This window comes from Asparagus officinalis, chromosome 10 (genome assembly GCF_001876935.1).
Source record: "Asparagus officinalis chromosome 10, Aspof.V1, whole genome shotgun sequence".
Lineage (NCBI taxonomy): Eukaryota > Viridiplantae > Streptophyta > Magnoliopsida > Asparagales > Asparagaceae > Asparagus > Asparagus officinalis.
Window position 1 is genome coordinate 8,913,407 of NC_033803.1, and position 72,089 is coordinate 8,985,495.

Consider the following 72,089-nt stretch of genomic DNA (forward strand, 5'->3'; position numbering starts at 1 on the left):
AAGCCTTTAAGACTATTAAGGCTAGATATACAGTAACAATTTCGACTTTTTTGAGCAGTGATACAACATTTGTTGTTTTCATGGACACGTCATTAGCAGGACTAGGAGGTGTTTTGATGCAAATCCGGAGGGTATAGCTCATGTTTCACGACAGTTGAGGCGTATCATACCAGATACGCAGTATATCCAGGTATAATGAAAATGTACAAAGATGTGAAGAGGCACTTCTGGAGGAGTTTCCAGAATTTGTTAGATAGCCAGTGTGATATTCTAGTGTTTTCTATGCGCAGATGGATGGACAAACGGAGATAGTAAACCACGTGTCAGAAAACAAGTAGCAAACATGTATTTTAGACTTGCAGGATAGTTGAGAGGATCATATCCCATTGATTGAGTGTGATTATAATATCATTTATCATAGACTATTGGCATGACACTGTATGAGGCATGATACGGGAGGCATTATAGATTGTTTATTCATTTGGCAGAATTACAAGAAAGTTTATTGCTTAGACAGGAGCTGTAGGCGTATAAAACTGCTTATAGGTCCCTTAACACAGCTCGACACGGTGATTCAACAAACCAACGAACCATCGGGCGACATATCCAAACACGATCGTTGGACCACAACACCGAAGCCAAGTGACACGCGACAAAGCGGATTAACGAGGCGACGAGGTTAACGAACCGCACGCGAACAACGGAATACATCCACTCGCGTGCGGAATCAAGCTAACGGTTCGGTGAGCCAACGAGTCATCCAACCGTAGAACGGATTCGAACTCGAACACCGAAGCGGATTTATTATCAAATCAGGATACAGACTACCAAATCAGAGTTCGGATCAACAATGAAGCTTGGATAAACCGCGAAACCTAACAACGGATGACACGGCGAACACCCGGGCGACTCGGCCAAAGCCGAACCACCCAGGTGGCTCGGCCAAAGCCGAGCCACCTCCGGGTATATCCATAATATAAAAGGCAAGCAAGATACAAATAAAGCTCAAAATTAGATTAGCACAATAAGCTAACTTGGATCTTTAACTCAAGGCGATTAGACCTTAAATCAAAGAGCACCAAGCTCTGATACCAATTGTTAGACCCCTAGAGGGGGGTGATTAGGGTCTTATGCTAATCTAATCCGATTAAATGCCAATTAAAACTAATTAACTAGTTTATTCTTGCAAGATAGATATACAAAGAGTTATGTGCAAGAGTATGCAATATACACAAGGTGATATATCCTGTATGATAGAAATATATGTAAGGATATATAAACAATAAGATATATCCTAACAAAGAGATATAGACAATGTATGTGCAAGGATATAAAACTAACACAAGGTAAGATATGAACATAAAAGTAAGTGCGCCAATGCAATCACAAACAAACAATATGATTACGGAGTTCGGTCCCCACGACCTACGTCTCCGCTCCTCACCTCGAGGAGATCTCCACTATCACAACCGGGTTTTCTACGTTCACCCGAACAACGTTTACACCTCACAATACAATCACTATGCAATCACACCTCACACACTAAGTGTTGGTTCTAGCCCGTGTCCTCCTCCTCAAGTGCTCGGTTACAACCTCTCCCTAGGCACGTCAACCGACGCCACTCCTCTTGGATTCGACCCCGTCTCTCACCACACACTTCTCTCGGTGTACAAGTGTATTACAAGTGAATCCTCACAATTAGGCACAATATGACAAATGATTGTTCTCTCTAACAAGGTGAGAACTCAATTAAGCTCACTCTCAATGCTACAAACCCACAACCCTAAATTATACTATGAATGTAAATACAATAAGCTCAATAGGTTGTGTGTGAACAAAGAGATAAAACAATATAAACTCAATATGAAATCTAGCTTATGAAATTAAGAACAAACTTATAAAATGCTAGAATTGAGTTTAAGAAAACTTCTCTAAAGATGACAAGAGAGTGGGAGAAGAGTGAATGCTCAAACACCAAAGGATGATCTCCACTTGCTCTTGTGAAATTTGCTCCACAAACCAAACTCTTGTAAATGCTTAAAAGCTTTTTAAACAAACACTAAACCCTTAAACAAAACTCTCTTAAACTTGTTTTAAAACTCTCTTGGTTGATTGGAGAGCTGAAGGCAATGGGGGTATTTATACCCTCTCAAAATTCAGCCAAAAACGTGAGCAAAAGACAAAAAACAACGGTAAAAAAACTAGCCGTTGGAAGCAGAAAAAGACCTCGTCGGTCGACCGAAAAATTCATCGGTAGACCGAAAATTTTCATCGGTTGACCGGACCGGTCGACCGACAGTCTCTCTGTCGCCCAGTGAACATTTGACCTCAGGTTCGGTCGACCGGTTCGGTCGACCGAAAACTGATATATGAAAATCTGTATTGCTGATTTTAAAATGCTGTTTAAAAATATCAAATAAATTCCAAAAAATGTAAAACTTTGGGGAATGATTGTAGACATGATAATAAACATGCTACAGTGACTGATTATCAGAAAGGACCTCCCAAATGAAAAATATCATCATTTTACAAAATAGTTCAAAAACATGAAAACCTGAAAATTGATATTTTGATATTTTGACTTAAACAACATTTTGAAACCTTATGAAATGATTGTATAGACTTGATAAAAGATATAACATCTTGTTATGAAGTCTATAACCTAGAAATACAATATTTTCATAAAATTGCATATTCTATGCAATATATTCAAAAACACTAAATATGATTTCATTAAATATAAGCTTGTTAAAGGTGAAATCATATATAGGCATATAAACATGAAACAAAATAGTATTTTCTAATTTTATTCATTTGTTTCATATATAAACTCGAAAATTATTAAACCAAAAACATATATGTATATATATAACTATATATATACAAAAACCAAAACGTGTATGTGTGTATATGATTGAGCTTAAAGTACTAACACACATAATATAAAACCTAAAACTAATTTACCCAAGCTTGATTGGTCTTCAATAAGCTTGACTTGGTAATCTCGCGGATGAAGCTTGAACTTGGATCTTGAACTTTGAATAGCAAGGCTTCACCGACATTCCGCCAACCTCCTTTGGATATGATCGTTGAAGCTCTATTCCATCCATCCTCCAACAACGTTGTTTGTCTACAAAACATAGGAATGCACAAACACTAGACAAACAACATTAGTAATAAATTGTTTGTTAAACATCATCAAAACAAGAAGGCCAACAATCTCCCCCTTTTTGATGATGACAAACAATTTACAAAAAGGAATATATGCATGAAGGAAATGAACATATACAAGATAATACACATGCATATAAATGTATACTCACAATATTTCTCCCCCTTTGACAACATCAAAAAGGGGACAAAAGAATTAAGAGAGCGAAAGCTCCCCCTATCAATAAGCATAGATGAGTATAAAGCAAATATAGGGAATAGCTCCCCCTATCAAAAAGCCATATGAAATATAAGCAATAAAAGATCATGGCAAACATGTGAGCAAGCATAAATAATATGCCAAAAATCACTCACATTCAAGAGATAATGAGAACATATATAAATATATCAAGATGAACATATTGTCTCATATCATAAAAGCCAATGTATAAAATAGATTTATGAAATCAAAAGAAGAGAAACATGAGAATCATGTAAAAAGTTTTCAAATAAAAACAAATCAACCAAAAGAAATCTTAAATCAAAGTTTATATTCAAGAACCAATGTTTGATCAATTAAAGAAAAATTTTCTTTACATAACTTGATCAAACCACTCATAGAATACATTATAAAGCACGAATAGATGATCCATTAGCACAAACACATAAATATCATCATATAAGTGAAATATAATGAATTCAAAGCAATAATTCAAAACAAATCTTTGATAAAAGAATTTTAAGAGAGGCAACAATGTATCAAGCTCTTAAGCTTGTTCTAACCCATATAATCATTCTAGCATCCGGTAAACATGATTTGGGAATAAACACCCAATAAACCCAGAGGGTTATATAAATACAAACCTCTCATCAAAATCAAAACTAGGAATTATGAAAACATAAGAATTTGACCAAAGAAAATTTGTTTTCATAAAAAGTTTCAAAGCATAATTTTCAAAACCAAGACAAAGAAAGATAAAAACAATAAAATTCTTAGTTTGAAAATCAAATTTGTTTTGGTACCCAAGAACTCTTGGTACCAAAAGATTTAGGGACATGACCCCTATCATTCAAGCTCAAAGCCCTAGGGTTATGAACCCTCTTAGGCATATGTGGTGCACGGGTCCGGTCATAGCAATAATTATGCAAATAACCCATTCGATTGCAATAAGTGCAATGAAGAGGATGCATTTGGTTATGTTGACCATGTGGATGTGCACGAGGAACATTTGCAAATAAAGATGGTCTTTTAAGATTATTTTGCAAATGAGAAACATTTTGAAATAATGTTGGTCTACTTGAAATATTTTGCGATTTAGAAACTTTTCGCAAATCAAAACAAAACTTGGCTAAGTGACCAACTCTACCACAAAAATCACAATGATACACATTAGCATGCTTATGATGAACAATGGGTGCATGTGTGTGTACATGTGATGAAGAAGAAGCCTTATGAGATGCACAAGAAGAATTAATATTCTTATGTTTTTGTGCATCATAGCAAAACTTAGCTAAATGGCCTTTTCGACCACAAATGGAGCATTTATAAGTTTTACTATACAAGTGTGCAAAGTGTACGGGTTTAGAAGTTGTAGTACTAGACTTTGCACCCAAGTCCATAAGTTTCTTATTATCTACAATGCATGTTTTAAGGGTTGAATCTAAAGATGATATTCGGTTTTTCACAAGATTCAATTCATCATTATGCATACAAGCATTGGAAATAGAAGTAGATGAAACATGATCATTTCTAAAAGAATTAAACTTATTTCTAATAGTTTCTACTTCTATCATGGCATTATTATTAGCATGAGTTAAGCTAGCAATAGATGAAGACATGTTATTATTTTCCAAACTTAATAACTCATTGTTTTCTTTTAAAATAGCATTCTCTTTAACAACAATATCAAGTTTGGAAGCTAGCGACTCATGATCGGATTTTAAACTAATATGCTTGCTTTTAAGATCAATAAAATTGTTTTGCAATTTTGTATAGGCATGAGATAATCTATCATATGCACAAGCGAGTTCATTGATGGATATATCACTATCGGATTCCGAATCGCTTACCACACTAGGGCTATCGCCTAGTGGCCGTGTGCATGATGATGCTCCACACTCACTTGAAGAACAATCCTCCAAACTACGTCGGATTTCCTCCAAGTTGCCTTGATGTGCTTCTATGAATTTCCATAAATTGTAAGCACTATCAAAATGAACAAATTTGTTAGAAAATGATGAGCAAAAATTACTCAAATGACCCTTCCGATTGCAATGAGTACAATGGAAAGGAAGCATTTGCTTATGTTGACCAAACGGTTGTGCATGGGAAACATTAGAAACATTTGCAAACATGGATGGTCTTTTAAAATTGTTTTGCAAATGTGAAACTTTCTTTAAATCAAAACAAAATTTGGCCAAATGACCAAATCTACCACAATGATCACATCTATACACATGAGCATGCTTGTGATGAACTTTATGAGTGTGTGCATGTACATGTGTGTGTGATGAAGAAGCCTTATGAGATGCACAAGAAGCATTGATATTACTATTTTTAGATTTTTGTGCATCATAGCAAAATTTAGATAAATGGCCTTTACGACCACAAATAGAGCACTTATAAATTTTGCTATACATGTGTGCATGATGTGTGATATGTTTAGGTGTAGTAGCATGAGACTTAGCACACATGTTCATAAGCTTATCATGATTAACAATACATGTTTTAAGGGTTGAATCTAAAGATGATATGTGATCCTTAACATGATTCAACTCATCATTATGCATACAAGTATTGTTATTAGAAGTGGAACATATATTGTTATTTATAAAAGAAGCAATATCATTTTGTATGTTCTCTACTTCTAACATGGCATTATTTTTAACATGAGATAAGCTAGTGATGGATGAGGTTAATTTTTTATTTTTCAAATTTAACATATCATTGTTTTCTTTAAGCACAATATTTTCTTTTACAATGATATCAAATTTGGACACTAGCAACTCATGATCGGATTTTAATTCTACATGCTTGCTTTTAAGATCAATAAAATTATTTTGCAATTTTGTATAGGCATGAGATAATCTTTCATATGCACAAGCAAGTTCATCAATAGATAATTCATTATCGGAATCGGAATCGCTTACTACACAAGAGTTATCCTCTTGTGGCCGTGTGCATGATGCTCCACATGAACTTGAAGAAGAATCCTCCAAAGCTTGTCGGATTGCCTCCAAGTCCCCTTGATGTGCTTCAATAAATTTCCAAAGTTTGTAAGCACTATCAAAATGAACAAATTTGTTAGAAAAGGATGAGTCAAAAGCATTAAGCAAAAATTCTAACAAAAGCTTGTTCATTGAAAACATTTTCTTATCATGATCGCTCCACTTGGATTTCTCCAATGTGGGCACAATATAAGCACAATCAATAATTTTCCATAAGTCGATATTTCTAGATTCAATAAATAGTTTAAATCTAGAAGCCCATTGAGCATAGGGAAAATTAATGAATTTAGGAGCAACATTTGATTCATAGCCTAAACGAAATAACATTAGTTGTAAATTGTTTGTTAAACATCATCAAAACAAGAAGGCCAACAATCTCCCCCTTTTTGATGATGACAAACAATTTACAAAAAGGATATATGCATGAAAGGAAATGAACGTACAATGTATAATATATACAATGTATAATATATCATGCATATAAACAAGAAAGAATATACTCACAATATTTCTCCCCCTTTGACAACATCAAAAAGGGGACAAAAGAATTAAGAGAGCGAAAGCTCCCCCTACAAATAAGCATGGGTGAGTATGAAGCAAGTATAGGGATTGCTCCCCCTATCAAAATGCCATATGGAATATATGAAATGAATATCATGGCAAACATATGTGAGCAAGCATAAATGAAAAATATGCTAAACACCACTCACATACAAAAAGACAATATGAGAACATATATAAATATATCAAGGTGAAAAATAGTGTCTCATATCAAAGAACATAAAAACCATTTGTATAGGTAGATTTATGAAATCAAAAGAAGAGAAACATGAGAATCATGCAAAAAGTTTTCAAATGAAAACAAATCAACCAAAAGAATTCATAAATCAAAATTTATATCCAAAACTGATGTTTGATCAATGAAATGAATTTTCTTTGTGGGATTTGATCAAAACAAAATCTTTGATAAAAGAATTTTAAGAGAGGCAACAATATATCAAGCTCTTAAGCTTGTTCTAACCCATATAATCATACTAGCATCCGGTAAACATGATTTGGGAATAAACACCCAATAAATCCTCAAAACAAAATCTTTGATAAAAGATTTTCAAGAGAGGCAACAATATATCAAGCTCTAAAGCTTGTTCTAACCCATATAATCATACTAGCATCCGGTAAACATGATTTGGGAATAAACACCCAATAAATCCGGAGGGTTATATAAATGCAAACCTCTCATTAAAGCAAAAAACCAATGATCATGAAAACAAAAGAATTTAGCCAATAAAAGAAATTGTTTTCATAAAGGTTTAATTCTTGGTTTAAGATTTAAATTTGTTTTGGTACCCAAGCATTCTTGGTGCCGGATTGTTTAGGGACATGACCCCTATCATTCAAGCTCAAAGCCCTAGGGTTATGAACCCTCTTGGGCACATATGGTGCACGAATACGGTCAAAACAAAAATTATGTAAATGACCTTTCCGATTGCAATTAGTGCAATGAAGAAGGTTAAATGATTTGTGTTGACCAAGTGGGCGTACACGGAAATCATTTGCAAATAAAGATTTTTCTTTTAAATTATTTCGCAAATGAAAAACATTATTAAATAAAGGTGGTTTATTTGAGAAATTTGGCAAGTTTGAACATTTTTTCAAATCATAGCAAAACTTTGCCAAATGGCCAAATTTACCACAAACATCACATTTAAAAACATGTGGTCTACTAGAAACATTTGGCAAACTAGAATTCTTTTTCAAATCAAAGCAAAACTTTGCCAAATGGCCAAATCTACCACAAATATCACACTTAAACACATGTGGTCTATGAAAAACATTTGGCAAACTAGAATTCTTTTTCATGTCAAAGCAAAACTTTGCCAAATGGCCAAACCGACCACATAGATCACATTTATACACACGTGCATGCTTATGATGAACATTATGTGCATGTACATGAGTATGTGATGAAGAAGCTTGATGAGATGCACAAGGAACATTTGATTTTATAGGTTTATGTGCATCATAGTAAAATTTAGACAAATAACCTTTACGACCACAAATAGTGCATTTATAAACTTTGCTATATATGTGTACATAATCAGTGGATGATTTAGACTCAAAATTGACACACATATTCATAAGCTTCTTATGATTATCAATGCATGAAGTTAATGTTGAATCTAAAGATGATATGCTATTTTTGATAAGATTCAACTCAACATTAGGCACGACATCATTGATAATAGAAGTAGAGCATGTATGGTTATCAAAATCATTTCTAATAGCTACTACTTCTAGCATGACATTATCTCTTTCATGAGTTAACTTAGCAAAGTTTGAAAGCAAAGAATCATGATCCAATTTTAATTTTTCATTATTTTCTTTAAGGATCACATTATCTTTAGCAATAGTATCAAATTTTGATGCTAGCAATTCATGATCGGATTTTAAGTTAACATGCTTGCTTTTAAGATCAATAAAATTATTTTGTAATTTTGTATAGGCATGCAATAATTTCTCATATGCACAAGCGAGTTCATTGATGGATATATCACTATCGGATTCCGAATCGCTTACCACACTAGGGCTATCGCCTAGTGGCCGTGTGCATGATGATGCTCCACACTCACTTGAAGAATAATCCTCCAAACTACGTTGGATTTCCTCCAAGTTGCCTTGATGTGCTTCTATGAATTTCCATAAATTGTAAGCACTATCAAAATGAACAAATTTGTTAGAAAAGGATGAGTCAAAGGCATTAAGCAAATATTCTAACAAAAGCTTGTTCATATTAAACATTCTTTTATCATTGTTACTCCACTTGGATTTTTCCGAAGTGGGTATAATATAAGCATCTTCAATAACTTCCCATAAATTGAATTGTTTAGATCTAACAAATATGTTAAATCTAGAACACCATTGGTCATATGGGAGATTATCTATTTTAGGAGCAACAATAGGATCATAGCCTAAACAAGATGCACAATGTATGTCCATAATAAGAAAATGTATGCAAGCAAGATACAAATAAAGCTCAAAATTAGATTAGCACAATAAGCTAACTTGGATCTTTAACTCAAGGCGATTAGACCTTAAATCAAAGAGCACCAAGCTCTGATACCAATATGTTAGACCCTAGAGGGGGGGGGGGGGATTAGGGTCTTATGCTAATCTAATCCGATTAAATGCTAATTAAAACAAATTAACAAGTTTATTCTTGCAAGATAGATATACAAAATACAACAAGATATGTAAGCTAGGATAAGTAATATGAACAAGGGATATATCCTAGCAATGAGGTATATTATGAGTTATATGCAAGGATATGAAACTAAGGGTGATATAAACATAAACAAGATAGTGGGCAATATAATCAACAAGCAATATACAAAGGCGATATAAGATATGAACATAAAAGTAAGTGCGCCAATGCAATCACAAACAAACAATATGATTACGGAGTTCGGTCCCCACGACCTACGTCTCCGCTCCTCACCTCGAGGAGATCTCCACTATCACAACCGGGTTTTCTACGTTCACCCGAACAACGTTTACACCTCATAATACAATCACTATACAATCACACCTCACACACTAAGTGTTGGTCCTAGCCCGTGTCCTCCTCCTCAAGTGCTCGGTTACAACCTCTCCCTAGGCACGTCAACCGACGCCACTCCTCTTGGATTCGACCCCGTCTCTCACCACACACTTCTCTCGGTGTACAAGTGTATTACAAGTGAATCCTCACAATTAAGCACAATATAAATCAATTGATTGTTCTCTAAATAAGGAAAGAACTCAATTAAGATCACTTTCAATGTCACAAACCCACAACCCTAAATTATACTATGAATGTAAATACAATAAGCTCAATAGGTTGTGTGTGAACAAAGAGATAAAACAATATAAACTCAATATGAAATCTAGCTTATGAAATTAAGAACAAACTTATAAAATGCTAGAATTGAGTTTAAGAAAACTTCTCTAAAGATGACAAGAGAGTGGGAGAAGAGTGAATGCTCAAACACCAAAGGATGATCTCCACTTGCTCTTGTGAAATTGAATTCACAAACTCAAAACACTCAAATGCTTAAAAGCTTATAAACACCCTTTAAACAAACTTAGACCCTTGATTAAAACTTTCTTAAACTTGTTTTAAAACTCTCTTAGTTAGTTGGAGAGATGAAGGCTAAAAGCAATGGGGTATTTATACCCTCTCAAAATTTAGCCAAAAACCCAAACAAAAGGACAAAAATAGCCCAAAGCAACGGTAATAAAAAGAGCCGTTGGAAGCTAAAAAGACAAAAATAGCCCAAAGCAACGGTAATAAAAAGAGCCGTTGGAAGCTGAAAAAGACACTGTCGGTCGACCGGAAATTTCATCGGTCGACCGGAAAATTTCATCGGTCGACCGACAGACTCTCTGTCGCCCAGTAAGCATATGAACTCAGGTTCGGTCGACCAGTTCGGTCGACCGAAAACTGACATACTCAAAAACCTGATTTTAAAAGTGAATTTTTTGACTTTTGGAAAATTGTTAAAAATAACAAATGAAGTCCAAAAATTATGAAACTTTGGGAAAAGTATATAAACATGTAAGTGAACATGTTACAAAAAGAATTTTCCAAATTGCATTTCCCATTTGTGAAAAATCATCATTTTGTAAAATAGTTCAAAACACAAAAATGTAAACATGTGAAATTTGATATTTTGGCTAAACCATGTTTTGAAACTTTACACAATGATTATATAGACTTAATAAAATATGGATATGATTATTGTTAAGTTCAAAAACTAAGAATACAATATTTTCATAAGTATGCATTTTCTATGCAATATTTTCAAAACACTAAATATGATTTCATTTAATATAAGCTTGTTAAAGGTGAAATCATATATATACATATAAATATGAAACAAAATAGTATTTTCCAATTCTATTCATTTGTTTCATATATAAACTCGAAAACTATTAAACCAAAAAAAAACATATATGTATATATGTATAGCTGTATATATACAAAACCAAAACCAAAGCGTGTATGTGTGTATATGATTGAGCTTAAAGTACTAACACACATAATATAAAACCTAAAACTAATTTACCCAAGCTCGATCTTGATTTTCAATAAGCTTGACTTGGTACACTTTGCGGCATGAAGCTTGAACTTGGATCTTGAACTAGAATTGCATAAGCTTCACCGACATTTCGCCAACTTCCTTTGGATATGATCGTTGAAGCTCTATTCCATCCATCCTCCATCAACGTTGTTTGTCTACAAAACATAGGAATGCACAAACACTAGACAAATAACATTAGAATAAAATTGTTTGTTAAACATTATCAAAACAAGAAGGCCAACAGCCCGCAGCGCACCGAGAGGTTGCTCCCATGCCGCCTCGAGCCACCCGGAGGTTGCTCGGCCATGGCCGAGCCACCCCATGGTGGCTCGCGGGGGGCCGAGCCACCTGGTGGCCGAGCCACCTCCCCGAGCCAGCTAGATCCGGGCCCAGATCTGAGCCCAGATCCGCTTTCAGAGGGCTATAAATAGAGGGGGCATGGCTCATTTTTCAAGGGTTGGAATTTTGGAGCCGAAACTCTGCCGGATTAAGAACTGAATCTTAGAGTTTTGAAGCTTTGAAGACTTGGACATTTTCAGATCTGGTTCTTGGCGAGCATCCACATCAGAAAAGGCAAGAGTTCGAGAGAGGAAAATCAGATCTGAGATCCACACGGTTACTCTCCGGATCAAAACTTGGTTTTTAATCCCGAGAAGGCTATTATTTCCTTGGTGAAATAGTACCCTCAGCTGTTATTTCCTTCGTGAGATAACACCCGCTATACCGTGTAGATCCGACCGGATCTAGATCGCGCGGTGGTCCACGGATTAACCCCGGCGTAGGCGAAGAACCCACAAAAGCGAGAGACCGCAAAATAGGATCTCGTGATTCGTTTGACAAATAAGGAAACTTGTAACTTTTTCTTTTTCTTTGATCTCGTTGTAACCGGATCTTATAAAAAGACCGGATCTTTGTAACCGATAAACTGTTAACAAAGGAATCAATGGAATCATTAATGAAGAAAACAAATTTTCCCGTGAACAATCTGGCAACCATAGTGGGAGCCACCGATCTCGCTGCCGAGATCGTTGCGTCGCAGTCGCGGATCTCAATCCCGGTCGAGGAGGAGGTCGAGTATGAATTCGACCAGCAAAAGTTTGAGGAGTATCTGTCATCCTCGTCCGGATCCACCTCCCCTCGTAAGTCCAAGAGGTTCTCCTCCAGGAGAAAAGTTCGTTAGTATGAAGAAGTGCAAAATGCCAACGAAGCTCTCACCCCAATTGACGCCAAAGTTGCGTCGAGTGAAGTTCCGCCGACCTCCAACCAGGTCAACCCTGTTCTCGCCGATGCCTCCACCGTTGAGGGCGTTGTGACTCTCTCGAAGAGAGCCCGCCAGAGGCGACGTCAACGCCTGGCACGACAACTCGCAAAGGCGATGGAGTCCACTAACGGAATCCGCTATCACGCGGATCTGAAGAACAGGAGAGGCAAACAGCCTCAACAAGGAGGTGGCGAAGAAGCCGCCACCAACCCGCCAAGTCTGGAGGCCAAAGTCTGAAACAGCGATTCAGGCTAAGGAGCAACCTTTGCAGCCTTCAGCAAAAGCTCAACCTCTGGCGAACCACTCCAAATCGCCGATAATTCCCATGGCTACTCTGGGAAATCACGCAGAATCATCCCGAAGAAAGAAGTCAGTTCTGGAGCGCCTCGGTCCATTTCCCGATGAAAGAAGCAAAGCTCCAGTTCAAGAACGTTTGGGCCCGATGAAGAAGCCCCGAACGACTCAACATGCTGGGGGTCGCCGACACCTCCAACATGACAAAGAGATCAGGGCAACTAGGCGCACCAATTTGCGTATTGAAGTCCAGGAGCGCGCTGAGAACTCACGTCCGCAAAGGCATGTTTCGAGGCGCGTTACTTTTGAAAGCCCAAAGAAGGCAGTTCACCCTCAGAAGGTAACATTATCGTCTGATGACGATAGTGTTATACCTGAGAAGTCGTGCCAACACACGATAGGTCACTCCGACCTTCAAACAGACGAATTGTACTATCGTGTTGGGGGTACGAGTAAAACCAGGAAGAGGAGTCCTCGAGAACAAGAAACTCAATGCCCATGTTCCAAACTCATTCGGGCAGTATTGTCTGAGTGTAACTACATCAAGACAGTTCCTGAAAGAGTTTCGGTTTTCGAAAGACTCAGTACCGAAATGCCAAAACCAAGGCCTAGGCGTTTCCGACGAAGAAGAACGGTGGTTAAAGACGAAGAATTTCCAAGGGTCACCACTAACATGACCAGCAAGGGGACATCGGCACGGGATAATCTTGAGTCGATTCTGAAAGCACCCCGGCGTATAACCCGTCTACAGTCCGGAACCATCAAACGAGCAACTTATAGTAGGGTTCGGACAAGACTACCTTCAGAAGATGAAGAATCTGATGCCGGCTCCGCGGTTGCATCAGATAATATGGTATCCAGCGAGGAAAACCCCGCGAGGCACTTATGATAAGTGCGGAACAAGTGGCCAAGATGCTTGAAGAGGCCATGGCTAAACAATAGGAGAGCTTCAGGTTCGAAATGCAGATGGCCATGCAGAACATGAGAGAAATACATGACCAACAAATCCAAGCATTGACGAACCAACAAGGCGAGCCAAGTCAACGTAACCAGGTTAATCTGGAAGATGAGGACACAAATGCGAATGAGACTCATAATGCCAATAATCCTCCCGTCAACGCAGGGTGTGGTAACGAGAATACTAGTGAAAACACAGGTGAAAGCTTGAAGATCAAAAATCTCGAGAGCAAAATCAATACATTGATTTCTGCTCAAGAGATGAAGAAAACAGGCATTCCTTGTCCATACCCAAGAGAATGGGAATCGATCCCATATCCGGGGATGGGTTCACCTACTCAGCATTTGATTTACTTCAAATCGCACCTGGGGGTTATCTCGGGTAATGAGCCTCTGATGGTACGGTCCTTCGTTGGCACTCTTCGTGGAGCCGCCTTCGATTGGTATCGTCGCCTCAAGCCAGGAAGCGTGAATAGCTGGGACGACATAGAGACTAAATTCCTCGCTAATTTCTTCAACGACGACACAGAGATATCCATCGGGTCGTTGCTTCACGAGAAACAGAAAGACGGGGAATTGGTTGACACCTTCGTCAAAAGGTTCCGGAACAAGGCGATGAACTGCCAGGACCCAATCACTGAGGAGTTTATTCTCCAGACTTGCCACAACAACCTCGCACTGGACGTGTTGGAAGCAATGGGGACAGCACCGTCCAAAACATGGAAGGATTTGAAGGTCCGAGGAGAGCAAGCCGAGCGATTCCTCAGAAGGAAGAAGGCGGAAAGAGGCCAACAGGCGACGAATGCTCCACAACAGAATTTCGTCCCACGAGGGAAAGGTAAGGCACATGCTAATGCAGTTGATGCTAATCAAACTTTCCAATTACAACCTCAGCAACAGCCGCAGCAACAAGCACCACAACAGTCGCAGTCGCAATGGCAACAACGGCCTCAGAAGCAGAAATCTTCGGAGCCAAGATTTCCTAAAGTGTATTCCTTCAAAGATGACGAAGTCCCCGGCATCTTTAAGTACCTGTTGGAGAATAACAAAATCCAGCTGCCGGCGATCGTGGATCAAGAAGGGGCTAGCAAAGTGACGGATCCAAAGTATTGCGCATACCATAGAGAGGTCCATCACCCTACAAAGTCATGGTATCATCTCAAGGATAAGATCCAGGCGTTAATTGATGTAGGCGTCATAACCCCGAAGCCATCCAAGAATGTTGGAGCAAATGCGGTTTCAATCAGCTTTGGATCGGTGCCCACAGCATGGTTCAAACCAGAGTGCATCACCAAAGTAGGGATGAAGACAGTGAACGATGACCCCACATGGACAGCGCCAAAAAGGACTTGTGCCACACACAGCCCCAAACGGCGAAATCCTCTTGGTTCATCCCGATCTAATTATAGACGATCAGTGGACGACTTCCTCGACCAGAAAGGGTAAAGGCAATTCCTGCAATGCTACCTCCGCGATCTTTGAAGAAGATGGTAATGAAGTTCCTACCTTTCCGCTCTCCGAAGAAGAACAAGAAGTCTTTGCCACTAGAAGCGGAAATGAGTATCACTTCAACTACCCATCACCTAGTGATCAGTTAGCTGAGCAGGGGGTAGCTAAACGGGGACCAGCCAAAACTCTCACGGAGCTGGGTGTGATCACGACGCCTAGACCGGTTGAAGAAGCTCGACGACAGCCGGTTGATAAACAGAAAGAAAAGAGGCCCCAGGAGGTTCAGAATCCGAAGCAGTCTCGTTTCAATCGCCCGATTGGAAGAGATAAACCGGAAAGCTCAAACACTCCGCACGTCTTCGATATCATGGCTCAACTAGCTAACATTCCAGCACGGATAACATTGTATGAGTTGCTACGGTTGTCTAAGGAAACCAGGGAAGCCCTACAAGAAGCCTTGGGCAATTCAGAAGTGTTCCTTACTCGGATCAAGCCGGCACTTGAAGAGCCAGAACTGTCAATTCAGCACTGCAATATAGCGGCTAAAAACCTTCCCTGCATTACCTTCACCAAAGAGGATATGCAGAAGAAGAATTCGAACCACGATCGACCCCTATATTTCGTTGGGTACATTGGCTCCAGCAAAGTCAACCGAATCCAAGTGGATCCGGGTTCTGCTGTGAGTATTATGCCGCTTCTCTTGATGCATTTCCTCGGTATTCCAGTTAGTAAGTTGGCGTTCACAGGCACTGTTATCTATGGATTCAACACTAGAGGGTGAAGACCCTTGGGTAAGATCCGGGTAAAATGTCAAATGGGAGATTTGAAGACAGAAGTCACATGTTATGTGATCGATGCCGAGACTTCATATAACTTACTATTGGGTCGGCCTTGGATCCATAGTAACGTTATAATCCCCTCCACTCTCCATCAGTTTTTAAAGTATGTCGACACTGATAATAAGGTTAGGACGGTGGTCGCGGATAAGCAACCATTCAAAGGGTATGAGAATTATTTCACTGATTCTCTCCTTTATGGTAACGAATCCGATACTGAATCATCGACCCATGGCACGGACAACGGAGAAGAAGCTGATACCGAAGCCGGATTTGATTACAATGGAGGTTATGTTTTAAACGACATTGTACCCTTTGTAATCAACCTTGACGATGAACAATCGTCAGATGGCAGTTGTAACTAGCAACTTGCTAATAATAAAATAAATAACGATTTAGAGTACTCCCACTATGATGACAAACCTGGTCGGCATTTATCTAAGTATAGCCCGGAAGCGCGCAAGCTCATGGAAAAACAGGGATATAATTTCACACTCGGAGAAGGTCTATACTTCGATCGAGGTCCTCGTATTCCACCCAAAGCGGCATATGTACCCAAAGGGAAACCAGATGATTATTATAAATACAGACGAGGGTTAGGGTATGAATCTTCTTTAGAAGACGAATGTTACTGGTTAATCAATAACCAATCATCTGAGCAATACAAAGATGAAAATTCATCAGATGCCTCGGAATGGGATTCCGATACAAGTCTGGGGGAAGCTTTCAAAGCCCTAATGGCGAACATGGCTACAGCTGATCCGTCCACAATGGAGAACGATGATCAAATGCCAACATGGGAAGATCCGTGGGTTCATCACCTGAACATGCAGTATGGTGATAGGTTCGAACAGAGAGAACCCCCCACTGAAGATAAAATAGTCCAAGTTAACATGGGTGACGAGGCCAACCCAAAGCCCATATTCATCAGCGATAGTCTTCCCCCAAATGAGAAGGAAGAATTAATTACTCTCATCAGGAGAGGAACAACATCCAGACTGGCTAGCCAATATTGTTCCCGTCATGAAAAAGAACGGTAAAATCAGGATCTGTATCGACTTCAGGGACCTGAACACGATATGTCCAAAAGACGACTTTCCTCTCCCAATCACAGATGTCATTATCGACAATACATGTGGATTTGAGAGAATGTCTTTTATGGATGGTTTTTAAGGATATAACCAAATCAAGATGCACCCAGATGACGAGAAGCATACAGCGTTCAGAACGCCCCTCGGTGTCTTTTGCTACACCGTAATGCCATTCGGTCTAAAGAATGTAGGCGCCACGTACCAACGAGCAATGACTAAGATTTTCCAAGAACATCTCAGGAAAACAGTCGAATGCTACGTTGATGGTTTGGTTGTAAAAAGCCGCAACAAAGAAGATCACATCAAGGACTTGAAGACAATGTTCGATCTCATGCGGAGTCATCAATTGAAGATGAACCCTACTAAATCCTTCCTTGGGATGTCCAGTGGAAAATTCCTTGGATTCGTCGTCACCACTAAAGGTATACATATCGATCCTGATAAGGTGAAGGCGATACATGAACTGCAACCCCCTAGAAATCTAAGAGAGCTCAGAGGATTGCAAGGGCGTTTAACTTACATCCGGCAGTTCATCTCGAATCTTTCTGGGAAATGCCAACCATTATCTAAACTAAACAAGAAGGGGGTGTCATTTATTTGGGACGACGCCTGCCAAAAAGCATTCGAAGATATCAAAACATATCTGACGAATCCTCCTATTCTCGTTGCACCAAAATCAGGTAGACCGTTCTTGATTTATCTTAAGGTGATGAACCACTCGATAAGTGCCTTACTAGCACAAGACGATGATAATGGTCATGAACAGGCAGTCTATTACCTAAGTCGGACCTTGATAGGCGCCGAGTCTCAGTATCCGATGATTGAGAAAGAATGCCTCGCATTGGTATTCGCAATGCAAAAGATGCGTCATTACTTGGTTGGACAGACGATTTACATCATTTCTAACGTTAATCCAGTACGGATATTTATGACGCAACCGGCCTCAATGAATTGGCAGTTAGCGAAGTGGGCCATTCTCTTGTCCCAATACGATTTGCACTTCAAACAGCAGAAGTCAATCAAAGGACAAGCGATTTGTGATCTTTTGGCGGCAAACCCGACAACGGATATGGTAGAAGTATATGATGACTTGCCGGATGAAACCCATGAAGTTAACACTACATTGCACCAACAAGTATGGCAATTATACTTCGATGGTGCTTCGAGGACAGTTAATAGGCCAATAACCCCCGGATGTTCTACAGTCTCCTCCGGAGTTGGAGTTGTCTTAATTTCCCCGGGGAAGCATGTGATGCCTCGGGCTTATTCACTGACTAGTCCGTATTCCAATAATGTAGCCGAGTACAACGCGCTTCTCATTGTACTCAGTTTCGCCAAGGAGCTGGGGGTCAAATATCTCGAAGCTTTTGGGGATTCTCAATTGATAGTCAACCAAGTCCGTGGAGAGTATGAAGTCAGGAACCAAGACCTGATCCCGTACCACCAGAAGGTCATCAGAATGGCAGATTCTTTTGAATAATTCTTTATTGAATTCATCCCTCGTCTCCAGAACGCTTATGTGGATGCACTGGCAGCACTAGCGGTATCACTTACGCAGCCTCCCGAAACCGAGCTATTAGTCACAGTAAGGACGCATCAACTCTGCATACCCATATACGATATGGATATGGAGGAGGTGAATTCAACTCAAATTGGGTCTGAGTCCCGAGATTGGTGTTTTCCTATCATTGACTACGTCCAATATGGTATTTTGCCAGAGGATGTAAAAGAAAGGGAATCAATCCGCCGAAGAGCACCAAGATTCTTCTATAATACCGAGACCCATACATTATACCGTTGAGGGTACGATGGTTTGTTACTCCGATGCCTTTCGAACAAAGAAGCAGAAGAAGTTCTTAAGGAAGCACACGAAGGAGAATTTGGTGCGCATCAGCCCGGTCCCAAACTGTATGATCGCATCAGAAGAATGAGATATTTTTGGCCAACAATGGTTCGTGACGCAATCGAATACGCCCGAGTGTGTCATCCTTGTCAAGTACATGCAAATTATATGCACCAACCACCAGAGCATTTACACACGTCAACCACGTCTTGGCCGTTCGAGATATGGGGTATGGACATTGTCGGTCCTATTTTTCTCCCTTCAGTCAAAGGTGATCGATTCATTCTCGCAATCACGGATTACTTTTCAAAGTGGGTTGAAGCAATTCCGCTTAGAGAAGTGAAGACGAACAACGTCATAAGTTTTATTAAACATCATGTTATATACCGACATGGCGTGCCAAGACGGATCATTCATGATAACAGTCCACAGTTCATAAGCAACGCCTTCGTCAGGTTTTGTGACAAGTTCAAAATTCAAGATGTTTCGTCAACAGCTTATTATCCCACCGCAAATGGATTAGCTGAGGCGTTTAACAAAACGATCATTAAGATACTGTCAAAGCTCGTGAAGACCAATAAACGAGACTGGGATGATAAACTCGGTGAAGCACTATGGGCTTATCGCACCACCATACGCACACCTACAGGAGATACCCCATATTCGTTGGTATACGGATGTGAAGCTGTGCTACCATTGGAGATCCAAATCCCATCCCTTCGCCATATTCGTTGGTATACGGATGTGAAGCTGTGCTACCATTGGAGATCCAAATCCCATCCCTTCGGATCTTCCTCGCAACAGAGATGACGACAGAAGAACAACATCAAAAACGTCTCGAAGAACTCGAGAGGTTGGATGAAAAGCGCTTGGAAGCTCAACAACACATTGAGTTTTATCAAGCCAGAATATCTAGGGCTTTTAACAAAAGAGTCCGGCAAAGAAGCTTCAAGGAAGGAGATCTGGTCCTCGCTGCTCGCCGACCGATAATCCTCAACTCCAAGAAGAAAGGTAAATTTGAACCCAAATGGGAAGGACCGTTTGTGATAGACACAGTCTACTCAAACGGCCGGCAATTGATGCCAATAAATGGGAAGTTCCTGAAAAAGTACTATCCCTAGTACATTCAGGATAACCCATTTACCGGGAAGTTCCTTGAAGAACATTACACTTAATATTCTAGAGGATAACCCAAAATCATTTTCACTACTAAAATCCCTCACTGATCAATTTCAATTGACAGTGAGTCCACCAAAAGTATCTTTCCGGCCCTCTTGATTCTTTCCATGAACAAGAGGACCACTTTTCAGTTTAGAGTCCCCTTTCGATAAACGAAAGAACTCCCTTCTTTTTCTCTTTGGTTAAGCCTTCTCATGGTTATAACCGAAATTGAAATTTCACTTCGATAAACGAAGAACTCATCTTCAGTTTAGATAACCAATCCTATAAAAGGTATGTTTATCTAGATTTTCCGGATTCTCGGAGTGGAGATCCCACTTCTAGTTTCTTTTGCGCTGGAAATAAAATATAAAATTCTTCCTTTCCAGAATCAGGGAATAGAATATAAAATTCTTCCTTCCTTATTTTCGGGTTTGCCTTCACCCTAAAAGAAGACCGGGAAATAGAATATAAAATTCTTCATTTCCCGCACCAACCTTTTCCAAGAATTTATCAATCTAGGATTCATCCTAGGAAGTTTATCCCGAATCCTAAGCAGGGATAAGTCTGCGCCTAACACGCGCTGCCGGTTTAGTCTTTTTCCATAGAAAAAGACACTAGAGTTTGATTCTGGGGTATTCTGTCCTGAAACCTAAGCAGGAATAAGTCTGCGCCTAACCCGCGCTGCCGGTTAGTTCTAAACCGTTAAAAAGAACACCCGCCCACATATTCAACATTGTGGCAGGTTGTTATGAATAACACCAAAATCCATGCCTTACACGCACGGGGAATGTCATCCTGAATCCTAAGAAAGGATATGCCGACGCCTAACACGCGTCGCCGGTTTAGTCTTTTTCCGTCGAAAAAGACACCAGAGTTCGATTCTAGGGAATTTTATTCCGAAGCCTAAGTAGGGATAAGTCAGCGTCTAATACACGTTGCTAGGTAGCCTATTCCCGTAACAATGGTGAAGCCTATGTATTCGACATCATAGCACAAAGTCTCAGAGAATTCACTCTCTTAGCACAACGTTACATGCAGAACGGATTTAGACAATCCGCATGCTGGCCCGACTCAAACGGTAGTCAGTAAAGGCTAATCAAATCCGTTGAAAGCTGGGGGTTAGCCAAAAATCCTAAAGTCAACGCCTAACACGCGTTGCCGGGTAGCCTGTTCCCGTAACAATGGCGAAGTCTATGTATTCGAAGTCATAGCATCAAGTCTAAGGGAGTTCATTCCTTTAGCACAACATCACATGCGGAACGGACTTAAAACAATCCGCATGTAAGCCCGATTCAAACGGTAATCAGTAAAAGCATGTCAAATCCGTTGAGGGCTGAGGATTTGCCAAAAATCCTAAGCCAACGTCTGATACACGTTGCTGTTTAGTCTTTTCACAGGAAGATGAAGTCTACGTATTCAATATCGTAGCACTAAAAGGGTTAACTCTTTTAGCATAACGTCACATGCGGAACGGACTTAAACAATCCGCATGGTAGCCCGACTCAAACGGTAGTCGGTAAAGGTGCATCAAACCCGTTGATGGCTGAGGGTTTGCCAAAAATCCTATATAAGCGAAAGTCACCGACGCACCAGCCCCATTAGTTGGTTTCATGACTTAGACATCCAACAAATTCGGGATAAGATCCACACGTGCAGATGAATCAGCTTTAATAGTTGGTCCTGCAGCCCAATATTTAGGACCGCCATGCTCCAATACCTCAAGAGCTTAAACTGTGTATATTCCAACAAATGTCAAGCGATCCAAAACCCTAGGTCAACGCCGATCAACACGTAACCCTAGGTCAACACCAATCAACGCGGTGCGATTAAAAAGTCAACGTACGACGTTACAAGCCCTAGGGTCAACGCCGGTCAACGCGTAACCTTAGGTCAACGCCAGTCAACGCGTTGCGAGTAAAAAGTCAACACAAGTCAATATATCATGACGGAGATAGTAGTTTCAAAGTCAATTCGATGACACGAGCCAAACTCAACTCATAAGTTTTTGATTTGAGACTTCGACGACGGCCAGACGATAAACGCGGCGCCGGAAGGATTTCAGCTACTCGTCAAAGCATCGAATAGACTGAAAATCGAAGGAGTCAAGAATTGAAGCTAACTGCAGGTCCTTTACACTGACCAGTCCTGAACTAGTCCTGAACCAGTCTTGAACCAGGTTGAACCAGTTCTGAACCAGTTTGAACCAGCCTTGAACCAGTCCTGAACCAGCCTTGAACCAGGTTGAACCAGTGTTGAACCAGGTTGAACCAGATTTGAACCAGAATTCAAAATGAAGCTGAACCGAGCATCGAAACAACTTCAAATCGACCGAGGGTTCAATCCTTTGTTTATACTTTCCTCTCCCACACATTCGGAAGGGTCGGAAGATTTTTTGAGCCTAATTACTACCTTTTTTGAGTCATTAATAGGCCGGTTCGGCTCATTCAGACATGAAAAATACTCCAATAAGGTATACGAGTATAAACTATTTCCTATTTTTGGTTGAGAAGTTTCTGGAGAATATTTTTCTAAAAATATTCTTGAGGATAACTCAACAACACTTCGCCGGACAACGCGTCGCAAATGAGAACTCAACGCTAACAATCGATGGTCAGTTCTATGTTGAACCAACAAACACGAGCTAAAGATTAGAAAATCAGGAATCGACTTCAAGTTCAAAATTCTGACAATAGTCAGACAATAAATGCAGCACCGGAAACCTTACAGACATTCGATGAAGCACCGAATAGCCTGAAGGATTGAAGGAATCAAGAACAGAAGCCATTCCAAGGTCCCGTTACACCGACTGAAGGTTGGGACAATCATATCCAAAGTATTCCAGACTCTTCTATAAAAGAACAAGACTGAAATACTTTGGAGGGGGTATCTGTAGGCGTATAAAACTGCTTATGGGTTCCTTAACAAAGCTCGGCACGACGATTCGACAAACCAACGAACCATCGGGTGACGTATCTAAACACGAGCGTTAATCCGCAACACCGAAGCCAAGTGACACGCAACGAAGCGGATTAACGAGGCGACGAGGCTAACGAACCGCACGCAAACAACGGAATACATCCACTCGCGTGCGGAATTAAGCTAATGGTTCGGTGAGTCAACGAGTCATCCAACTGTATAACGGATTCGAACTCAAACTCCAAGGCGGATTTACTGCCAAATCAGGATTCAGACTGCCAAATCAGAGTTCAGATCAATGACGAAGCGGATTTACTGCCATATCGGGATCCGGATTGCCAAATCAGAGTTCAGATCAACAATAAAACTCGAAAAAACCGCGAAACCGGACAACGGACACAACGGCAAACACCCGACCAAAACCAAGCCACCCAAGGGTGGCTCGGTGGCCGAGCCACCTCGATCAACAGCGAAGCTCGGATAAACCGATAAACCGCGAAACCGGACAACGGACGACATGGCGAACACCCGAAAAGAAGCCCGGCCAAAAACCAAGCCACCCCATGGTGGCTCGGCCATGGCCGAGCCACCCAGGGGTGGCTCGGTGGCCGAGCCACACTCAGATCTGGGCCTAGATTTGGGCCCAGATCCACTTTCAGAGGCTATAAATAGAGGAGTAAGAGCTCATTTTCAAGGGGTTTGAACTTTTGGAGCCGAAACTCTGCCGGATTAAGAACTGAATCTTAGAGTTTTGAAGCTTTGAAGACTTAGACATTTTCAGATCTGGTTCTTGGGGAACATCCATGTCAGAAAATGCAGGAGTTTAAGAGAGGAAAATCAGATCTGAGATCCACACGGTCACCCTCCGGATCAAAACTTGGTTTTTGATCCCGAGAAGGCTATTATTTCCTTGGTGAAATAGTACCCTCGGCTGTTATTTCCTTCGTGAGATAACACCCGCTATACCGTATAGATACGACCGGATCTAGATCGCGCGGTGGTCCAAGGATTAACCCCGGCGTAGGCGAAGAACCCACAAAAGCGAGAGACCGCAAAATAGGATCTCGTGATTCATTTGACAAATAAGGAAAGTTGTAACTTTTTCTTTTTCTTTGATCTCGTTGTAACCGAATCTTATAAAAAGACCGGATCTTTGTAACCGATAAACTGTTAACAAAGGAATCAATGGAATCATCAATGAAGAAAACAATTTTTCCTACGAACAGGTAGTCGGTAAAGGCTAATCAAATCCGTTGAAGGCTGGGGGTTAGCCAAAAATCCTAAAGTCAACGCCTAACACGCGTTGTCGGGTAGCCTGTTCCCGTAACAATGGCGAAGTCTACATATTCGAAGTCGTAGCATCAAGTCTAAGGGAGTTCATTCCTTTAGCACAACGTCACATGCGGAACGGACTTAAAACAATCCGCATGTAAGCCCGATTCAAACGGTAATCGGTAAAAGCATGTCAAATCCGTTGAGGGCTGAGGGTTAGCCAAAAATCCTAAAGTCAACGCCTAACACGCGTCGCCGGGTAGTCTATTCCCGTAAGAAAGACGAAGTCTACGTATTCAATATCGTAGCACTAAAAGGGTTAACTCTTTTAGCTTAAACATCACATAGGAGCGGACTTAAACAATCCGCATAACAATGGCGAAGTCTACGTATTTGAAGTCGTAGTATCAAGTCTAAGGGAGTTCATTCCTTTAGCACAACGTCACATGCGGAACGGACTTAAAACAATCCGCATGTAAGCCTGATTCAAACGGTAATCGGTAAAAGCATGTCAAATCCGTTGAGGGCTGAGGATTGCCAAAAATCCTAAGTCAACGTCTGATACACGTTGTTGTTTAGTCTTTTCACAAGAGAAAGACGAAGTCTACGTATTCAATATCGTAGCACTAAAAGGGTTAACTCTTTTAGCATAACGTCACATGTGGAACGGACTTAAACAATCTGCATGCTAGCACGACTCAAACGGTAGTCGGTAAAGGCGCATCAAACCCGTTGATGGCTGAGGGTTTGCCAAAAATCCTATATATACGAAAGTCACTGACGCACCAGCCCCATTAGTTGGTTTCGTGACTTAGACATCCAACAAATTCAGGATAAGATCCACACGTGCAGATGAATCAGCTTTAATAGTTGGTCCTGCAGTTCCATATTTAGGACCGCCATGCTCAAATACCTCAAGAGCTTAAACTGTGTATACTCTAACAAATGTCAAGCGATCCGAAACCCTAGGTCAACGTTGGTCAACACGTAACCCTAGGTCAACGCCAGTCAACGCGTTGCGATCAAAAAGTCAACGTACAATGTTCGAAACCCAAGGGTCAACGCCGGTCAACACGTAACCCTAGGTCAACACCAGTCAACGCGTTGCGATCAAAAAGTCAACGTACGACGTTCAAAACCCTAAGGTCAACGCCTATCAACGCGTAACCCTAGGTTAACGCCAGTCAACTTGTTGCGATAAAAAAGTTAACACGAATCAATATATCATGATGGAGATAGTCAATTCGATGACACGAGCCAAACTCAACTCATCAGTCTTAGATTTGAGACTTTGACGACGGCCAGACGATAAACGCGGTGGCGGAAGGATTTCATCTATTCGTCAAAGCATCGAATAGACTGAAAATCAAAGGAGTCAGGAATTGAAGCTAATTGCAGGTCCTTTACACTGACCAGGCCAAACCAGGTTGAACCAGACCAGACCAGTCTAAATCAGTTCAAAGGAAGCTGAACGAGGCCAAACCAACCAAGCCAAACCAGGCTGAACCAGACCAGACCAGGATAAATCAGCCTTGAACCAGGCTAAACCAGTCTTGAACCAGTCCCGCACTAGCTTTGAACCAGGTTGAACCAGGTTGAACCAGGTTGAACCAGTTTGAATCATATTTGAACCAGAATTCAAATTGAAGCTGAACTAACCATCGAAACGACTTCAAATCAACCGAAGGTCATAATCAGGCCGGTTCAGCTCATTATTAGGCCGGTTCGGCTCATTCGGACATGAAAAGTACTCCAATAAGGTATACGAGTATAAACTATTCCCTATTTTTGGTTGAGAAGTTTCTAGAGAATATTTTTCTAAAAATATTCTTAAGGATAACTCAACAACACTACGCCGGACAACGCGTCGCAAATAAGCACTCAACGCCGACAATCGATGGTCAGTTCTATGTTGAACCAACAAACACGAGCTAAAGATCAGAAAATCAGGAATCAACTTCAAGTTCAAAATTCCGACAACGGTCAGACAATAAATGTAGCGCCGGAACCCTTACAGACATTCGACAAAGCACCAAATAGCCTGAAAGATTGAAGGAATCAAGAACAGAAGCCATTCCAAGGTCCCGTTACACTAACTGAAGGTTGGGACAATCATATCCAAAGTATTCCAGACTCTTCTATAAAAGAACGAGGATGTAATACTTTGGAGGGGGTATCTGTAGGCGTATAAAACAGCTTATAGGTCCCTTAACACAGCTCGACACGACGATTCAACAAACCAACGAACCATCAGGTGACGTATCTAAACACGAACGTTAATCCGCAACACCGAAGCCAAGTGACACGCAACGAAGCGGATTAACGAGGCGACGAGGCTAACGAACCGCACGCAAACAACGGAATACATCCACTCGCGTGCGGAATTAAGCTAATGGTTCGGTGAGTCAACGAGTCATCCAACTGTATAACGGATTCGAACTCGAACTCCAAGGCGGATTTACTGCCAAATCAGGATTCGGACTGCCAAATTAGAGTTCAGATCAACGACGAAGCGGATTTACTGCCATATCGGGATCCGGACTGCCAAATCAGAGTTCAGATCAACAATAAAACTCGGATAAACCGCGAAACCGGACAACGGACACAACGGCAAACACCCGACCAAAACTAAGCCACCCAAGGGTGGCTCGGTGGCCGAGCCACCCCAAGGTGGGTGGCTCGGTGGCCGAGCCACACTCAGATCTGGGCCCAGATCTGGGCCCAGATCCTCTTTCAGAGGCTATAAATAGAGGAGTAAGAGCTCATTTTCAAGGGGTTTGAACTTTTAGAGCCGAAACTCTGCCGGATTAAGAACTGAATCTTAGAGTTTTGAAGCTTTGAAGACTTGGACATTTTCAGATCTGGTTCTTGGCGAACATCCACGTCAGAAAATACAGGAGTATAAGAGAGGAAAATCAGATTTGAGATCCACACGGTCACCCTCCGGATCAAAACTTGGTTTTTGATGCCGAGAAGGCTATTATTTCCTTGGTGAAATAGTACCCTCGGCTGTTATTTCCTTCGTGAGATAACACCCGCTATACCGTGTAGATACGACCGGATCTAGATCACGGGGTGGTCCACGGATTAACCCCGTCGTAGGCGAAGAACCCACAAAAGCGAGAGACCGCAAAATAGGATCTCGTGATTCGTTTGACAAATAAGGAAAGTTGTAACTTTTTCTTTTTCTTTGATCTCGTTGTAACCGAATCTTATAAAAAGACCGGATCTTTGTAACCGATAAACTGTTAACAAAGGAATCAATGGAATCATCAATGAAGAAAACAATTTTTCCTACGAACAGGTAGTTGGTAAAAGGCTAATCAAATCCGTTGAAGGCTGGGGGTTAGCCAAAAATCCTAAAGTTAACGCCTAACACGCGTCTATTCCCGTGAGAAAGACGAAGTCTACGTATTCGAAGTCGTAGCATCAAGTCTAAGGGAGTTCATTCCTTTAGCACAACGTCACATGCGGAACAGACTTAAAACAATCCGCATGTAAGCCCGATTCAAACGGTAATCGGTAAAAGCATGTCAAATCCGTTGAGGGCTGAGGATTTGCCAAAAATCCTAAGTCAACGTCTGATACACATTGTTGTTTAGTCTTTTCACAGGAGAAAGACAAAGTATACGTATTCAATATCGTAACACTAAAAGGGTTAAATCTTTTAGCATAACGTCACATGCGGAACGGACTTAAAACAATCCGCATGCTAGCCCGACTCAAACGGTAGTCGGTAAAGGCTAATCAAATCCGTTGAAGGCTGCGGGTTAGCCAAAAATCTTAAAGTCAACGCCTAATACGCGTTGCCGGGTAGCCTGTTTCCGTAACAATGGCGAAGTCTACGTATTCGAAGTCGTAGCATCAAGTCTAATGGAGCTCATTCCTTTAGCACCACGTCACATGCGGAACGGACTTAAAACAATCTGCATGTAAGCTTGATTCAAACGGTAATCGGTAAAAGCATGTCAAATCCGATGAGGGCTGAGGATTTGCCAAAAATCCTAAGTCAACGTCTGATACACGTTGCTGTTTAGTCTTTTCACAAGAGAAAGACGAAGTCTACGTATTCAATATCGTAGCACTAAAAGGGTTAACTCTTTTAGCATAACGTCACATGTGGAACGGACTTAGACAATCCGCATGTGCCAAAAATCTTATATATGCGAAAGTCACTGACGCACCAGCCCCATTAGTTGGTTTCGTGACTTAGACATCCAACAAATTCAGGATAAGATCCACACGTGCAGATGAATCAGCTTTAATAGTTGGTCCTGCAAATCCATATTTAGGACCGCCATGCTCAAATACCTCAAGAGCTTAAACTGTGTATACTCCAACAAATGTCAAGCGATCCGAAACCCTAGGTCAACGTTGGTCAACACGTAACCCTAGGTCAACGCAAATCAACGCGTTGTGATCAAAAAGTCAACGTACGACGTTCGAAACCCTAGGGTCAACGCCGGTTAACGCGTAACCCTAGGTCAATGCCAGTTAACGCGTTGCGATCAAAAAGTCAACGTACGACGTTCAAAACCCTAAGGTCAATGCCTATCAACGCGTAACCCTAGGTTAACTCCAGTCAACGCGTTACGATCAAAAAGTCAACACGAATCAATATATCATGACGGAGATAGTCAATTCGATGACACGAGCCAAACTCAACTCATCAGTTTTAGATTTGAGACTTCGACGACGGCCAGACGATAAACGCGGTGGTGGAAGGATTTCATCTATTCATCAAAGCATCGAATAGACTGAAAATCGAAGGAGTCAGGAATTGAAGCTAATTGCAGGTCCTTTACACTGTCCAGGCCAAACCAGGTTGAACCAGACCAGTCTAAATCAGTTCAAAGGAAGCTGAACGAGGCCAAACCAACCAGGCCAAACCAGGCTGAACCAGACCAGACCAGGATAAATCAGCCTTGAACCAGGCTGAACCAGTCTTAAACCAGTCCCGCACCAGCTTTGAACCAGGTTGAACCAATCTTGAACCAGGTTGAACCAGTTTGAATCAAATTTGAACCAGAATTAAAATTGAAGCTGAACCGACCATCGAAACAACTTCAAATCAACCGAAGGTCATAATCAGGCCGGTTCAGCTCATTATTAGGCCGGTTCGGCTCATTCGGACATGAAAAGTACTCTAATAAGGTATACGAGTATAAACTATTCCCTATTTTTGGTTGAGAAGTTTCTGGAGAATATTTTTCTAAAAATATTCTTAAGGATAACTCAACAACACTACGCCGGACAACGCGTCGCAAATAAGCACTCAACGCCGACAATCGATGGTCATTTCTATGTTGAACCAACAAACACGAGCTAAAGATCAGAAAATCGAGAATCGACTTCAAGTTTAAAATTCCGACAACGGTCAGACAATAAATGCAGTGCCGGAACCCTTACAGACATTCGACAAAGCACCAAATAGCCTGAAGGATTGAAGGAATCAAGAACAGAAGCCATTCCAAGGTCCCGTTACACCGACTGAAGGTTGGGATAATCATATCCAAAGTATTCCAGACTCTTCTATAAAAGAACGAGACTGAAATACTTTGGAGGGGGTATCTGTAGGCATATAAAATTGCTTATAGGTCAACCAACGAACCATCGGGCGACATATCCAAACACGATCGTTGGACCACAACACTAAAGCCAAGTGACACGCGATGAAACGGATTAACGAGGCGACGAGGTTAACGAACCGCACGAGAACAACAGAATACATCCACTCGCGTGCGGAATCAAGCTAACAGTTCGGTGAGCCAACGAGTCATCCAACCATAGAACGGATTCGAACTCGAACACCGAAGCGGATTTATTACCAAATCAGGATACGGACTACCAAATCAGAGTTCAGATCAACAACGAAGCTTGGATAAACCACGAAACCAAACAACGGACGACACGGCGAACACCCGAGCGACTCGGCCAAAGCCGAACCACCCAGGTGGCTCACCGAGCCACCTTGAGGTGGCTCGGCGGCCGAAACTCTGCCGGATTGAGAACTGAATCTTAGAGTTTTGAAGCTTTGAAGACTTGGACATTTTCAGATCTGGTTCTTGGCGAGCATCCACGTCAGAAAAGGCAGGAGTTCGAGAGAGGAAAATCAGATCTGAGATCCACACGGTCACCCTCCGGATCAATACTTGGTTTTTGATCCCGAGAAGGCTATTATTTCCTTGGTGAAATAGTACCCTCGGCTGTTATTTCCTTCGTGAGATAACACCCGCTATACTGTGTATATCCGACCGGATCTAGATCACGCGGTGGTCCACGGATTAACCCCGACGTAGGCGAAGAACCCACAAAAGCGAGAGACCGCAAAACAGGATCTCGTGATTCGTTCGACAAATAAGGAAAGTTGTAACTCTTTCTTTTTCTTTGATCTCGTTGTAACCGGATCTTATAAAAAGACCGGATCTTTGTAACCGATAAACTGTTAACAAAGTAATCAATGGAATCATCAATGAAGAAAATAATTTTTCCCGCGAACAGGAGCTTGTGAGTCAGACTGTAGAAACGGTAACAGAGACTCGGGAACACATTCTTATAGCGCATAGTCGTCGGAAGAGTTACGCAGACCAGAGACGACGACCGTTAGAGTTCTAGATTGGGGATTATGTCTTATTAAAAGTATCGCTGATGAGTTCAGCGACTCGGTAGATGGGAAAAGTTTACCCCGAGATATATTGGTCCGTTCATGAGAGTTGAACATTGTTGGAACCGTTTTGTATGGGCTAGTTCTTCTAGCATCAATGTTGAGTATACATGATGTTTTCCATGTTTTGATAATTTAGAAGTAATTACGCGACAAGGAGCAGTAGAGGGTGATTAATGCACCAAAATTTGAGTTTCAGATAGGTTTAACTACTATGGAGATCACGGGTTGTATTCTTACTAGAGAGGATGAGAGGCTTAGAAAGGAAGTAATACATTAAGTTAAAGTTCAATACAGATAGAAAAGAGCTGAGGAGGCTTCTTGGGAGCACGAAGAGGATATACGTCGTGACTACCCGCACCTATTCGAGTGCATAAAATGATTTGGTTATAGCTTATTGATGTTTATGATTTTTGATTGTTCTATATGGTCATATTTATATTTAATGCTAGAATGGGGGTATTAACACTTAGCTCCTAATCATTCAGAATATATGGTATATATATGGGGGATTCCTTATTTGTATTTTTCGCCCGACGTACTAGTTCCGTTTAGTTAGGGGTTAAGTGAGAGTATTCGCATTTTAGATTGTTCGCCCGACGTACTAGTTCCGTTTAGTTAGGGGTTAAGTGAGAGTATTCGCATTTTAGATTGTTAAGCATAAATATTGCTAGTGATTTAGGGGTTAAGTGAGAGTATTCGCATTTTAGATTGTTAAGCATAAATATTGCTAGTGATTCATATCTAGGGATTAATGGTATGAGATGTGTGTGGGATGGTTTCCTTATCTGGATTATCCCCTCTTAGTGTTTTTCCCATATTATTAATTCCTAAGATACGATTGCGGAATTTCGGTGACGAAATTCTTTTAAGGGGGGAAGAATGTAAAATCGCGTAAATTTGAATATTTTATGGTAAATACTGATAAATATGTTATATAGTGAAAAATAACATATATTGATGTTTGAGTATGATAAGAATTGATTTAAGATCAATTCAATATATATTTGTGAAAATATGAGTGTAAATGCACAAAACATGCACAAAGGCCAAAAGAATAAAAATCTGGGAATAATGACCAGTTATGAATTTCTAAGTTTTACACACCGATGTAGTCAGAAAAGTATAAAATATCAATGTTATAGGTCTCTTCAACATCTTCTAACAAATCTTATATCACCTTATTACGAGGTCAGATGAGAAAGTTATAGCCAAAATACCGAAGATTGTTTTCTTAGTCAGACTAGGTTTCCAGGTTCGGGTCAAACAGGTTTGTTTCGGGTTTGCCTCTATAAATACCTATGTTTTTAATGAAAATTCCTTTTTTTATCATATCTTTGAAACCTAGCAGCCACCCTCTCCGCTTAAAAAACCCTAGACCATTTTCTTATGAGTTTGGAGAGCTTTGTGAAGCAAAACACCGATATGAGGGCGAGATCATCGACATGTGGTGAGAGAGAACAGGTTATTTATGCTCGAGGATAGCATGCTGGTTGTTTCAGAGGCTTGCACATGATATTAAGACAAGATAACTAGTTTAGAAGTTTAAATTGTGTTTACATGATTAGATCTTAATCTAATGTAAAAAAAGAATGGATTTTTATTGTTAGATCTTAAACAAATGTTAGATATACACATTTTTTTTACTGTTTATAATAGAAACATGATCACGATCATTAGGGTTTTTCAAAATTTCATTTTTTTAACTTGTTAATCATGTTCTAATCATGTTTAAACCCTAATTTGACATTTAATTGAGTTTACATGTGGATTAAAGATGTGAAAACCCTAGGTTTGTGATACCTAAGTGTTAAAAATATGATTTAATGAATGTATATCTTTTCTAAGTTGTTTGGCAATCATGCTTATGTTTAATATGTTAAAAGTTTATGCTTTAGATTGTAAAATTTGGTTAATTAGGTTGAAAAACCTAATTAGATTAACACAAGAGTTTGATTTATATTCGAGATAATTTTAGTAAGTGATTATCAAAGTTTAAGTGTCGTTATATGTTTTATATATGTTTCAGTATGTTTTAAACATGATTGAAGGTTTAAATATGATTTCTAGTATAAATAATCATGCTTGTTATGTTCTGCAGAAAAACTACTGCACATATATACTGTTTAACTAGAAATTTAAAATAATAAATGAAATCCAAATTAAACCAAACTAATGCCAATTGAAATATATGTGTATCTAGATTTCAAAACAGAAAACCTTTCCTAAAGATAATTTTCCTAGAGTAAGATATACTCAATTTACTGATGATACATTCTGCAGAAAAACTGTTGCATATATATAACATTTAACTAGAAATTAGAGATATCATATGAACTCCAAACCGAACCAAACTAGTGCTAAATGATAGCTATATAAATCTATTTTCCAAAACAAAAAACTATTTTTAAAAAGAGTTTTTAGAGAAAGATATGCTTAATTGACTAATGATATATTCTGTAGAAAACTGCAAATATGCTGATTTAAAATAATTGAAACATAACGTGAAAGATTCTTGAGTTTCACTCTTGTTTGTTATTGTTGAGAGAGTTTCTCGATCTTGTACTGTTATATTACAATGATTAAGAGTTGTTTAATACCTGAGATCATGGTGAACACCAGTTATAGACACGCACACAGAGATATGTGCACATACACTTAGTTTATGTTGCGTTAACACGTACTGTTGAGATTTCTGATACACGTTGAGTTGATGAAAGTGTAATAACATATAATAAAGTAGTGTTCATTAGTTATGGATGCTTGGTGTGGATGTTTTCCCGTGATGAGACCGCAGTTGTACCACCCTAGGAGTATTGAATGTTTCCCGCAATGAGACCACGGTTGTACCAATACTCAAAGATGATCGGGGTTTTTTTGGATTTGGCTGATATGTCTATACTTTACTATACGATCATCTAGATGCATCCTCCGGAAATAGGGAGATAAAACCTATTTGTCGCAGGACGATTGAGTAAGAGTATTACAAAAGTATCATCATTTCATGTATCCTGAATAGGGAGATAAAAACCTATTTTCACAGGACGATTGAGTAAGAGTATTACAAAAGTATCGTCATTTCATGTATCTGGAATAGGGAGACAAAACCTATTGCCGCAGAGCGATTGAGTAAGAATTTTATAAGAGTATCGCTATTGCACAAAGAGATGTACACATATATGTGTTATCAGTTATAGTTACTCTCATGTTAGATAACCCATGAGTAGGGTACATTCTTTGATTTGTGACATACAGGATATGGCCTATGGTGTGTTCACGGTGAAAGTTGCCTTCATTGAATTCATTGTTTTCTCAAGTAATTGTTTTTCGGTTACAAAAGATCCGGTCTTTTTATAAGATCCGGTTACAATGAGATCAAAAAAGAAATAAAAATTACAACTTTCCTTTCGAACGAATCACGAGCTCCTGTTTTGCGGTCACTCACTTTTGTGGGTTCTTCGCCTGCGCCGGGGTTAATCCGTGGACCACCGCGCGATCTAGATCCGGTCGGATCTTACACGATATAACGGGTGTTATCTCATGAAGGAAATAACAGCCTGGGGGTACTACTTCACCAAGGAAATAGTAGCCTTCTCGGGATCAAAGGCCAAGCTTTGATCCGGAGTATAGTCGTGTAGATCTCAGATCCGATCCCTCTCGAACTTCTGCCTCTTTTGACGTGGATGATCGCCGAGCACCGGATCTGAAAGAGAAAGTCTTCAAAGCTTCAAAACTCCAAGGTTTAGATCTTAATTCAGCAGAGCTTCGCCATCAAAAATTCCAACCCTTGACAAATGAACCAACCTCTCCTATTTATAGGCACTCAGATCTGTGCCTTGGCACAGATCTGGGTCGGCCACAGGTAGCCGGCCACCTATGGGTGGCTCAGCCGAGTCGCCCGGGTGTGGTGCCGTTGTGTCCGTTGTCCGGTTCCGCGCTTCGTTGTTGATCTGGACTTTGATTTGGGAGTCTGGATCCTGATTTGGCAGTAAATCTGCCTTGGTGTTTGAATCCGTTCTATGGTTGGATGACTCGTTGACTCCCCGAACCGTTGGCTTGATTCCGCACGCGAATGGATGCATTCCGTTGTTTGCGTGCGATTCGTTAACCTCGTCGCTTTGTTTATCCGCTTCGTTGCGTGTCACTTGGCTTCGGTGTTGTGGACTGACGTTCGTGTTTAGATACGTCACCCGATGGTTCGTTGGTTTGTCGAATCACCGTACCGAGCTGTGTTTAGGGACCTATAGGTAGTTTTATACGCCTACAGATACCTCCTCCAAAGTATTTCAGCCTCGTTCTTTTATAGAAGAGTCTGGAATACTTTGGATATGATTGTCCCAACCTTCAGTCGGTGTAACGGGACCTTGGAATGGCTTCTGTTCTTGATTCCTTCAATCCTTCAGGCTATTCGGTGCTTTGTCGAATGTCTGTAAGGGCTCCGGTGCTGCATTTATTGTCTGACCGTTGTCGGAATTTTAAACTTGAAGTCGATTCCTGATTTTCTAATCTTTAGCTCGTGTTTGTTGGTTCAACATAGAACTGATTGTTGGCATTGAGTCTTTATTTGTGACGCGTTGTCCGGCGTAATGTTGTTGAGTTATCCTTATTGGAGTATTGATTCTTTCGTTGAAACGCATTGATCGGCGTTGACCTAGGGTTACGCGTTGACTGGCGTTGACCCTAGGGTTTCGAACGTTGTACGTTGACTTTTTGATCGCAACACGTTGATCGGCATTGACCTAAGGTTACGCGTCGATCAGCATTGACCCTAGGGTTTCGAACGTCGTACGTTGATTTTTTGATCGCAACGCGTTGACTGGCGTTGGACTAGGGGTACGCGTTGTCCGGCGTTAACCCTAGGGTTTCGAACGTCGTAGGATGCTCAAGTTACGAGACCAACTAATGAAACTGATGCGTCAGTGACTCTAGCATTTATAGGATTTTTGGCAAACCCCCAGCCATCAACGGGTTTGATGAGCCTTTACCGACTACCGTTTGAGTCGGGCTAGCATGCGGATTATTAAATCTGTTCCGCATGTGACATTGTGCTAAGAGAGATAACGCTCTTAGTGCTACGATACTGAATACGTAGACTTCGTCTTTCTCATGGGAATAGATTACCCGGCGACGCGTGTTAGGCGCTGACTTTAGGATTCTTGGCTAACCCCCAGCCTTCAACGGATTTGATTAGCCTTTACCGACTACCGTTTGAGTCGGGCTAGCATGCGGATTGTCTAAATCCGTTCCGCATGTGACCTTGTGCTAACGGAATGAACTCCCTTAGACTCGCTGCTACGACTTCGAATACGTAGACTTCGCCATTGTTACGGGCATAGGCTACTCGACAACGTGTATTAGACGCTGACTCATCCCTACTTAGGTTTCGGGATAAAATACCCCAGAATCGAACTCTGATGTCTTTTTCTATGGAGAAAGACTAAACCGGCGACGCGTGTTAGGCGTCGGCATATCCTTTCTTAGGATTCAGGATGAAATTCCCCATGCGTGTAAGGCATGGATTTTGGTGTTATTAATAACAACCTACCACAATGTTGAATATGCGGACGGGTATTCTTTTTAACGGTTAAGAACTAACCGGCAGCGCGGGTTAAGCGCAGACTTATCCTTGCTTAGGTTTCGGGATAGAATACCCCAGAATCGAACTCTGGTGTCTTTTTCTACGGGGAAAGACTAAACCGGCGACGCGTGTTAGGCGTCGGCATATCCTTTCTTAGGATTCAGGATGAAATTCCCCATGCGTGTAAGGCATGGATTCTGGTGTTATTAATAATAACCTGCCATAATGTCGAATATGTGAACGGGTGTTCTTTTTAACGGTTAAGAACTAACCGGCAGCGCGGGTTAAGCGCAGACTTATCCTTGCTTAGGTTTCAGGATAGAATACCTCAGAATCGAACTCTGGTGTCACTTTCTATGGAAAAAGACTAAACCGGCAGCGCGTGTTAGGCGCAGACTTATCCCTGCTTAGGATTCGGGATAAACTTCCTAGGATGAATCCTAGATTGATAAATTTTGGGAAAGATCGGTGCGAGAAAGGAAGAATGGACTTCTTGTTCATGGACGGAATCAAGAGGGCCGGATAAACATTTTTGTGGATTCACCGCCAGTTGGACTTGATCAGTGAGGGATTTTGGTGGTAAAAATGATTTTGGGTTATCCTCTAGAATATTGAGTGTAATATCCTTCAAGGAACTTCCCGGTAAATGAGTTATCCTGAATGTACTAGGGATAGTACTTTTTCAGGAACTTCCCATTTATTGGCATTAATTGCCTGTCGCCCTCTTGAGTGATCAGGCGATACGCGCCGTTTGAGTAGACTGTGTCTATCACAAACGGTCCTTCCTATTTGGGTTCAAATTTACATTTCTTCTTGGAGTTGAGAATTATCGGTCGGCGAGCAGCGAGGACCAGATCTCCTTCCTTGAAGCTTCTTTGTCGGACTCTTTTGTTAAAAGCCCTTGATATTCTGGCTTGATAAAACTCAATTTGTTGTTGAGCTTCCAAGCGCTTTTCATCCAACCTTTCGAGTTCTTCAAGACGTTTCTGATGTTGTTCTTCTGTCGTCATCTTAGTTGCGAGAGTGATCCGAAGGGATGGGATTTGGATCTCCAATGGTAGCACAGCTTTACATCCGTATACCAACGAATATGGGGTAGCTCCTGTAGGTGTGCGTATGGTGGTGCGATAAGCCCAGAGTGCTTCACCGAGTTTATCGTCCCAGTCTTGTTTATTGGTCTTCACGAGCTTTGACAAAATCTTAATGATCATCTTGTTGAACACCTCAGCTAATCCATTCGCAGCGGGATAATAAGCTGTTGACGAAACATCTTCAATTTTGAACTTGTCACAAAACCTGATGAAGGTGTTGCTTATGAATTGTGGACTGTTGTCATGAATGATCCGTCTTGACACGCCGTGTCGGTATATGACATGATGTTTGATGAAATTGATTACGTTGTTCGTCTTCACTTCCTTAAGCGGGATCGCTTCAGCCCACTTTGAAAAGTAGTCCGTGATTGCGAGAATGAATCGATCACCTTTGACTGAAGGGGGAAAAATATGACCGAGTGCGGGAAAGGAAGAATTTTATATTCTATTTCCCGGTCTTCTTTTAGGGTGAAGGCGAACCCAACAGACAAGGAAGGAAGAATTTTATATTCTATTCCCTGATTCTGGAAAGGAAGAATTTTATATTCTATTTCCAGCGAAGAAGAAACTAGAAGTGGGGTGTCCACTCCGAGAATCTGGAAAATTTAGATAAACTTGCCTTTTATAGGATGAGTTATCTAAACTGAAAATGGGTCCTTCGTTTATCGAAGTGGTATTTTCAACTCCGGTTATAACCATGAACAAGGTTTAACCAAAGAGAAAAAGGGAAGGAGTTCTTTCGTTTATCGAAAAGGGACTCCGAACTGAAAGTGGACCTCTTGTTCATGGAGAGGATCAAGAAGGCCGGAAAAACATTTTTGGTGGACTCACTGTCAATTGAAATTGATCAGTGAGGGATTTTGGTGGTGACAATGATTTTGGGTTATCCTCTAGAATATTAAGTGTAATATTCTTCAAGGAACTTCCCGGTAAATGGGTTATCCTGAATGTACTAGGGATAGTACTTTTTCAGGAACTTCCCATTTATTGGCATTAATTGCCTGGTGCCTTCTTGAGTAATCAGGCGATATGCACCGTTTGAGTAGACTGTGTCTATCACAAACGGTCCTTCCCATTTGGGTTCAAATTTATCTTTCTTCTTGGAGTTGAGGATTATCGGTCGGCGAGCAGCGAGGACCAGATCTCCTTCCTTGAAGCTTCTCTGTCGGACTCTTTTGTTAAAAGCCCTTGACATCCTGGCTTGGTAAAACTCGATGTGTTGTTGAGCCTCCAAACGCTTTTCATCCAGCCTCTCGAGCTCTTCGAGACGCTTCTGATGTTGTTCTTCTGTCGTCATCTCTGTTGCGAGGGCGATCCGAAGGGATGGAATCTGAATTTCCAGCGGTAGCACAGCTTCACATCCGTACACCAGCGAATACGGGGTGGCACCTGTGGGCGTGCGTATGGTGGTGCGATAAGCCCAGAGTGCTTCACCGAGTTTATCGTCCCAGTCTCGTTTATTGGTCTTCACGAGCTTTGACAGAATCTTAATGATCGTCTTGTTGAAAGCCTCAGCTAGTCCGTTTGCGGCGGGATAATAAGCTGTCGACGAGACATCTTCAATCTTGAATTTTTCACAAAACCTGATGAAGGCGTTGCTTATGAACTGTGGACCGTTGTCATGAATGATCCGTCTTGGCACGCCGTGTCGGTATATGACATGATGCTTGATGAAATTGATGACGTTGTTCGTCTTCACTTCTCTAAGTGGAATTGCTTCAGCCCACTTTGAAAAGTAATTCGTGATTGCGAGAATGAATCGATCACCTTTGACTGAAGGGGGAAAAATAGGACCGACAATGTCCATACCCCATGTCTCGAACGGCCAAGACGTGGTTGATGTGTGCAACTGCTCTGGTGGTTGATGCATATAATTTGCATGTATTTGACAAGCATGACACTCTCGGGCGTATTCAATTGCATCACGAACCATTATCGGCCAAAAATATCCCATTCTCCTGATGCGATCATACAGTTTGGGACCGGGCTGATGCGTACCACATTCTCTTTCGTGTGCTTCCTTAAGAACTTCTTCTGCTTCTTTGTTCGAAAGGCGCTGGAGTAACAAACCATCGTACCCTCTACGGTATAACGTATGGGTCTCGGTATTATAGAAGAATCTTGGCGCTCTTCGGCGGATTGATTCTCTTTCTTTTACATCCTCTGGCAAAATACCATATTGGACGTAGTCAATGATAGGAAAACGCCAATCTCGGGACTCAGACCTAATTTGGGTTGAATTCACCTCCTTGGCATTTAGGTTTCCGTCATCTTCTTCTTCAATATCCATACCGTATATGGGTATGCAGAGCTGATGCGTCCTTACTGTGACTAGTAGTTCAGTTTCGGGAGGCTGCGCAAGTGATACCGCTAGTGCTGCCAGTGCATCCGCATAAGCGTTCTGGAGACGGGGGATGTTTTCAATATAGAATTCTTCAAAAGAATCTGCCATTTTGATGGCCTCCTGGTGGTACGGGATCAGGTCTTGGTTCCTGACTTCATACTCTCCACGGACTTGGTTGACTATCAATTGAGAATCCCCAAAAGCTTCAAGATATTCGACCCCAAGATCCTTGGCGAAACTGAGTCCAATGAGAAGCGCGTTGTATTCAGCTACGTTATTGGAACACGGACTAGTTAGTGAATAAGCCCGAGGCATCACATGCTTCCCCGGGGAAATTAAGACAACTCTAACTCCGGAGGAAACTGTAGAACCTCCCGGGGTTATTACCTTATTAATTGCCCTTGAAGCACCATCGAAATATAATTGCCATACTTGTTGGTGCGACGTAGTGTTAACCTCGTGGGTTTCATCCGGCAAGTCATCATATACTTCTGCCGTATCTGTGGTCGGGTTTGCCGCCAAAAGATCACAAATCGCTTGTCCTTTGATCGACTTCTGTTGTTTGAAGTGCAAATTATATTAGGACAAGAGAAGAGCCCATTCGCTAACCGCCAATTCATAGAGGCCGGTTGCGTCATAAATACCCGTACTGGATTAACGTTAGAAATGACGTAAATCATCTGTCCAACCAAGTAATGCCGCATCTTTTGCATTGCAAATACCAATGCAAGGCATTCTTTCTCAATTATCGGATATCGAGACTCGGCGCCTATCAAGGTCCGACTTAGGTAATAAACTGCCTATTCATGACCACTATCATCGTCTTGTGCCAGTAAAGCACTTATCGAGTGGTTCATCGCCTTAAGATAAATCAAGAACGGTCTACCTGATTTTGGTGCAACGAGAACAGGAGGATTCGTCAGATATGTTTTGATATCTTCGAATGGTTTTTGGCAGGCGTCGTCCCAAATAAATGACACACCTTTCTTGTTTAGCTTAGAGAATGGTTGGCATTTCTCAGAGAGATTCGAGATGAACCGCCGGATGTAAGCTAAACGCCCTTGCAATCCTCTGAGTTCTCTTAGATTTCTAGGGGTTGCAGTTCATGTATCGCCTTCACCTTATCGGGATCGATATGTATACCTAATTTAGTGGTGACGACGAACCCAAGGAATTTTCCGCTGGACATCCCAAGGAAGGATTTAGTGGGGTTCATCTTCAATTGATGACTCCGCATGAGATCGAACATCGTCTTTAAGTCCTTGATATGATCTTCTTTGTTGTGGCTTTTTACAACCAAATCATCAACGTAGCATTCGACTGTCTTTCTGAGATGTTCTTAGAAAATCTTAGTCATCGCTCGCTGGTACGTGGCACCTGCATTATTTAGACCGAAAGGCATCACGGTGTAGCAAAAGACACCGAGGGGTGTTCTGAACACTGTATGCTTCTCGTCATCTAGGTGCATCTTAATTTGGTTATATCCTGAAAAAACATCCATAAAAGACATTCTCTCAAACCCGCATGTATTGTCGATAATGACATCTGTGATCGGGAGAGGAAAGTCGTCTTTTGGACATACCGTGTTCAGGTCCCTGAAGTCGATACAGATCCTGATTTTACTGTTCTTTATGGTTTAGCCAGTCTGGATGTTACGCTTCTCGGATAAATCTTGATTCGATCAACTTTTTAACCTCTGCCTCAATGGCTTCCATAATCTACGGACGAAACTGTCTTTGCTGTTGTTTGACAGGTTTGGCATCCGGCTTGATATCACGGCGATGCATTGCCACATTGGGATCGAGCCCGGGCATATCTTCATAGTTCCACGTGAAGACGCCAATATATTCCCCGATGAGAGCAATTAATTCTTCCTTCTCATTTGGGGGAAGACCATCGCTGATGAATATAGGCTTTGGGTTGGCCTCATCACCCATGTTAACTTGGACTATTTTATCTTCAGTGGGGGGTTCCCTCTGTTCGAACCTATCACCATACTGCATGTTTAGGTGATGAACCCACGGGTCTTCCCATGTTGGCATTTGATCGTCGTCTTCCATTGTGGACGGATCAGCTGTAGCCATGTTTGCCATTAGGTCTTTGAATGCTTCCCCCAGACTTGTATCGGAATCCCATTCTGAGGCATCTGACGAATTTCCATCTTTATATTGCTCAGATGATTGGTTATTGATTAACCAGCAGCATTCGTCTTCTGAAGAAGATTCATACCCTAACCCTCGTCCGTATTTATAATAATCATCAGGTTTCCCTTTTGGTACATATACCGCTTTGGCTGGAGTACGAGGACCTCGACCGAAGTATAGACCTTCTCCGAGTGTGAAATCATACCCCTGCTTTTCCATGAGCTTGTGCGCTTCCGGACTATACTTAGATAAATGCCGACCAGGTTTGTCATCATCCTCATTTTCCTTTATGAAATGATCCGGTAATGGAGAGCTTTTCCCTTTACCGTAAATCACTTCTTTTGCGCCTCCTATTTTGGTCGGGATGACCAGGGTTGTTCCGAAAGAATGCTGGAGTCGTTCCTTCGTTACATAGGACGATCGAAGCGGCATATACAAATAAGGATTATCATACAATTCTTTTATCACATCATCAAGAGACAGGGAGTACTCTAAATTGTTGTTTATTTCATTATTGGCAAGTTGCCAGTTACAACTACCCTCTGACGATTGTTCATCGTCAAGGTTGATTACAAAGGGTACAATGTCATTTAGAACATAACCTCCATTGTAATCAAATCCGGCTTCGGTATCAGCTTCTTCTCCGCTGTCCGTGCCATGGGCCGATGATTCAGTATCGGATTCGTTACCATAAAGGAGAGAATCAGTGAAATAATTCTCATACCCTTTGAATGGTTGCTTATCCGCGACCACCGTCCTAACCTTATTATCAACGTCGACATACTTTAAACATTGATGGAGTGTGGAAGGGATTATAACGTTACTATGGATCCAAGGCCGACCCAATAGTAAGTTATATGAAGTTTCGGCATCGATCACATAACATGTGACTTCTGTCCTCAAATCTCCCATTTGACACTTTACCCGGATCTTACCTAAGGGTCTTGACCCACTAGTGTTGAATCCATAGATAACAGTGCCTGTGGACGCCAACTTACTAACTGGAATGTCGAGGAAATGCATCAAGCGAAGCAGCATAATACTCACAGCAGAACCCGGATCCACTTGGATTCGGTTGACTTTGCTGGAGCCAATGTACCCGATGAAATATAGCGGTCGATCGTGGTTCGAATTCTTCGTCTGCATATCCTCTTTGGTGAAAGTAATGCAGGGAAGGTTCTTAGTCGCTATGTTGCAATGTTGACTCAGCGGTTCTGGCTCTTCAGACACCGGCTTGATTTGAGTCAAAAACACCTCTGAATTGGCCAAAGCTTCTTGCAAGGCCTCCCTGGTTTCCTTGGACAACCGCAGTAACTCATACAGCGTTATCCATGTTGGAATGTTGGCTAGTTGAGCCATTATATCGAAGATTTGCGGAATTTTTGAGCTTTCCGGTTTGTCTCTTCCAATCGGGCGACTGAAACGAGACTGCTTCGGATTCTGAACCTCCTGGGGATTCTTCTCTTTCGGTTTATTCACCGGATGTCGTTGAGCCTCTTCGCCCGGTGTAGGACTCGTAATCACCCCCATCTCCGTGAGAGTTTTGGCTGGTCCCCGTTTAGTCACCCCCTGCTCACTAGGTGGCGGATAATTATAGTGATACTCATTTCCGCTTCTAGTGGCGAAGACTTCCTGTTCTTCTTCGGAGAGCGGGAAAGTAGGAGCTTCATCGCCATCCTCCTCGAAGATTGAGGATGTAGCATTGCAGGACTTGCCTTTGCCCTTTTTTCTCGAGGAAGTCGCCCACTGTTCGTCTTCAATTAGATCGGGATGAACCCAGAGGATTTCGCCGTTTGGGGCTGTGTGTGGCACAAGTCCTTTTTGGCGCTCTCCATGTGGGTCATCGTTCGCTGTCTTCATTCCTACTTTGGTGATGCGCTCTAGTTTGAATCATGTTGTGGGCACCGATCCAAAGCTGATTGACACTGCATTTGCTCCAACATTTTTGGACGGCTTCGGGGTTATGACGCCTACATCAATTAGCATCCGGATCTTGTCCTTGAGGTGGTAGCACGACTTGGTAGGGTGATGGACCGCTCTATGATATGCGCAATACTTCGGATCCGTCACTTTGCTAGCCCCTTCTTGATCCACGATCGCTGGCAGCTGGATTTTGTTATTCTCCAATAGGTACTTAAAGATGCCGGGAACTTCGTCATCTTTGAAGGAATACACCTTAGGAAACCTCGGCTCCGAAGATTTCTGCTTCTGAGGCCGTTGTTGCCATTGTCCCCGAGATTGTTGTGGTGCTTGTTGCTATGGCTGTTGCTGAGGTTGCAATTGGAAATTTTGATTAGCATCAACTGCATTGGCATGTGCCTTACCTTTCCCTCGTGGGAAGAAATTCTGCTGTGGAGCATTCGTCGCTTGTTGGCCTCTTTCCACCTTCTTCCTTCTGAGGAACCGCTCGGCTTGCTCTCCTCGGACCTTCAAATCTTTCCAGGTTTTGGATGGTGCTGTCCCCATTGCTTCCAACACATCCAGTACAAGGTTATTGTGGCAAGTCTGGAGAATAAACTCCTCAGTGATCAGGTCCCGGCAGTTCAACGCTTTGTTCCGGAACCTTTTGACGAAGGTGTCCACCAATTCCCCGTCCTTTTGTTTCTCGTCGAGCAACGTTCCGATGGATATCTCGGTGTCGTCGTCAAAGAAATTAGCGAGGAACTTAGTTTCCATGTCGTCCCAGCTATTCACGCTTCCTGGCTTGAGGCGGCGATACCAATCGAAGGCGGCTCCACGAAGAGTGCCAACGAAGGACCGTACCATCAGAGGCTCATTACCAGAGATAACCCCCAGGTGCGATTTGAAGTAAATCAAATGCTGAGTAGGTGAACCCATCCCATTAAACGGCGTGAAGTTAATCAGATTGAACTTCGCCGGATATGGGATCGATTCCCATTCTCTTGGGTATGGACAAGGAATGCCTGTTTTCTTCATCTCTTGAGCAGAAATCAATGTATTGATTTTGCTCCTCCTGTTGTTTAGCCATGGCCTCTTCAAGCATCTTGGCCACTTGTTCTGCACTTATCATGAGTGCCTCGCGGGGTTGTCCCTCGCTGGATACCGTATTATCTGATGTAACCGCGGAGCCGGCATCAGATTCTTCATCTTCTGAAGGTAGTCTTGTCCGAACCCTACCATAGGTTGTTCGCTTGATGGTTCCGGACTGCAGACGGGTTATAGGCCGGGATGCTTTCAGAATCGACTCGAGATTATCTCGTGTCGATGTCCCCTTGCTGGTCATATTGGTGGTGACCCTCAAAAATTCTCCATCTTCGACTACTCTTCTTCTTCGTCGGAAACACCTAGGTCTTGGTTCTGGCGTTTCGGCACTGAGCCTTTCGAAAACCGAAACTCTTTCAGGGACCGCCTTGATGCAGTTGCACTCAGACAATACTGCCCGAATAAGTTTGGAACAGGGGCATTGAGTTTCCAGTCCTCGGGGACTCCTCTTCCTGGTTTGGCACGACTTCTCAGGTATAACATTATCGTCATCAGATGATAATGTTTCCTTCTGAGGGTGAACTGCCTTCTTTGGGCCTTCAAGAGTCACACGCCTCGAAACATGCCTTTTTGGGCGTGAATTGTCGGCGGGCTCCTGGACTTCGATGCGTAAATTAGCACGCGCAGCTACCGTGAACTCCTTGTCATGTTGAAGGCGGCGGCGACCCCCAGCATGTTGAGTCGTTCGGGGCTTCTTCATCGGGCCCAAACGTTCTTGGACTGGAGCTTTGCCTCTCTCGTCGGGAATTGGACCGAGGTGCTCCAAAACTGATTTCTTCCTTCGGGATGATTCTACATGATCTCCCGGAGAAGCTATTGGAATTACCGGCGACTTTGGTCGGCTCGTCGGATGTTGAACCTGTTTCGAAGGCTGCCTTAGTCTGAATCGCCGCTTCAGACTTCGGCCTCCAGACTTGGTGGGTTGGTGGTGGCTTCTTGGCCACTTCCTTCTGTAGCCTTCTACGAGCTTCCTGGATTTGAGCCCGTGCTTGCGCTTTCTTGGCCACTTCCTTCTGTAGCCTTCTACGAGCTTCCTGGATTTGAGCCCGTGCTTGCGCTGATAGTACGCGGCGCTTGCAAATGCGCTCCTCAAGTGTTGAACGGTTCCGTTTGACACAGACCCATTCGTTCGTTGGCGGCTTGGAGGAGTCGCCATTCATCGGACGTTGAGGCTGTTTGCCTCTCCTGTTCTTCAGATCCGCGTGATAGCGGACTCCGTCAGTGGACTCCATCGCCTTTGCGAGTTGCCGCGCCAAGCGTTGACGTCGCCTTTGGAGGGATCTCTTCGAGAGAGTCACAACGCCCTCAACGGTGGAGGCGTCGGCGAGAACAGGGTTGACCTGGTTGGAGGTCGGCGAAACTTCACCCGACGCAACTTTGGCATCAGCTGGGGTGAGAGCTTCGTTGGCGTTCTGTACTTCTTCATACCAACGAACTTTTCTCCTAGAGGAGAACTTCTTGGACTTGCGGGGGGAGGTGGATCCGGACGAGGATGAAAGGTACTCCTCGAACTTTTGCTGGTCGAATTCATACACGACCTCCTTCTCGACCGGGATTGAGATCCGCGGCTACGACGCAACGATCTCAGCAGCGAGATCGGTGGCTCCCACTGTGGTCGCCAGATTGTTCGCGGTGAAAGTTGCCTTCATTGAATTCATTATTTTCTCAAGTAATTGTTTTTCGGTTACAAAAGATCCGGTCTTTTTATAAGATCCGGTTACAACAAGATCAAAAAAGAAATAAAAATTATAACTTTCCTTTCGAACAAATCACGAGCTCCTGTTTTGCGGTCACTCGCTTTTGTGGGTTCTTCGCCTACGCCGGAGTTAATCCGTGGACCACCGCGTGATCTAGATCCGGTCGGATCTTACACGATATAACGAGTGTTATCTCACGAAGGAAATAACAGTCGGGGGGTACTACTTCACCAAGGAAATAGTAGCCTTCTCGGGATCAAAGGCCAAGCTTTGATCCGAAGTATAGTCGTGTAGATCTCAGATCCGATCCCTCTCGAACTCCTGGCTCTTTTGACGTGGATGATCGCCGAGCACCGGATCTGAAAGAGCAAGTCTTCAAAGCTTCAAATCTCGAAGGTTTAGATCTCAATTCAGCAGAGCTTCACCATCAAAAATTCCAACCCTTGACAAATGAACCAACCTCTCCTATTTATAGGCACTCAGATCTGTGCCTTGGCATAGATCTGGGTCGGCCACAGGTAGCCGGCCACCTATGGGTGGCTCGGGCTCGGCCACCGAGCCACCATGGGGTGGCTCGGCTTTGGCCGAGCCACCTGGGTGGTTCGACTTTGGCCGAGTCGCCCGGGTGTGGCGCCGTTGTGTCCGTTGTCCGGTTCCGCGCTTCGTTGTTGATCTGAACTTTGATTTGGGAGTCTAGATCCTGATTTGGCAGTAAATCCGCCTTGGTGTTTGAATCTGTTCTATGATTGGATGACTCATTGACTCCCCGAACCGTTGGCTTGATTCCGCACGCGAATGGATGCATTCCGTTGCTTGCGTGCGATTCGTTAACCTCGTCGCTTCGTTAATCCGCTTCGTTGCGTGTCACTTGGCTTCGGTGTTGTGGACTAACGTTCATGTTTAGATACATCACCCGATGGTTCGTTGGTTTGTCGAATCACCATACCGAGCTGTGTTTAGGGACCTATAGGCAGTTTTATATCCCTACATGGTGATTTTTGAGTTGGATGATATTTTTTTATTATTGCGCCAACTACTTGAGAAGTAGTTCGAGATTTTGACATTGGTTCTATATAGTTGGGGCTTGGAGTATTTCTTTTGAGTGTTGTTTTTATTCATAGAGTTGGAATTGGTATTTAGAGATCTACAATTTGAGACATAAGGTACATATATGAGGGTTTCCTTTTTTGGATTATTTTATTTGACGTACTACGTCTCGTCTTGCAGGTGTCTAAATATTAACTCCATTAGATACGGGGAAAATAATATAGGTAGATTATGATTAATAGATAGAGCCTCCACTCTATCTAGCAACCTTTCCCCTGAGGGCAGATGTAGGTGATCTTGCTACAGATTAGAGTTTCAGAGAGCCGCAGGATGATGGAGTTCTAGCATAATCGTCGTCACACAATTTTAGTAGTTGAAGTTCCACTTTATAATTATGTTCATTGTTTTGACTTTAGAGTTGTATTCATTTTGTAGAGGCTGAGTGCCTTAATGAGATTTTATTTGACTCATTGTATTGAGATGTATTTCAGACTCATAGACATTTTTATTCTATTTCAGTTGGGCTCATTTGTTGATATACTTCTTTTGTGCATATCTGATTTTGTACTACTTCTATTATTTGCCTGTTTTGTACCTTCACCTATTTGTTGTTTCTACTAGAGAGATAGTGACTGTGATGGTGAAACATGTCATAGCATAGTATTTGGTGCTTGGCAGGTTTGACAATCCGGTTTTCACCTTAGACTACAGCGTTGTGTGAATCCTGGGGCGTCACAGTTAGTATCAGAGCTCTAGTTCTAATATCCTTAGGATCATTCATGTATCAAATTGTGAAGCTAGGATAGAGTTTCCTAGGATTCATGTATAGAGTCCGCTAAGAATTTCCTAGAATGAGTGAGGATGACATGTCCGTATATCTCAAAATTTATGAAATTTTTGTTTATGATAATTATTTTATGTTGATTTAAAGTATTTGCGCGAATACTATATGTTATGAATATGTATTGTGATACGTTATGTATATATATATTGTAACCTCATTTACTATGTTTATTAAGCTCTCCTCTTGATATTATAAATGTTGGGATGGGGATGCGGTCGAGATAAAACTCGTACCTGGAGAGCTGGGCAAGCAAAGCCCAAACCGCAGCAGGCTCTATAGTATTTGATCGACTTTATGGCACCGTTTGCGGTAAGATTTTGTAACACTCGAGTAGCGAGAGGCGCATCCGTTTTCATCAGTAGTATCATTGTCTAGAGTTGCACCACTAATTGTACTAGTCATGCCTATTAAAGAGGCAATACCTATGATTTCATTATCACCACAACCAGCTGTTGATAGAGCCGCAGAGCAGGAGGCTTGGCTCTATAAGAATAGTAAAGATATCATACATTGAGAACGCTATAGTGCAGGGCACACTGGATTCATGTACAGCTTATAAATAAAAAGGAATATGTTAAAATTTCTTAACGTAGACTTAGTACCAAACCAGAGGTTAAAAATATTCATCATGGAGGACATCACCGTAGAATAGCAGCAAAGGATAGCTACGATTTCATATTTTTGTCGGGACAATGAATATCACTTATTTGGAAAAATTTTGTTTACTTCTTCGACAAGCAGTTAGAGCAAGTTCGATTAAAGTAGTGAGATATGCCTACACTTAATTATAAAATCAAGACCGGCATGATGGAAATGACAAGGGTAAGAGATCTATTGTGGGATCTAGAGGACAAAGCAATGGGGTAAGTATTTTTAACATCAGCAACAAAGACATTATAAGAAGAGAGCACAACATGATTCGATAGCGAGGCAGCAGCACAGAATTCAGGATACATGATACAATTGTAACAAGATCAAACATAGACCGAAGGATTGTCGTAGTACACCAGCAAGAGACCAACATGACAGAGGTCAGGGTTAATAGTCTTAGGGCCGCGGTTACGATCAGCATCAGAGGATAGATGTACTACCGGTTATTCCGAGAATTTAGGGGCCTATAGGCCAGAATTGTGCTATTCAGAGTATTTATCAATATTAGATAGACCCATATGTTTCACCACTAGCAGCGCAGCAGGCGCTGGCCACCAGCAGAGTTTATGTAGTCATACCGCGTGAGCATAGTGCGAGCAGAGTTTTCGTAATAAATTCTTATCTAGCTCGAATTTTGTTTGATTCAAGAACTTCGCATTCTTTCGTATTTCATGCCTTCATATGTAGGCTTCATTTAGTTACACATCCCTTAGATGTTCTGTTATTAGTTTTTACTCCTTTAGGGGAGGTGTCCCTATTAGAGAGTATATGTAGGAGATGTGTCATCAGTATAGATGAGTTTGAGTTCATCTTTGACCTGGTCGTTTTTGTGGATGTCGAATTTCAACATCATTCTTGGTATGAAATGGTTATCATCCTATAATATCAGTATCGACTGTTTTGCTAAAATAGTACGCTTGTGAGCATTCGTTGGGATTGTATAGATAGTAGCAACCTCATAGGGTAACTAGAATGCACAGTCATTTTTGGCATACGTCGAGGAGGTGATGATACGGGATCGGGGTGTAGTTTAGAGCGAGACCAGAGTCGTCTCAGAGTATTAGGATGTCGTTCAGGACATACCTATGTTTTCTCAAGTGAGAGAGGTTGTTCTACATCGAGTTACAGCAGGCACCATACCGATATTCCGAGCACCCTATCATATCATATGGCACCCCTTGAGATGAGGGAGCTACAGACTCAGTTAGATGAGTTGTTATATCAGAGTTTCATTATCTGGAGTCATTTTTTCATAGGAGCACTGGTCCTCTTCGTGGAGAATAAGGACAGTAGCATGTAATTATGTATAGATTATCGTGAGTTGAACAAGGCCACTTCTCAGATCACAGATCTACTATCGAGGATTTATGACTTGTTTGACCAATTGCGGGAAACACAACATTTCTCAAAGATTGATCTTCATTCTAGTTATTTCTAGTTGCGAGTGTGGTAAATGGATATTTCCGAAAACCATATTTTCTGACTTGATATAGGTCTTTTGAGTTCTTATCATGCCATTTGGGCTCAATGCACCCGTGGTATTCATGGATTTGATGAACCGGGTTTTCCGTCCATGTTAGGACCAGTTCGTAGTCATTTTATCGACAACATCCTTATCTTTTTTAGAGTGGAGGTAGAACACGAGCAGCATCTGCTATTGGTATTACGGGCATTGCGGACAGTCGAGATTGGAGGCATCAGTGATGTGTTGAGTTCAGCAAATACGAGTTTTGGCTATTAGAGGTCAGATTTTTAGGCCACGTCATCACCAGGAGGGTATAACAATGGATCTAGCCATTGTTGAGGCTGTACTTGATTAGGAGCTGCTAAGAACCATTAAAGAGATTTGTAGCTTTGGTAGAGTATGAGAGAAAGTTTATTCGGGAATTTTCAAAGATTTTGATACAACTTACACACCTTACGAAGAATGGTGTATAGTTTGCTTTAGGCACGAGGTGCCAGGAAGCCTTTGAGACTATTAAGGCTAGATAGACTACAGTAACAATTTTGACTTTTTTGAGCAGTGATACAACATTTGTCGTTTTCATGGACACGTCAATAGCAGGATTAGGAGGTGTTTTGATGCAGATCCGGAAGGTATAGCTTATGTTTCACGACAGTTGAGGCGTATCATACCAGATATACAGTATATCCAGGTACAATGAAAATGTACAAAGATGTGAAGAGGCACTTCTGGAGATCATACCAGATATACAGTATATCCAGGTACAATGAAAATGTACAAAGATGTGAAGAGGCACTTCTGGAGGAGTTTCCAGAATTTGTTAGATAGCAGGTACAATGAAAATGTACAAAGATGTGAAGAGGCACTTCTGGAGGAGTTTCCAGAATTTGTTAGATAGCCAGTGTGATATTCTTGTGTTTTCTACCGGCAGATGGATGGAAAAACGGAGAGAGTAAACCAAGTGTCGGAAAACAAGTAGCAAACATGTATTATAGACTTGCAAGATAGCTGGGAGGATCATATCCTATTGATTGAGTATGATTATAATATCATTTATCATAGGCTATTGGCATGACACCGTATGAGGCATGATACAGGAGGTATTATAGATTGTTTATTCATTGGGCAGAATTACAAGAAAATTTATTGCTTAGACAGGAGCTTGTGAGGCAAACTGTAGAAAAGGTAACAGAGATTCGGGAACACATTCTTGTAGTGCATAGTCGTCAGAAGAGCTACGCAGACCAGAGACGATGACCGTTAGAGTTCTAGATTGGGGACTATGTCTTATTGAAAATATCGATGATGAGCTCAGCGACTCGGTAGACGGGAAAGGTTTACCCCGAGATATATTAGTCAGTTCATGAGAGTTGAACACTGTTGGAGCCGTTTTGTATGGGCCAGATCTTCTAGCATCAATGTCGAGTATACATGATGTTTTCCATGTTTTGATAATTTAGAAGAAATTGCGTGACGAGGAGCAGTAGAGGGTGATTGATGCACCAAAACTTGAGTTTCAGATAGGTTTAACTACTATGGAGATCACGGGTTGTATTCTTACTAGAGAGGACGAGAGGCTTAGAAAGGAAGTAATACCTTAAGTTAAAAATCAATTGAGATAGAAAAGAGCTAAGGAGGCTTCTTGGGAGCGTGAAGAGGATATAAGTCGTGACTACCCGCACCTATTCGAGTGCGTAAAATGATTTGGTTATAGCTTATTGATGTTTATGATTTTTGATTGTTCTATATGGTAATATTTGTATTTAATGCTAGAATGAGGGTATTAACACTTAGCTCCTAATCATTCAGAATACATGGTATATATATGGGGGGCTCCTTGTTTGGATTTTTCATCCGACGTACTAGTTCCGTTACTTAGGGGTTAAGTGGGAGTATTCACATTTTAGATTGTTAAGTAAAAATATTGCTAGTGATTCATATCTAGGGGTTAATGGTACGAGATATGTACGGAAGGGTTTCCTTGTCTAGATTATCCCCTCTTAGTATTTTCTCATATTATTAATTCCTAAGATATTATTACAGAATTTTGGGGACGAAATTCTTTTAAGGGGGGAAGAATGTAAAACCCCGTAAATTTGAATATTTTATTATAAATAATGATAACTATGTTATAAATAATGATAACTATGTTATAAATAATGATAACTATGTTATATAGTGAAAAATAACATATCTTGATATTTGAGTATGATAAGATTTGAAATCAATTCAATATGTAATTCTAAAAATATGAGTGCAAATGCACAAAACATGTACAAAGGCCAAAAGAGTAAAAATCTGAAAATAATGGCCAGTTATGAATTTCTATGTTTTACACACTGATGTAATTAGAATCTAGAAAAGTATAAAATATCTAAGTTATAGGTCTCTTCAACATCATTCTAATAAATCTTAGATCACCTTATTCCGAGGTCGGATAAGAAAGTTACAGCTAAAAATACCACAGGTTGTTTTCCTAGTCAGACTAGGTTTCGTGGTTCGGGTCTGTAGGCGTATAAAACTACCTATAGGTCCCTTAACACAGCTCGACAACGCCGTTTCGACGAACCGACCATCAGGCGACGTATGCAGACGCAGTTGTTAGTCCACAACGCCGAAGCCAAGCGATACGCGACGAAGCGGATTAACGAGGCTACGAAGCTAATGAACCGCACGCAAACAACGGAATAAATCCACTCGCATGCGGAATCAAGCCAAGAGTTCGAAGAGTCAACGAGTCATCCAACCAAGGGCAGGCTCGGACGAATCACGATCGAATCAAGATCAGTTTCAGACTCGAACTCAGAATCGGATTTACTGCCTATTCAAGATCCGGATTTACTGCCAAATCGGGTCAACGAGTTAAGTCCGGATAAATCAACCACACAACTGAATCATGGCGGAACCAAAAATAGGAAAAGACAGAAAACCCAACACCTAGGGGACTCGGCCAAAACTGAGCCACCTCTAGGTGGCTCGGTGGCCGAGCCACCTATAGGTGGCTAGGTGGCCGAGCCACCTCTAGGTGGCTGGCCCAGATCTGTGCCAAGGCACAGATCTGAGAGCCTATAAATAGAGGGCTTGTACGTCACAAAAGGCAGGAGTTCGAGAGAGGGGAAGAACAGATCTGAGATCTACACGAGATCACACTCCGGATCTAAGCTTGGTCTTAGATCCCGAGATCCGAGCGATTATTTCCTTAGTGAACTAATCCCTCCCGGCTATTATTCCCTTCGTGGAATAATACCCGTCAAATCGTGTAGATCCGACCGGATCTAGATCGTGCGGTGGTCCACGGATTAACCCCGGCGTTGGCAAAGAACCCACAAAAGCGAGTGACCGCAAAACAGGAGCTCGCGATTTGTTCACAAGGAGAAAGTTGTAATTTTTCTTTATTTTCTTTTTTTTTTTTGATTTCGTTGTAACCGGATCTAAAAAAGACCGGATCTTTTATAACCACAAAAAGTTGTTATTTTGAGATCACAATGACATCAATGAAGAAAACGATTTTCCCCGCGAACAATCTGGCGACCACAGTGGGAGCCGCCGATCTCGCTGCCGAGATCGTCACGTCGCAGCCGCGGATCTCAATCTCGGTCGTGGAGGAGGTCGAGTATGAGTTCGACCAAGCCAAGTTCGAGGAGTACGTGTCCTCGTCCGGATCTACCTCCCCCCGCAAGTCCAAGAAGTTCTCCTCCAGGAGAAAAGTTCGTTGGTTCGAAGAAGCTCGGAAAGCCAACGAAGCTCTCACCCCAGCTGACGCCAAAGTCGCGTCGGGTGAAGTTCTGCCGACCTCCAACCAGGTCAACCAACTCCCGCCAACGCCTCCACTATTGAAGGCGTTGTGACTCTCTCAAAGAGAGCCCGCCAGAGGCGTCATCAACGCCTTGCGCAGCAACTCGCCAAGGCGATGGAGTCTACAGATGGATTCCGCTACAACGCGAATCTGAAGAACAGAAGAGGCAAACAGCCTCAACCACCAATGAACGGCGACTCCTCCAAGCTGCCAAAGAACGAATGGGTCCGCGTCAAACGGAACCGTTCGACGCTTGAGGAGCGTATCCGCAAGCGCCGCGCGATATCAGCACAGACACAGGCTAAAGTCCAGGAAGCCCGTAGAAGACTGCAAAAGGAGGTGACGAAGAAGCTACCACCAACCCGCCAAGTCTGGAAGCCGAAGTCTGAAGTGGCGACTCAGGCCAAAAAGCAACCATCGCAGCCTTCTAAGCAAGGTCAAACTCCGGCGAATCAACCAAAGTTGCCGTTAATTCCTATGGCTACTCCGGGAGATCATGCAGAATCATCCCGAAGGAGGAAGCCAGTTTTGGAGCGCCTCGGTCCAGTTCCCGACGAGAGAGGCAAAATTCCAGTTCAAGAACGGTTGGGGCCAATGAAGAAGTCCCAAACAATTCAACATGCTAGGGGTCGCCGCAACCCTCAACATTTGGAGAAAATCGTGGCACCCAAGCGCACAACTTTGCGCATCGCTCAAGGCAACTGCGCGCACCAATTTGCGCATCGAAGTCCAAGAGCACACTGAAGACTCACGCCCACAAAGGCACGTTTCGAGGCGTGTAACTTTTGAAAGCCCAAAGAAGGCGATCCAACCTCAGATGGAAACATTATCATCTGATAGTGATAGTGTTATACCTGAGAAGTCGTGCCCGCACACGATAGGTTACTCCGACTGTCAAAATGACGAGTTGTACTATCGTGCTGGGGGTACGAATAGAACCAGGAAGAGGAGTCCCCGAGAACAGGAAATTCAATGCCCCGGTTCCAAACTCATTCGGGCGGTATTGTCTGAATGCAACTGCATCAAGGCGGTCCCCGAAAGAGTTTCAGTTTTTGAAAGACTCAGTGCGGAGACGCCAAAACCCAGGCCTAGGCGTTTTCAACGAAGAAACTTCACGCCGTTTAATGGGATGGGTTCACCTACCCAGCATTTGATTTACTTCAAATCGCATTTGGGGGTGATCTCTGGTAATGAGCCTCTGATGGTGCGGTCATTCGTCGGCACTCTTCGCGGAGCCGCCTTCGATTGGTATCGCCGCCTCAAGCCAGGCAGCGTAAACAGCTGGGATGACATGGAGACCAAGTTCCTGGCCAACTTCTTCGACGACGACACCGAGATATCTATCGGATCGTTGCTCGATGAGAAGCAGAAGGACGGAGAGTTAGTCGATACCTTCGTCAAAAGATTCCGGAACAAGGCGATGAATTGCCGGGACCCGATCACCGAGGAATTCATCCTCCAGACCTGCCACAACAACCTCGCGTTGGACGTGCTAGAAGCAATGGGGACAGCACCATCCAATACATGGAAGGACTTGAAAGTCCGGGGAGAGCAAGCTGAGCGATTCCTCAAGAGGAAGAAGGCGGAAAGAGGCCAACCGGCGACGAGTGTTCCAAAGCAAAACTTCGTCCCACGGGGGAAAGGTAAGGCACAAGCTAATGCAGTTGATGCTAATCAAACCTTTCAATTGCAACCACAGCAACAGCAGCCACAGCAACAAGCACCCCAACAATCTCGAGGACAATGGCAACAACGGCCTCAGAAGCAGAAATCTGCGGAGCCGAGGTTTCCTAAAGTGTACTCCTTCAAGGATGATGAAGTTCCCGGCATCTTCAAATACCTGTTGGAGAACAACAAGATCCAGTTGCCGGCGATCGTGGATCAAGAAGGGGCCAGCAAAGTGACGGATCCAAAGTACTGCGCGTACCACAGAGCGGTCCACCACCCTACGAGATCATGCTACCACCTCAAGGACAAGATCCAGGCGTTAATCGACGTAGGAGTCATAACCCCGAAACCAGCCAAGAATGTGGGGGCCAACGCAGTGTCAATCAGTTTTGGGTCGGTGCCTACAACTTGGTTCGAGCCAAAACGCGTCACCAAAGTCGGGATGAAGACGGTGAATGACGATCCGCACGGACAGCGCCAAAAGGGACTTGTGCCGCACACAACCCCAAATGGCGAAATCCTTTGGGTTCATCCAGATCTGATTGGAGATGAACAATGGGCCGGTTCGTCATCCGGGAGGAAGTCTAAAGGAAAAGGGAAGTCTTGTTATGGAGTCTCTGCTATCCCAGGGGAAGATGACGAAAGAATCTCCACTTTCCTGCTCTCTGAAGAAGAACAAGAAGCTTTTGCGACACGGAGCGGAAATGAATACCACTACAATTATCCGCCACCTAGTGAGCAGGGGGTGAACAAGCGGGGACCAGCCAAAACTCTCACGGAGATGGGAGTGATTGCAAGTCCCACACCGGGTAAAGAAGCTCTACGACAACCGGTGAATAAACCAAAAGAGAAGAATCCCCAAGAGGTACAGAATCCGAAGCAGTCTCGTTTCAGTCGTCCAATTGGAAGAGACAAACCGGAAAGCTCGAAGACTCCGCATAGCTTCGACATTATGGCGCAATTAGCCAACATTCCTGCACGGATAACGCTGTATGAGTTGCTGCGATTATCCAAAGAAACCAGGGAGGCCCTACAAGAAGCTTTGGCCAATGCAGAGGTATTTCTGACTCAAGTCAAGCCGGTGCCTGAACAGCCAGAACCGCTGAGTCAACAGTGCAACATAGCGACTAAGAACCTTCCCTGCATTACTTTCACCAAAGAAGATATGCAGACGAAGAATTCGAACCACGATCGGCCGTTATATTTCGTCGGATACATTGGCTCCAGCCAAGTCAACCGAATCCAAGTGGATCCGGGTTCTGCTGTGAGTATTATGCCGCTTCGATTGATGCATTTCCTCGGCATCCCAGTAAGCAAGTTGGCGTCCACAGGCACTGTTATTTATGGATTCAACACTAGTGGGTCAAGACCCTTGGGTAAGATCCGGGTGAAGTGCCAGATGGGAGATCTGAAGACAGAAGTCACGTGTTATGTGATCGATGCGGAGACTTCGTACAACTTACTATTGGGTCGGCCTTGGATCCATAGTAATGTGATAATTCCCTCTACTCTCCATCAGTGTTTGAAGTATGTCGACACTGACAATGAGGTTAGGACGGTGGTCGCGGATAAGCAACCATTCAAGGGGTATGAGAATTATTTCACCGATTCTCTCCTTTATGGTAACGAATCCGATACTGAACCATCGGCCCAGGGCACAGACAGCGGAGAAGAAGCTGATTCTGAAGCCGGATTCGATTACGATGGTGGTTTTGTTTTAAATGACATTGTACCCTTTGTAATCAATCTTGACGATGAACAATCGTCAGATGGAGGTTGTAACTGGCAACTTGCCGATATTGCAATAAAAGATGATTTAGAGTACTCCTTGTCTCTTGATGATGTGATAAAAGAGCTGTATGATAATCCTGAGTTGTATATGCCGATCCGATCGTCCTATGTAACAAAGGAACGCCTCCAGCATTCTTTCGGAACAACCATGGTCATCCCGAACAAAATAAGAGGCGCTAAAGAAGTGATTTACGATAAAGGAAAAAGCTCCCCATTACCACACCATTTCTTAAGCGAAGATGAAGATGATGACAAACCTGGTCGACATCTATCCAAGTATAGTCCAGAAGCACGCAAGCTCATGGAAAAACAAGGATACGATTTCACACTCGGAGAAGGGTTATACTTTGGTCGAGGTCCTCGTACTCCAGCCAAGGCGGTATATGTGCCAAAAGGAAGACCCGACGATTATTATAAATACGGGAGAGGCTTAGGTTATGTTTCCTCGTCTGAGGATGAATGTGGTTGGCAAATTATCGATCAAATTGCTAACAGAACTAAGAGAGGATAATCTTCTGATTCTTCGGCTGAGCTTATGGCAAACATGGCTATAGCTGATCCATCCACAATGGAAGACGACGATCAGATGCCAACATGGGAAGACCCGTGGGTTCATCATCTGAACATGCAGTATGGTGATAGGTTCGAGCAGAAAGAACCCCCCACTGAAGATAAAATAGTCCAAGTCAACATGGGTGATGAGGCCAACCCAAAGCCCATATTCGTCAGTGACAGTCTTCCCCCAGATGAGAAGGAAGAATTGATTGCTCTCATCAGGGAATATATCGACGTCTTCACGTGGAACTATGAAGACATGCCAGGCCTAGACCCCAATGTAGCAATACATCACCTTGATATCAAGCCGGATGCCAAACCTGTCAAGCAACAGCAAAGACGGTTTCGTCCGCAGATCATGGAAGCTATTGAGGCAGAGGTTAAGAAACTGATCGAATCAGGATTTATCCGAGAGGAACAACATCCAGATTGGTTAGCCACGGTAAAATCAGGATTTGCATCGACTTCAGGGACCTGAATACGGCATGCCCAAAAGACGACTTTCCTCTCCCAATCACAGATGTCATTATCGACAATACATGCGGATTTGAGAGAATGTCTTTTATGAATGGTTTCTCAGGGTATAACCAAATCAAGATGCACCCAGATGATGAGAAGCATACAGCGTTCAGAACGCCTCTCGGTGTCTTTTGCTACACGGTGAAGCCATTCGGTCTGAAGAATGCAGGCGCCACATACCAGCGAGTAATGACTAAGATTTTCCAAGAACATCTCAGGAAGACAGTCGAATGCTACGTTGATGATTTGGTTGTAAAAAGCCGTAACAAAGAAGATCACATCAAGGATTTGAAGACGATGTTCGATCTCATGAGGAGTCATCAATTGAAGATGAACCCCACTAAATCATTCCTTGGAATGTCCAGCGGAAAATTCCTTGGATTCGTCGTCACCACTAAAGGTATACATATCGATCCCGATAAGGTGAAAGCGATACACGAACTGCAACCCCCTAGAAATCTAAGAGAGCTCAGAGGATTACAAGGGCGGTTAGCTTACATCCGGCAGTTCATCTCAAACCTTTCTGGGAAGTGCCAACCATTCTCTAAGCTAAACAAGAAAGGTCTTCACTCTCATCTAGAGAACATTTCTTTAGGTGGTTCACAGGAGCATGATGTCTTACATTGGCCTCTCCTCTCTACGGGTATTTTTTCTGTGAAATCTTTTTACTCCTTTGTTTCTTCAGGGGGCCAAAAATCAAAGTTCTTCAACATGATTTGGAAATCCAGCATTCCCTTAAAGGTAAAAGTTCATCTTTGGATAATCTCAAAAAGGAAGCTCAACACTAAAGACATTCTAATCAAAAAAGGTTGGTCTGGTGATCCTTTATGCCCTCTTTGTCTTGGGGAAAATGAAACACACGATCATATCTTCATCCACTGCCCCTTTGCTCGAGAAGTTTGGAAGTTCCTTCTCCCCTCCTTTCCAGCTAACAGCTGGCCTTTATCTACGGAAGACCTGCTTCTGCTACATATAGTCCCAAACATTAGCCCAGATATTAAAGCTATATGGAAGATTCTTTTGCCTTGTTTTTGTTGGAGGATTTGGTTTTGTAGAAACTCTCTTGTTTTCAAGGATATTAAGCCCAACCCGATGCATACAGCCTCTGATATAGCGAGGTTTTCTATGTTTTGGACAGGTTCAGGAGATGATAGGACAGTGAGGAGGCTTCGAAGGGCAGCTTTAAACCTCGGACTGCAGGAGCTAGCTAAAAAGAATATCCCATCGGAGGAGGGGGGCAACAGTGTCAGAAACTAGCCGTCCCATTTTCCAGTATGAAGTTGAATCTTTTGCTCAATGGAGAAGTCTCCCTTTATTTTGGTAAACTAATAGAAGGACCAAGCTTTGTATAGTCACTATAAGCTTTGTGTGGCTGTTAATATCAAGTTGTTAAGTGTGTTCTGTATCTATCTAGATGTAGGGAACTACAGTTAAGTGTGGTAGGTGACGACATTGGTCCGCTCCCTACCCACTTCTCCTTCAGTGCTCCCTTACTCCTAGAGAAGTTGTATTCCTCAGTGTAGATACCTTAGCAATATATAAAATGAACAGGGCTTATACCCTGTTTTTCAGGCTAAAAAAAAAAGTGGTAATTTCTGGTCTCATCATCTCCGACAATATATGCAACTGAGGGGGAAAATTATATCATCATGGTAAAAAATTAATAATAAATAATAAATTTAAGATGCATAAAAGATTCTTAAGCAAAAAACATATTACCTTGATTTGCATGGAGAGTGATGACTAGTTCATTAATTAGGTAAAACATTCATGTGATTTTCTAAATTTGATCCTTTTGTTTGCATCGATGAATGACTGTTAAAAATATGGTCCAACATAGAATCCACACATCTGCGGGCTAAACACCAAAAATTAAAAAAATATGTATAATATAAACATTAATAGCAATGACATGTATAGTTTTTTACAATATATGATACATGATATAAACATGAAATTAACAAAAAAAATACACAATCGAAATGATGTAATTGAAACTGCCCTAGAGGGGGTGAATAGGGTAATTGCTAATCTAATCCGATATTGATGCCAAATGAAAACTAATAATAAATTATCCTTGCATAATACATAAAGTATAAACACCTAAACTACTATACCCAAGGCAAATGACGCTTGATCTTGGGCGATCCTCCTCTTGGTAATAGGGATGAAGCACGAGTTTGTATTTTGACTTGAATTGCATGGCTTCATTCCAATTTCCTCCGACCTCTAAGATATCGTCGTTATGGTGCAAATCCTTCCAACCTCCGACTCGGAGGATGCTTGTGTAGAATACGTAACAACCAAATACAAAATACTCGACAAACGATGTTAGGAATTGTTTGTTAATCATCAAAACCAGATTAGACAATAGGCTCATAACATGAGACCTAACAATCTCCCCTTTTTTTATGATGACAAACAATTTACAGAAAAAGTATATAAAACATGCATGATACCAAATGAATATATAATTTATAATCCTCATGCATGATACCAATAGTATGCAAATAAAATGAGATACTCACAATATACTTGTTTCTCCCCCTTTGTTAACATCAAAATGGGGAAAACAATAAGAATAGAGAGCTAAAGCTCTCACTACTCTCCCTGCATATAAGCACAGAGAGTATAAAACAGATAGGGAAAAGCTCCCCCATCAAAATATCTTAAATCATATATATAAAGAAAATTAAAAGGCAACAATATGTGATATATAAAAAAATATCATGACAACTCACATTCAAAGAGACCAAGAGAATATATCATTAAGAAAAATGTGTTACAAGGGTCTCAAAACACAAATAAGAAAATGCAAAAGACAAAATGAAATTCATAGATTTAAACAATCCAAAACACACATTGAGTCAAGCATATGATTTTAATGTTCATATAAAAATGTACACTCGCCTTTGACATCCATGGATAAATCTATGTAAAATTTTAATGTTCACATAGAAAATGTACCACATCCATGGATAATAATCTATGTAAAGTAATTATTTACCACATCCATGGATAATAATCTATGTAAAATTTTAATGTTCATATAAAAATGTACACTCGCCTTTGACATCACAATGATTGAGAATAGATCGGTGCAAATCACATTCCTCTTGTGAAAAAGTTTTATCTAGCAGATGTTGTGCGCAGCAGAAATTTCGGCAGAGTTTCTGGTGCACAATAAGAGAGAAAGATCAATAAGAATTCCCGCCTCACCAAGGAAACAAGAATCTAAAGCGGATATCTCAACAAAGTAAGATATCGGCTCTTCCTCTCATCAGTTCTAGGACTGACTTGTCGAGGGATCCTAAAAAACTATTACAATGACCACAAACACAAACAAACCAATTTTACGTGGTTCGGCAAACTGCCTACGTCCACGGGGCAATGAGGGGGAGGTCTACTATTAGAGGGAGAGAATACAACTAGGGTTTACAATCACTCAATCTAAACCCTCACACAAATTCTCAGACCCCTCACACAAATATCTCTCTCAAAACAGCACAAACCCTAGGGAACAAATTGCACGCCTCTGCCTTGCACAGCCACTGCACCTTTTTCTTTTGATTTGCGCTGCCTACACGCTGCCCAAGCCAAAAGAACCTCTGTACGTCGCTGCTTCTTTGCCCTCTGGTCGCTTGCACTAACCCCAGACGAAAAATCCACCTTACACTTGCACAAAACCAAAAAACCCTAGAAACCAATGTGTATTTATAAGCTTCTGTCGGGTCTTCGGGTGGGCATTCTTTTGTCCGCTGGATCTTCATCTTTTTACGCGGTTTGTGGGCCATCTAGGAAATGAAAAAAAAGTCTGCTTCTCATCCGTTCACACTTCGTTGCGTCCAACGAGCAACTTCATTGCGTCCAGTGAACAAAAGAACAGAAGTTGGGCTCGTGTTCCCACTTCGTTCACAGCCCCCACTATCAATTGCGTCCAGTGAACAAAAGAACAGAAGTTGGGCTCGTGTTCCCACTTCGTTCACAGCCCCCACTATCATATCTTTTCACGTGCTTTTGCTTTGTAAGTTGGGCTCGTGTTCCCACTTCGTTCACAGCCCCCACTATCATATCTTTTCACGTGCTTTTGCTTTGTAGAGCTCAATGGCATGGCCCCTCAAAAGATTCGTTGGATCTTATGAATCCTATCAGCCATTCACGCTCTCCAACAATTCTCCACCTCGGTGAAATTTTTATTAAACCGATCTGACACCAACCAAAAACAAATGTCTCACTTGTTGCGTCCAGTACGAAGTGAAACGATTCACGATAATAGACTCAATCCACAACAACTCGAAACCCAAATGGGAGTGCGAACACTCTCCCAAACGTCAGTATCTACTCACAAAATCGATCTCACCCCCATCAAAATCCAAACCGGTTGCATCATAAAGACTGCCTACATATCCTCTTGCCCAAGGAATCAAGCCGAATGTAGTTCACCCAAATGGCCTCCAAATGCCTCAATACACTAGAAGAATTCATAACCCTTCTTTAATATCATCAACTCTGCGGCTGATAGCACCTCCAATGGTTTCAAACACCTCCACCTGAGGTGAACCAATGGTCATATTCAAACTACATCTATCAGGTGCACTTGAATCAAAACCCAACTCATCATCTGCATCCAAAACAAATTGATCCCTTAACTGTGTCACCTCAGCTGGAATCCCAAATGATGCAGTATAATCTGGAGTATTCTTCACCCAACGTAGAGTAGCATCACACTCCACCCACTGCGATACATCTAAGGTCTGTCCAAAACTCTCCACCTGTTGAGAGTCAATTAGCTCCCTCATCGAAGCCTTAACCGAAGTGACACTACCAGCCCTATCTTCTAATGGAGTTTTACCTCCAATCACAACAGTTGACAACTCTTTAATAGGATGACTCAAATATATCGAAGCCTCAGTCCAGAAACTCTTCTGCAAACCATTGCTTGATAATAAATATCGATCCTCCTCCGGTAAGGCACGATTCTCCAAATTTGTCACCCTATCTAGCTGCCCTAAGATTTCCTTTCTAACGAAGTATCTTGCAATGCCGTGAGCTCGGCTCCAATACAGAAACAGGTCTATCTTGTACCTCCTATCAAAATTAGAATGAAGTACCTTTATCTTTCTGTCCATCTTACACTTCTTCAAACTGTTAGAGACTACTAGGACTTTATCCATAGGGGATTTGGTTGTAACCCAAGCACGCCTAGAACAGCCACCAACAAAGGAAACCAAACTTCTATTACCTCCCAATGATGCCCCCTTGGAAGCACGCCTAGAACAGCCACCAACAAAGGAAACCAAACTTCTATTACCTCCCAATGATGCCCCCTTGGAAGGTTCCCAAACATCCACGTGAACTCCTCCAGAATGACCCTTAGCATGGTGAATAGAGGTGCCAAATTTCACATTGGTCTTCTTGCTCACATCAACTTGTTCACTGGATTTCAAACCGCAGGTCTTCGTACCCTCTTTCAATCTATGCGAGGAATCAATACTAGAATGGTCAAGCTCCAAATGCCGTAGTCTAGTCGAATCAATAGAAGTCTCCACCTCTCCACCTGTCACTATACCTCCAGTCAAGTAATACATGTTATTCATCATGACGCCCTTCATCACAATCTGAGAGTCTTCCACAATCTTGAGAACCATGTCCTTAATTCGAACATTCAGACCATCTCCAACCAAAGCTCCAATCGAGATCAAGTTCTTCCTCAAAGAAGGAACATATCTCACATCATTAACTCCCTAACAGTCCCGTCAAATATTTTTATGTGAATTCTTCCTATCCTAATGATCTGGCATACATGGTTATCAGCCATGTACACCACACCACTATCCAGCTTCTCAAAACTGGAGAACCATTCCCTTCTAGGGCACACATGATAGGTCGCACCACTATCCAACATCCACTCGGATTCCTCCGAATAGTTACACGTAGGACTGATAGAAAGCGAATAAATAGAGGAGTCAGAAATATTACCATCCGATACGATGTTTGCTTCTGATGATGGTTGCTTTCCTTTTCCCTTCTGCTTATTCTTCATCCATTCGTCGAGCTTTGGACAGTCTTTCTTCCAATGACCAATCTCCTTGCACCAAGCACACTGATCTTTTCCTACTCTAGACTGTGACTTCCAATACTTTCGGTTTGGACCCTTCCCTCTTGTGACCAACGCCTCTGCTACCGACTCAGTCGAAGTTTCCTTATCTTTCTTCCGAAGCTGATAATTCACCAGTGCAGCAGTGACCTCACTATACGAAAGAGATGCCTTTTTATTAATCAGAGTAAGAACGAAGGTCTCATATTTCTCGTCGGGCAAGGAACTCAACAATAGCAACGCCTTGTCCTTATCTTCAATCATGACATCCACATTCGCCAAATCCGCAAGAAGTTTTGTGTAGGTGTTCATGTGATCTCTAATTGAGGTTCCCTTCTTCAACTGGAAACGATAAAGTCTCCTCTTTAAATGCAAGCGGTTCTCAACACTCTTTGTCAGATACTTGCTTTCGAGCATCTCCCAAATCTTCTTTGCAGAAGTCTTATTCATCACATCATATTTTAGATCTTGAGTCAAACAAGACCTAATCATACCACATGCCGTTCGATTCATCTTCTTCCAAACCTTCTATTCAATCTCATCTGGCTTGCCATCTAACTCCAAGGTATCCTCCAAATTCTACGCGTTCAACGCATCCAAAACCTCGCATCTCCATAATCCAAAGTTATTTGTGCCATTAAACTTCTCCATATCTATCTTCATAGAGTGCATATTCAAACTCTGAATGGTGTTCGCGCCAGAAGCACCACCCTCGACATCCGAAACACCTTCTTTCCCCGACATCTTTCTCAACGCACCAACGAACAAAGAATAGATCCAAAACTAAAAAGATAGAATCTTTTACCAAAAGATCCCACCTTTATCACCAAATAAAGCCCTAGACGAGCTTCCAAAGCGATCTACTCCTTCAAATAGCCCAAGCGTAGCCCGAGCTCTAATACTACTTGTTGTGCGCAGCGGAAATTTCGGCAGAGTTTCTGGTGCACAATAAGAGAGAAAGATCAATAAGAATTCCCGCCTCACCAAGGAAACAAGAATCTAAAGCGGATATCTCAACAAAGTAAGATATCGGCTCTTCCTCTCATCAGTTCTAGGACTGACTTGTCGAGGGATCCTAAAAAACTATTACAATGACCACAAACACAAACAAACCAATTTTACGTGGTTCGGCAAACTGCCTACGTCCACGGGGCAAGGAGGGGGAGGTCTACTATTAGAGGGAGAGAATACAACTAGGGTTTACAATCACTCAATCTAAACCCTCACACAAATTCTCAGACCCCTCACACAAATATCTCTCTCAAAACAGCACAAACCCTAGGGAACAAATTGCACGCCTCTGCCTTGCACAGCCACTGCACCTTTTTCTTTTGATTTGCGCTGCCTACACGCTGCCCAAGCCAAAAGAACCTCTGTACGTCACTGCTTCTTTGCCCTCTGGTCGCTTGCACTAACCCCAGCCGAAAAATCCACCTTACACTTGCACAAAACCAAAAAACCCTAGAAACCAATGTGTATTTATAAGCTTCTGTCGGGTCTTCGGGTGGGCATTCTTTTGTCCGCTGGATCTTCATCTCTTTACGCGGTTTGTGGGCCATCCAGGAAACGAAAAAAAAGTCGGCTTCTCATCCGTTCACACTTCGTTGCGTCCAACGAACAACTTCGTTGCGTCCAGTGAACAAAAGAACAGAAGTTGGGCTCGTGTTCCCACTTCGTTCACAGCCCCCACTATCATATCTTTTCACGTGCTTTTGCTTTGTCCAGCTCAATGGGCATGGCCCCTCAAAAGATCCGTTGGATCTTATGAATCTTATCAGCAATTCACGCTCTCTAACAGCAGAAACATCATAACAGCAATGTTGGTAAAAATCAATAAAATAACCAATATAATAATTAATAAAACTATCAAATTTTATATTAAAATTCAAAAAATTTAAAAAATGATAACAATTATATAAGGTAATGTACAAAGTATTTGTGTATAATATATATTTTCTCCATGATGTTAGTTTTTGACGCCATAAATATCAACTTTTACATGGTCCTATGCGTATTAGACGATCTAACATGCATCACTTGATTAGTTATATTTCAAAGAGGATGTCTCACAAAGGTAGATTGATCTAGATTTTTTATTTATTTGTTTCTCTTTGCATTTATATTATCTTTACGACGTTTTTATAGCTTCTTTGCTCTTTATATCAACTCTATTTTTTGATTATCTAAAGCATTTATGTTACTTCCTTGTCTTGATCATATTATTTCAAGACGTCGCATATGTTGACACTGGGATAAAATGCATATTACCTTTTATACCTTCCATATTCCATCATAGACCTAAGTTAATTAGGAAATCAAAATTTATTGACATAAATTCAATAACAAAATTATTTGGGTAAAAATGTATTATTAAACTAAAAATTTTAAAAACTAAAAATATTGTACAGAAATTATAATATATTTATGAATTTTTATATTTCAAAATATTATAGCAATTTAAAATTTCGAAATATAGTTTTTTGGGATTATAAATAATACCAAAATTGTAGTAAATTTTTAATTACCAAATCTTACTTTAATTTAAATACCTAGTTTAGTTTGTGATAAAAAATTTAATATTTATTGTATTTTAATGGCAAAATATTTATGAAATAATACCAAAATTTTATCATATTTTCAAATTACGAAATTTATTTTACTAAGCATAAATTACCAATTTAAACTATCAAACCTTACTTTAATTTAGCTACCTTAATTAGATAGTGCTCATAATATTTCAAATTACGTGAACTTATTATAATTCAAAATATATATGGAATAATACCAAAATTTATGTAAATTTTAAATTACCAAAATTGTGAAAATTTAATTCAATGGTTGTACAAGAATTTTTAAATTATAATTTTTATCCAAATAAATTGTATACCGCATATACAAATTACAATAGAATCGATGTAAAAAATTAAATATCAAAAATATAATTTAAAAAATATATTTAAATTGTTGTAGTATTTTAATAAACCGAAAACTTATTGTGAAAATTCAAAGATTATTTTAATTACAAAAATATTGTAAATAATAAAAATATATTTTGACAACTATCTAAATATGTCTTAAAATCCAAATTAATTTTGGAAATTAGTCAGATAAAAATTTTCAATTATATAGAAATGAATAAAATTTAGATTGTAATTTGTAGATTGGGTAAAACTTTATTTGGGTATGAAATTATTTGACAACCACTGAATTAAAATTTGACGATATTGATAATTTAAAATTTAAATAAATTTTGGTATTATTTCAGATGTATTTTAATTATAATAATTTCACTTAATTTGAAAATTTGTGAGCACTATCTAATTTAGGTAGTTAAATTATAGTATGATTTTATAGTGTAAATTGATAATTTGTATTTAATAAGATCCATTTGGCAACTTAAAGTTTAATAAAATTTTTAGATTGTTTTATAAATAAATATTTTGAAGCTAAAACAATTTAAAATATTATTTAAAATTATGACCATGATCTAAATTAGGTCATAAAATAAAAGTGACGCATGGTAATTTATATTTAGTGAGATCAATTTGGTAACTAGGAATTTAATAAAATTTTACCATTAAATTTGAAAACATATCTTGAAAAAATTAGAATACTTTAATATTAAAAAATAAAAAATATATTTTCATAGATTTATTATAATTACTTTAATAGTTTTAAAATTTCAAATATAACATTTTTTAATAGTTATAATAATTTAAAAAACTAAAAATATATTTTAATCACTGTAATACTTTAAAAATCAAAATATATATTTATTGCATAAAAATTATAATTATTTTATTAAATTTTTGGTGTTTGCTAATTCAAAAGTTGTTGACACAAAATCACTAACCAAAATCATGAATTTAGAATCCGTTGACAAAATATTAGTTTTTAAAATATTATAACTAATTTTTTTAATTTTGTAAACATTTAGAAAATGTTTAAAAAATAAAATACATTTTAACAAAGTTTTAATTTCTATAATATTTTTAAAAATCGAAAATATTTTTTAAAATATTTTTTAATTACAATCACATTTTTTAAATTTAATTTGGGTCCAGCAGCAAAGATTTTCTAATTGATTATAAATTTATTATATCTAAATGAGGGGGTTTGATTTCGCTTGTGATTTGAATATATGATTATAAATTAATTTTTTTCTATATCTAAATATCTCTTTTGAATTAGATACTAAATATATTGCCAAATATATTTTAAAATTTAAAAAATACATAAATATATTTCTAAAAATTTATAATAGTTACTGTAGTATTTTTAAAAATTGAAAATAATTTTTTGTTTTTAATTTTTGAACATTGTAATAATTTAAAAATTAGAAAATATATTTTAAAATATTATAATTCAAATTTTTTAATTTCATAAAATTTTAAAGATTTAAAAAATAAAAAAATTAAGTTCTATTATAATTGCTGTAATATTTTTAGAAAATAAAATTTTTAATCGTAGTAATATTTTCATATCTCATTTGAATCTAACACCAAGGACGTTTCTAATTGACTATAAATTGATTATATTTGAATATCCGATTTGAATAAAAATGCTAAAATAAGGAGATTTGATTTTATTTATGATTTGAATTAGTTACTAAAGATATTGCCATATATATTCTAATTAATTATTAATTAAAATTTTACTATATTTTAATATTTAATTATAATTTAATTTTTTCTATATCTCCATATCTAATTTCCATTAGTTGCTAAAGAATTGCCAAAAAAATTAAAAACTAAAAAATTCCTAAATATATTTTCAATAGTTTATAGCCATTGCTGTAATATTTTAGAAAATCGAAAATAAATTTTTATTTATAAGTTTTAATCTTTTTAATAATTTAAAAACTTGAAAATATATTTTTAAGTATTATAATTTAAAAATCTAAATTTCATACAATTTAAAGCAATTTAAAAATATATTTTATAATTTTATTATAGTTTTTGTAATATATTAAACATCAAAAAAAAATTTAATCGCTTAATATTTTTAATATGATTTGGATCTATCTTCAAAGATATACTAATTAATTATAAATTGATTATATTTGAATATATACTTTGAAAAGAAACCTAAATTAGGGGATTTGATTTTATTTGTGATTTAAATTAGTTACTTACGATATTGCCAAAGATATTCTAATTGATTATAAATTAAAATTTTTATATCTGGATATTTGATTATAAATTAAATTTTTTCTATATTTTGAATATCTGGTTTGGAAGGAAATATTTAAATTAGGGGGATTTTATTTTATTTGTGAATTTAATTAGTTACTAAAGATCTTGCTAAAAATAATAAAATTAATTATAATTTAATTTTTTATGTTTAAATATTTAGTTATAAATTATATTTTTCTATATTAGGATATCTAATTTTAATTAGTTACTTAAAAAACTGCCAAATATATTCTAAGAATTAAGAATGCCTAAATATATTTTTAAAAGTTTATTTTAATTGCTATAGTATATTTAAATATCATAAATATTTTTTATGATTTTTAATCATTGTAATAATTTAAAAATATGAAAAGATATTTTTTGAATATTTCTTAATTACTATAATATTAAAAATTTTAATATATATTTAATATGAAAATTTTAAAATTATTTAAATACAAAATATTATAAATACTCAAAAAAATATTTTCACAATTATCTAAAAACGTAATAAAACCAGAATAAAATATAAAAGTTAGCATAATAAAAATTTCCATTTATATAAAATGAAAAAAATTCAATTTATAATACTTAGATTGGAATTAAAATTCAAGTTCTAAAAAATTAATATTTTTAATAACAATTAAAATTAATAAAACTACACAAATTAAAATAAAAAATATATCGGACGAGGGTAGGTAAAATGCTTGAATTATTTGGCTTTGAGCAATTAAAGAGCCATTCATTGAAGATAAAATTACATCGACAAAAAAAACCAACAATCTGAAAAAAATGAAAGCTATTAAAGGGGGTTAAAATAATACACAAATTAATATAAGATACATTTTTTTTAAAATATGTAAAAAAATTATACCTAATTTTAATATCTAAAATTATTAAATACTCTAATTATGTTCTCCAAGCAACAAAATCGTCATGGGTTGAAGATTAAAAATCATCGATTTATTTTCCTTCAGTAATCTTAAAATATTAAAAATACTTATTCAAGCATTATAGAATAAGTACCTGAATATTAATATTATTTGATAACAATTATAACTAAAAATACTATACAAAAATGAATAGAAATTATATTGGGTGGTGGTAGATGAAATACCTGAATTATTTTCATCAAAGCAATTAAGGAACCATCGTTTGAAGATAAAATTACATAGGAATTAAAAATTGACAATGTAAAAAATTAAAATTCAAAAATAATTAAAATCTTAAGAATAAAACATAAATTAAAATAACATATATATTGGATGGTGTTAGATTAATTACTTGATATATCTTTTGGAGATCTAAGTAATAATTTGGAGTAGGAATTAAAAAGCGATAGTCTAAAAACTAAAAAATTTGAAAATAATTAAAATAATAAAA